We start from the raw sequence: 60,948 nt of genomic DNA, 5'->3' as shown, positions 1-60,948 counted from the left end.
TTGACCTCATAAAAACTAGGGTTGAGGTAGTGCCTGTCCGGGACTTAGTGAGATTGAGAGGAGGTTTGTAGATTTTGTTTGAATATAATTGGGAACCCCTGCCTTAAGTGTTGTGCCCCAGACACCCTAGAACAACAGTCCACTCCTTCACTGCTGTACTGCTACAGGCTAGGGTGGGCTCCACTGCAAAGCTCTTGTAAGGGGTTCCAGCAGTTTGTACCCATTCTTATAAACTGATGCAAACTGTAAAAGGCCTGATTCAGATCAACAAAAGAAAAACAGACTGAACACATTCAAATAAACTCAATTTCATTCAAAGTACTAACAATTTTTTTTTCTGGTGAGACACTGATTTAACTTCTTCGAAAATCTTTATTAGCAACCAGAAAGTTTACAAAACGGATATGTACACAGGCTATTAAAATACATAAGTACAACAGGTATTCGATCCAATATTCTAGACCTCCCACTCCTTTAACTGATCCTGCACTAATGACATTCCCCATTCACTCTGTGTTTAGTTTTTTTTAAAAAAAAGCTTTCCTGAGGAGGCTTTCTCACTTTCTATAATCACTTTCTGGCCTGAAATATTTAACCCAAAAATCAGTTTAACAAAATCAATTTTTTTTAAAAAACATTTCAAAATTGACCACCCAGGGAATGTTTTTCCATAAGGGTAATAACATTTTCTGGAGAAGATCAAAGTCCCCAGAAGCCATAAGAATAATTAATCTGCTTCATCTTATATTTAGCTTTTTTGTACCCTATAAGATTATAAAAATCCCATCCATCCATTTGAAACATCTTTCAGAGTATAAAAGGAAACAAGTCCAAGATATTTGTTTTAAGGCCTCACCCATATCATAAGAGGCTACAGAAACAAATCCTCAACCCCATCGCAAAAGTCAGTTATACTAAATCTTATGCCTTTGCTTAATGCCATTGTAGAATACACGTCTGATCGAAATTTCAGACCGTCAAGCAGACGTTGAATGGGATCGTTACTCCAGTTACCCAGGACTCCATCCCTGAAAGGGCACTGGAGTGGTCCAGCAAACTAAATAAAGCATCTGCAGAGCTTTTAAGATTAAAAAGAAACACGAAGGGGAGATTTCATGGAGTTAACCCTCAGGGAGATTCCTATTACCTTAGCTTTTTTTTGTAAAAGTTGCTAATGGCTCCATTAACAGCATGAAAAGCACAGATAGAGTGATGAATCCAACTGATAAAATACCTCTTGAAGCCAAGCCTCCTTGGGGTATAATGTAAATAAACAAAATCTACCCATCACAAGCAAAGCTGCAAAAACCTGCAGTTTATTAACACACACACATCCATGAGAAAAACACCTCACACACAAGCTTCCGACATATATTGGGTTGGTTTAGAAACTTTATACACACATAAATATACCCTTTAAAAGGCTTACTTTCTGACGAAAATAGCTTCGACAAGGTGAAAGATCAACCTCCAAGGCAATATTTAAATTCCACTGTCCTGGACAGTCCTCTTTGTTTAACATTTTTTCATCCCTTTCTAATGAATCAGACACATTTTAAAATATTAGGCACTAGTTGCAGTCAGACTTCATTACAGCAAACTAGTAAGGGCCAGCAAAGCAGCTCAAGCTGTCAAAGCTGGAGCTCGCTCTGGGCCTACTGTAAATACATAGAGATCCTGCTGATATTACCAAAAAAATTACAAACTTTTTACAACAGATTTTTTTGTAATATAGTTCTGCTATTTTTACAATTGTACAAGCTTTAATGTAATTAAATATGTTGACAACTCCTCTTTAAAACAATTGTGCTCAAGATTTCTGCATTTACTAGCTGCTGGTAACTGAAGGCACAGAAGAGTCCATTAAAATTCTTCCACTCTGAATGTCACTGCCTATCTTTTTCCTTGTGCTGCATTATCCATATATGAAGAGTGAATGAACTCCCAGAGCTGTTTGGCATTGTTGGCATTCCCTATGATTTCTGCTAATTGTTCCTGGGAGATCTTCACCAGTTCAGCAATGCTTCTCACGTGGCTCATCAGTGCCCGGCAGTTTTTAGCATTCACTCCGGGCATTTTCAGCAAAAAGTCCTGTGGACCTGGATTGTATCTGTCCGACTCGGAAATCATTTCAGAATTAGCTGTGACAGCCATGGCAGTGACTGCATCGGGCTGGGAACGGTTTTGTTTCAGCTCCTCAAACAATTCAGCAGCGACATGCGGGGAGGGGCACCAGAGAATACGCAGCTTGGGAAAGTGAAGAGTCAGCAGTGTGAGTTTGGATGTAATGTCATTAATGGAAATATCTTGGTATGCAGATCCTCTGGAATTCAGGGAAAAAGGCTTGTTGGGGTCAAATTCAATCAAAAGCACTGGCTGCTTATAGTACCGCGACATGGTGATGCACTGAGCGTACAGGCGCCCATTGTTCAAAGAGCCGATCAGATCACTCACACTCTTGCGTTCAACACAGATATCGGGAGTCAGAATGTAGTCGCCAACCTCCAAGGTGACTGGCTCAATGTCAATGCCACGCCGATGTATCAGGGAAGGAAGCTCACTGCGGAACTCCCGTATATCCACTATAATACGATGTTGCTCTTTCTTCTGTTCCTGGCCACCTACATAGAGACAAACCAAGCAAAAAGACAGAAGATGAGAGAACCCATCAATTTTGACTTCCACGGCTAATAAAAAAATCTTTAATTGTCTCTGTATATGTGCTTACATTTGCTTCTGTGTAGTTCCTTCAAATTTTATTTAATTTAAAAAAAAACAATTTCATCCTCTTATGACTCAGTATCATTTCCTCGGCTGCGCAGGTTAGCAGAAGAAATCAGGCAATGTTCTCCCAGGTTTCTGCGAGTGTAGTTCTTGTCTGGCTGATGGGTGGTACATAAAAGTGGCACAGCCCTACATTTTTCTCTCCCTCCCACTGAAGCACATGACATCTCCCTCAATAGCATGATCAAGATTAGGAATTTGCCATTTGACAACAAACCTGCCCCCTGACAACTGTATGGCACAACAAACTGGGGCACGAATGTTCTATGGCACTGGGCCATCCTAGCGCAGTAAAACTATCCCACATGGAACACAGTTCTCCATGGACTACAAAAGACCAATAAGAGGGGCAGAGTCCTATTTATGAAATAGGGTTCTAAGCATAGTGTTCGAATAACTGCTCATGGCCTGGTAAGGCACTAAACTGTCACCAAATTGTGACATTATAAAAAATGTCCAAGAGGCACATTCCATTACTGCTTATAAAAGTATGGATAATATTTTTTTAATCATTAATTCCCAGGATATGCACGTAGCTGACAAGGCTGGCATTTATTGTCGATCCCTAGGTGCCGTTGAGAAAGCGGTGGTGGATCTTCTTGAACAGCTGCAGTCTGTGATGAAGATGCTCCTACAATACTGTTAGGTAGGGAATTCCAGGATTTTGACCCAGCGATGATGAAGGATTGGCGGTGTGTCCAAGTCAGGGTGACCCCCAGGATATTGATGGAGGGGGAATTTGGTGATGGTAATGCCACTGAATGTCATGGGGAGGTGATTAGTCTCTCTCTTGTTGGAGATGGCCATTGCCTGGCACTTGCATGGTGTGAATGTTACTTGCCACTTATCAGCCCGAGCCTGGATGTTGTCCAGGTCTTGCTGCATGCGGGAACGGACTGTTCATGATCTGAGGAATTGCAAATGGAGCTGAACACTGCATTCATCAGCTTCTGACCTTATGATGGAGGGAATTATCCAGATTACTATACTTCAGATAATTCAGGTCCTGAAAAAAGGAAATAAAAATCTTGCCCAGTTTACACAAACCTGCTTTACGTGTGTCTGTAGTAGCAGTCGGTGGAGTAACATCTCGGACAAGATCTAGGTTGGAGTCATCTCTTCCCTCTCTCTCCTCAGGGATAACCATTACTGCCTTCTCCCTAAAAGTTTATAGGGTAGAAATTAGTAACAGTTAAGAATAATTCTCATTAAATAAAAAAGAGTCCTTATTCATTAATGTAAGGACATTTTAAAAATCAATTGCATTAGTCACTTAGAACCTGGACAGATTCAACAAATAGCATTTACTTGAAGTTAACAGTAGAACGGTGAAGAATCTAAGGTTCCATCGAGAGGGGCTTTAAAAAAAAATCAGCAAAAATTCTAGATATAGTAAGTGTAAATCATCGAGAAAAATAAATATGATGAAAGGAATTTCGAACAAAGATTATTTATAGTTTCCAATAAAGGCTTATGGAAAGCCTGCAAGAAAATACATTGAAGGGTTCATCTGATATATGTAGGGTGAGAGAGCGACAGGAAACCTGGAAAGCTGAGAGAGCAGCCTTATTTCTTGTTGCAGGGAGTGAAGGCACAGGGAATGGGAATAGCTTTCAGATTTTTATTAGAAAATCATGTAATGTTGCTGAATTTGACTATTCACTTTCTCCGGGAGCTGCTGGTGAGGGATGCTGATTTTTTTAACCAAATTAACTGAGTGATTTTCTCTGTCAATTTTTCATTTTCATTTGTTTTTTTTGCAATTAAATGAAATGGGCTGAATAGTTTAATGAAAGCTAGATTAGAGTCATTTGCACAAAAACAAGGGCAAATCAGTAATCGCCACTGTTTAATTAATTTAATTTTACAAAGTGTTTTGTTCAAACCATCGACTCTATTGAAGCTACATTTCTGTTCATTTACCTTATCAATTGCTCAAAGGCTGTCTTCTCTTTTCTCAGATTCGTCAGGTATCGCTGCTCTTCAGTAGAGCCTCCATATATTAGGAAATAAACCCTGAAAGAAAGAAATTAAATGGAACATCAGCCTATCATGCACCACATGTGTTTAATGATTCATGTTGAAACATGTACACAACTGCTGCTTAGGTTACGAAAAAGGCGGAATATTTAAGGTAATTTGGCTTGTAGCTCCCTTTGACTCAGCTGTGTTACTCCCATTATAAGTGCTTGGATTGCCTCATTAACTTTGTGCAAAATTGAAGTGATGATACTGATTGGAAATAAAATTGATCACCAAGCTGTTGGAAAGAAAAACATTTTCAAATTTATTCACAAGAATGAATGTGAGAGAGGCATACGTAGGAATTCTAAAAAGCTACACAATTACATAGAATTTACAGCACAGAAACAGGCCATTCAGCTCAACTGATCTATGCCAATGTTTATGCTCCATACGAGCCTCCTCCCACCCTATTTCATCTAACCCTATCTGATATCCTTCTATTCCTTTCTCCTCCATGTATTTATCTAACTTCCCCTTTAAGGCATTTATGCTATTCGCCTCAACTACTTGTGGTAGCATGTTCCACATTCTAATCACTCTCTGGGTAAAGGAATGTTCAGCATTAGGAACATAAGACTGTTCAGAAAGTACAGAACAATGAAAACTGTCCACAAAAAACACTGAACAAGATGACAACAGGTCTGAGTTAAGTGGGGGGCAGGTGCCAAATAGTTAGTTCCAAGTTAGGCTTTTTAAAAAAAAACCCTACTTCACTTTTTGCCCATGCTAGATTATTTCAGCATAAGCCATAAACCAATTAGATGAACCAGAGATATAGAAATTAAGAAATCAATCCAGATCACTAGTATCCGTAAGATTGGCGCACTTGATTAGATTCAGGTGGAGAACAGTAGGAAATAATTTTGATCTGCAGTTACAAATGATATGCAGAATCTATGGAACTCATCCTGTGGCACCGAGAAATTTATGTTCCTTATTAAACCTTTAAGTTTTCCAAGTATATTGAATGAATGCAGTGAGCTGCTACAGTAGTAATGTCCTGATTATTTATTGCTGGGGCTGAACTACCACTAGCACAATTTATCTACAAAAACCCCACATCTCAGACTCTGTGTTTTCTGACAGTTACAAATGAACACGGTACTGCTGCAGAGCAAATAATGCCCTAGCCAATCTGAAGATTCCTTATTCACTTTAACACGGCTTCCAGGCAATTTGACTCCTACATTTATTTTCCTGAAGGATAATAAATATGTTTAAGAGTTGGGCGGCAATGAAGATGATTCGAGGCGTGAGATGCTGCTCCTCATTTCTTGAGTCCCAGGTGAAAATTCATGCTAGTTATGGTGAACAGACACTGATGGTTGCTAAAGGCCATAATGAAAATGTAAAGTTTGCTACACAAAGGCAGTCTAGTGGCAGTGTCCTGATGTTCCAACATATTGCTGGATGGAACACAGGGCAGTGATTTGGCAGGGGAGGTGGAAAAAAGAATTAGAAACATAGGGGTAAATATTAACAGGGAGCCGGGAAGAGGGCAGGGAATTCCTGACAGGAGACTTGGAAATATAGCTTTCCCAGAAGTCCTTACGATTTTGATGTAAGGACGTCTTTCAATTTCTTTCTGTAGGTTTCCCACCCGACAGATTGACAGACTGGCTGTCAGTCAGATGGGAGAACAGCCAGGGAGTGGATGCCAGCAGGGGGGTCAGAGATCATTGGTGGGGGGGGGTCAGAGATCGTCGCCCACATTCTGAGAACAAATAGAAAAGATAAAACACTTGCTTAAAAAGCCTTAAGATTAGGCCTGAATTACCTAAGAGGCTTTCCAGGCCTGCTTGCCTTGTAAATCTCAAGCTGGCGAACGAACGTCAATTCTGCATCGTACAGTACAACATAACGGGGCTCGATTTCATGCAGTACACGTGTCAGACTATATGGATCACTGTAGCCCTGTAATGGATGGATGACAATGAGTGGCTCCTTCAGGATTCCGTAGCAGGCATCTGTTGGCAGATTCAGTAGCAAACCCTCAGATTCAGTTTCCTCAGTGCTGGCTTCCAGGCTAACACTTTCTTCAAAATCAACTTCTTCCTTCTTTTCCTTTATCTTCTTAGAACCGTCATCATTTTCTCTTCCTACCATTTGGGTCAATGTCAGCTCTGGTTTCTTCCTGTTTTTTGCATTTTTAACAGCCTCTGTTTTGGCTTTCTTCAGTTTGGGCCCAGTGTCAGATTTCAGTCTCGCCTTGGATTTGCCAGACTTCCTGTCTTTTATGCAGGTTGTCCACACATCCTCTGCCTTCTCATTCTTCCCAAAGGTTTTACTGTACAGCCTCATTAACAAGTCTTCCGCTCCATCGGTGATGTACTCCTTCAGCTGAGCACAGGTTCGATCATCACTGGCACAGATCAGCACATGACCTACAGGCAGCAAGAGAAAATGCTTCTGCAATCACTTATCTCATCCATTATCAAATACTTACAAACAATATCATACCAATTATGTGTGTGTATATGTGTTTACTTCAGAGGGAAGTGTTTGGAGATGGTTTGCAGTGCACTGTTCTGTGGGCAGAAGTTACTATTCCAAAGCTGTTCACCTTCAGACAACACAAACATCGTGCAAACTAGCAGTGAGATTACTGACACCTTTAAAACAACACAATTCAATTACCAGTTCAAAACTTTCCGAGTTCAAGCCCGGTGATGCAAATAATGCCTATGACTTTAGCTGTTACATATTAAGAACATTAAAAAAAGTCAAGGATGAGAAAATGCTATTTGGTCCATCAGAGTTTGCCCTTTTGTGCATTAACTTTCCCATCATGGAATCTAATCAAATGTTGAATAACCTCAATGTTTTTGCCTGTTTGCTTTCTAGATAATTCCAAATATTTACCATTCTAAGTTTTCCTGATATCTGTTCTAATTTCACATTTCATTAGTTTTCATTTGTACTCAGTCCTGCTGTTTTACTATCCTTTTGAACTACATCTGGGTTTACAATATCTAGGCTATTTAATATTTTACATACTCTTATGATGCAATATCCCCTTAACTGCCTTCATTCTAAACTGTAAAGCTTAAGCTTCTCTAAGCAGTTAAAAGATACTGAGATGGAGGGCATTGTACGTTTTAATGGAAGAATGAGGCAGATGAGCCAAATGGCCACCCTCACCTGTATTTATCTCATCTTATTTTTGTACTCTTTCCTCACAGCTCACCCCCTTTAAATTGATGATCAATCCTGTTGCTCTTCTCTACCGTTTCTAAAGCAAATATATTGTTTGGTGGCGTGGGGACCAAACTGAACACAGTATTTCAAGTGCGGCCTGAGCAGTGAAGTTTTAACAGATCTTCTGTCAACTTATACTCTACTGCTCAGGCTATATATGCTTGCATTTTATCACTTTTTTAAATTGCTTTGCCACATTATTGAGAGATTATAAATCATAGAATCATACAACACAAAAAGAGGCCATTCGGCCCATCGTGCCTGTGCCGGCTCTTTGAAAGAGCACTCTAATTAGCTCTTTCCCCATAACTCTGCAATTTTTTCCCCCTTCAAGTATTTATCCAATTCCCCTTTGAAAGTTATTATTGAATCTGCTTCCACTACTCTTTCAGACAGTGCATTCCAGATCATAATAACTTGCTGCCTAAAAAAATTTCTCCTCATCTCACCTCTGGCTCTTTTGCCAATTACCTTAAATCTGAGTCTTCTGGTTACCGACCCTTCTGCCAGTGAAAACAGTTTCTCCTTATTTACTCTATCAAAACCCTACATGATTTTGAACACCTCTATTAAATCTCCCCTTAACCTTCTCTGCTCTAAGGAGAACAATCCCAGTTTCTCTAGTCTCTCCATGTAACTGAAGTCCCTCATCCCTGGTACCATTCTAGTAAATCTCCTCTGCACCCTCTCCAAGGTTTTGACATCCTTCCTAAAGCTTTTAAACTCCTTTAAATATCTAAGCTTTACCAATCCTACTAACATGGATTGTCCAGGTTCATAATATAATGGCTTCAGTGGTCAGCTACCTAATTTGATCCAATTAGGTCCACCTCAGTGTGGGAGGATGGAGTGTGCCCGTTTATACAGCAAATATCATTGGTATTATTCATATTCCAGCAGCAGGTTCTAAAAAACTGCATGAATCTCATTTGCAATAAAGAAGTGAAATATTTTTTATATAAATTTGTACCCGACTCATAAATCATTTCATACTTTTGAACAAAACCAATTTTCGTCCAAATTTCAAGTACAATTTCTCTGCGTGTCCCAGTCCCAGCTGTCCCATAAAACCTTTAAAAAGCTGTAAAACATTTGATGCAGAAGTCTGCACCATCTGGAATTGCCATTCTCACAGGATTCCTACAATCACTGCCAATACATACATTCTGGAATTAGGAAAATGGAAAGGAAGTGTTCAATTCTTCCAGCTGTTCAGACAGCTCACCTGAGTCTGTCAGTGCTTCATCTGGCTCATTTTCCCTTTTGATCTCTGTTAGCACGTCACTCAATGCTTCCCACTTTGGGTTCTTCTCCAGGATGAGCTCCTTCATTCCCTCTAAACAAAGTAAAACACAAACATAATGGTTCACTCAAGTCATCATTCTGTCTTTTACTCTGAAGGTATTGGTTGTTTTTGGAAGATATGAAATCCCCCTTTTCTCTGACTGTTGGGCTATACACCTACAGCAGGCAAGGCAACAGGTGGGTGACCTGCTTCTGTTTTTTTTTCTTTATTCATTCATGGGATGTGGGCGTCCCTGGCGAGGCCAGCATTTATTGCCCATCCCTAATTGCCCTTGAGAAGGTGGTGGTGAGCCGCCTTCTTGAACCACTGCAGTCCGTGTGGTGAAGGTTCTCCCACAGTGCTGTTAGGAAGGGAGTTCCAGGATTTTGACCCAGCGACGATGAAGGAACGGTGATATATTTCCAAGTCGGGATGGTGTGTGATTTGGAGGGGAACGTGCAGGTGGTATTGTTCCCACGTGTCTGCTGCCCTTGTCCTTCTAGGTGGTAGAGGTCGCGGGTTTGGGAGGTGCTGTTGAAGAAGCCTTGGCGAGTTGCTGCAGTGCATCCTGTGGATGGTACACACTGCAGCCACAGTGCGCCGGTAGTGAAGGGAGTGAATGTTTAGGGTGGTGGATGGGATGCCAATCAAGCGGGCTGCTTTGTCCTGGATGGTGTCGAGCTTCTTTGACAATATTGCTCTTCAGCTGACCGCTAGGAGTCATGTAACAGTGTTCTTTTGATGGCTTGTGGTCTGATTTCCCCTCTCCCTCTGTATGGAGGTACCTGGCCTTCACTTGGCATCACCTCATTGCAGCACTGGAGGTTAGGGAAATTCAACCTGTACCTCTGTGCCCCAACTAATGTATGTTGGTACTTCCAGCACATTGCACTGCCCTCTGCCCTTTATTATTTCAAAACTGCTGAAGAAATAATCCAGGATAAAATACTACAAGGCTTGTGTCCTTGAATGCTCCTTGTAAAAATGAATCCAGTCAGGCATTTTTAAATCACTTCTTTGAAAGCGATAAAAGATTTACTTTTTTTTGTTGTGGTTTTCCTCATACTTTGAGTGAATAACACAAATAAGGGGCAATGTCCACTGGAGAAAATCAGTGGGACTCTCTTCAGACATTTTATAGGGCTGGATTCTCTTCTGCTGTCTGCCTGAAATCAGGTAGATAGTGGTACAGGATAATGGAAAGTTAGGTGGTGAGGCCTACTGTTGCCTCACCGTCTGACCTTTATTTCCCTTCCCCTGCCCACTGCATGCAAATTGTGGGTGAGTGGGAGCCGGGTCTCCAGCCACTTTCCCTCTCATCGGCCCATGTTACTGCTGCTTCCCCAGGCTGCAGCGGCCTGCCCTCCTTCCATTCTGGCCCCCACTTATCTTGTTTTTCCTATATGGAACACATACTCTCCCCACGGAGAGGCATCCCAACTACCTAATGTCCAGAGAGCTTAAGTGCAAGTTGGCAGAGCACAGGGGTACTGAAGTTTAGTCAGCTAAAAGTGCGCAGTCTATTAACACAGAGCAGTGGTTAGCTTCCCACTACTTGACCAGTCAGGTGCACCCTATCCATTGGGCACTGACTTGCCCTAATGAATAGGGTGGGCCTGACTAGACAAGGTGAACTGCAGCAGAGTGGGAAAGAATTCGAAACCCGTGACCAGTCTGTCCTTCCAGATTCTGTAAGTGAGCCTGGCTGGCGGGTCAATCATCAGACAGGTACTGCACACCTGCCTAGCTTAGGTATCAATTACCGAATCTGCTGAATGTTCATTGCCAGGTGAAGCCACCTTGACCCCAAAGGGACCCTGCTTAAACCTCTCCCTCCTCTCCAAGAGGGTAGTCACTAGTTGGTCATTAGACAATCACCAAGCACAGGTTTGAGCCTTTGCTAGATAGACTGCAGGCACAAGGAGCTCCTCACGTGCAGAATGGTGGGTGGCATGACGAACCATAAAATGTGTTTGTGCACTGCCACCACTCTCCTGACCACAGCACGATGAAGGATGTCGACAGAATACAGAATGAAGAACCCACTGGGAATCAGGATTTCTGTAACCAAAAAGTAATCCTGGAAACATACGAATGTTTTCCACAGCAAGCAGCCAAAAGAGCCTCCAATTCATTTGAGGCCTTCAAGGCAGCAGTGACGTCAATTATATACACACCTGTCTTGTCCGTTTCTTTTGGTTCAGTCTTTACATTTCTTGAGTTTTTAAGTTTCGCCTCAGGACGCTTGTAAACTCTGGCTCGAGCATTCACAAACATCGTATTACTGGCATCCAGGAACAACCATCCTGTCAGCACAAAGCAATAGAAAGTGAATATTCACAAATTACCAGAGCTTTATGGCATCAAATGGGTCAATGTTTCGTTAATCAGACAAGGACACAGTATTGAACCAGATTTAAGTCATGTGTATCTTGAGGGAACATTTTATTTTACCAAGTTCAGCTTTATGATCTCTTTTTTCACAGCTCTCGATGTTTTTATTAAATAAATTTTAAAATGCTGATGTCTACAAAACTGCCTCAAAACACTTGACAAGACTTTAAAATATAACTTAACAAAAAGCGAGATAGACGATCAGTCTGCCAGCACCATGGTAATCCCGTTATTACAGCTGCAAATTCCCATCACAACTGCGGCAGCTGGGAGGGGGAGGGGAGTATGAGGAGTTATTTCTGATCCGATTTTTCAGATATCTCCCATCATCCACCCTCCACAAACTGACTTGTCCAAAATGCATTAGTGAACCAGTTGGGTTTGTACGACAAAACAACATGGCCACTTTTACTGTTACCAGTTTTTTATTTCCAGATTTTTGTTTAAACCGAATTCAAATTCTCAAACTGCCGTAGTAGGATTTAAAACTCATATTCTGGATTACTAATCCAGGCCTATGGATTACTGGTCCAGTAACATAACTACGACACTACTGTACCAGATCCAAATTTGTTTGACAGTTAAAGCCTAAGGGCTCAATTTTGAAATGGTGGCGGGTTGGCAGCCGAGCGGTGAAGGTGCGCATGGCAAACCCGCATAAACAAAACTTACCGTTTCCGACATGATCGCATCGTAATTGATGATGATTAACGTGCTCCCCAGGTTTTGCACCCGGCAGCCAGCCTGACCGACAGACTGGCTGTCGTCAGGAGCTGCAATGCGAGGGGCGGGAGAGATAGAGAGAGGCGGTGCTGGAACGGAAGATTGGGATGGGGGGTGGGGGGTGGGGGAGATCGAGGGATGGAGAGGGAGACATAGACATCGGAGCAGGGTGGAAAGGTAGGTTGATTTTGTGTTTTAACGTTGTGCAATGGTTTTTGATGTACTTTATTTCATTCCTTTTTCCCTGATCCGGCCCTTCGTGAATCAGAAGGTGTGGGCAAGCCACTCAGGTAAGTTAAAAATCATTCTAAGTACGTAATCTGTCACAAGTGCCTTAAGTACCTCAAGTAACATAGAAACATGTACCTCAATGAGGTACATTTGGCTCTTTAACTACCACCCTGCCGGCTTTAACTGCCGGCAGGACTTCCGGATTCGGGATGCCCACGCACACACAGGTGCGTCCGTGGGGAACTCGGAAGTTGGCGGATTGGAGCCAGCTTCCGAACCCGAACGGGATTTCCCTGATTTTTGGAGCCCCCAACGCACCTTCAATTTCCCCATAAAATTGAGCCCTAAGTTTAAGTCTTGTGTAGTATTATTCTGCTGCCTTTCAAAGTCAAAGAAAACTGCACAAGGGCACACGATAAAGCTAGTAAAGTGAAACAATGTGAAGAGAGTTTCCTGTTCGTTCCTGGGCATGCTAGATATCTGGCCAAGTGAAACCACTGTTTGGTACAAATGGGGCAAAAGCATACCTACAGAAGCAGTCAATGATGCTGAACCCCTCCAAAGTATGGAGTAAAACAACTTTCATTTATATAGCTCCTTTAACATAGACAAATGTCCCAAAGTGCTTCACAGAGGTGCAATAAAAAAAAGCTTAAAAAAACCCCAAAAACATTAGTGATATCCTCAGTCTTAGGCAAGATTGGGTACTAAATATTCCTGGATACAAGGTGTTCAGGAAAGATAGGGAAGAAAGGGGGGGGGGTGGCAGTATTGCAGTGCTGGAGAGAGAGGATGTCCTGGGTGGGGTGTGGGGGGGGGTCCAAGGACAGAATCTATTTGGTTAGAGTTAAGAAACAATAGAGGTGCCATTAGACTGCTGGGTGTATTCTATAGGCCACCAACTAGTGGGGAGGAAATAGAGGATCAAATTTGCAGGGAAATTACAGAGATGTGCAAGAGCCATAGAGTAGTGATAATGGGGGAATTCCTAATATAGACTGGGATAGTAATAGTGTAAGGGGCAAAGAGGGGGAGGAATTTTTGAAGTGTGTTCAGGAGAACTTTCTTGATCAGTATGTTTCTGGCCCAACGAGGAAGGAGGCATTACTGGATCTGGTTCTGGGGAATGAGGTGGGTCAAGTGGAGCAAGTGTCAGTGGGGGAACATTTAGGGCACAGCGATCATAGTATCATAAGGTTTAGATTAACTATGGAAAAGGACGAGGACCATTCTGAAGTAAAAGTACCTAATTGGAGGAGGGCCAATTTCAGTGGGATGAGAATGGATCTGGCCCGGGTAAATTGGAATCAAAGATTGGCAGGTAAAACTGTAACTGAACAACGGGCAGCCTTTAAGGAGGAGATGCTTCAGGTACAATATACAGTACATTACCACGAGGGAGAAAGGTAGGGCAACTAAACCTAGAGCTCCCTGAATGACAAAAGAGATAGAGTCAGATGAAGCAGAAAAAAGGGGCATATGACAGATGTCAGGTTGATAATACAAATGAGAACCAGGCTGACTATTGAAAATTCAGAGGGGAAGCGAAAAAGGAAATAAGAGGGGTAAAAAGAGAGTATGAGAATAGACTGGCGGAATCTAAAAATCTTGTAAACAGTAAACCGGTAGCAAGAGGAGGGATGGGACCAATAAGGGACCAAAAAGGAGATCTACGCTTGGAGGCAGAGGGCACGGCTGAGGTACAAAATGAGTATTTTGCATCTGTCTTTACCAAGGAAGAAGATGCTGCCAAAGTCACAGTGAAAGGGAGGGAGTTGAGATCTGGAAGGGCTAAAAATTGATAAAGAGATGGTACTAAAAAGGCTAGCTGTACTTAAAGTAGATAAGTCACCTGGTCCAGAAGGGATGCATCCGAGGTTGCTGAGGGAAGTAAGGGTGGAAATTGCGGAGGTACTGCCCATAATCTTCCAATCATCCTTTGATATGTGGGTGGTGCCAGAGGACTGGAGAATTACAAATGTTACAACCTTGTTCAAAAAAGGGTGTAAGGGTAAACCCAGCAACTGTAGGCCAGTCAGTTTAACCTCGATAGTGAGGAAACTTTTAGAAACGGTAATCTGGGACAAAATTAACAGTCACTTGGACAAGTGTGGATTAATTGAGGAAAGCCAGCACGGATTTGTTAAAGGCAAATCGTGTTTAACTACCTTGATTGAATTTTTGATGCAGTAACAGAGAGGGTCGATGAGGACAATGCGGTTGATGTGATGTGTATGGACTTCCAAAAGGCGTTTGATAAAGCGCCGCATAATAGGCTTCTCATCAAAGTTGAAGCCCATGAAACAAAAGGGGCAGAAGCAGCATGGATATGAAATTGGCTAAGTAACAGGAAACAGAGGGTAGTGGTGAACGGTTGTTTATTGGACTGGAGGGAGGTATACAGTCCCCAGGGGTTGGTACTAGGACCATTGCTTTTCTTCATATATCTTAATGACTTGGACTTGGGTGTACAGGGCACAATTTCAAAATTTGCAGATGACACAAAACTTGGAAGGGTAGTGAACAGTGAGGAGGATAGTGATAGACTTCAAGATGACAGACAGGCTGGTGGACTAGGCGGTCAAATGGCAGATGAAATTTAACACAGAAAAGTGTGAAGTGACACATTTTGGTAGGAAGAACGAGGAGAGGCAACATAAACTAAAGGGTACAATTCTAAAAGGAGTGCAGGAACAGAGAGACATGGGGGTATATGTGCACAAATCATTGAAGGTGGCAGGGCAGGTTGAGAAAGCGGTTAAGAAAGCATGCGGGATCCTGGGCTTTATAAATAGAGGCATAGAGTACAAAAACAAGGAGGTTATGATGAACCTTTATAAAACACTGGTTCGGCCACAACTGGAGTATTGTGTCCAGTTCTGGGCACCGCACTTTAGGAAGGTCGTGAAGGCCTTAGAGATGGTGCTGAAGAAATTTACTAGAATGATTCCAGGGATGAGAGATTTCAGTTACATGGATAGACTGGAGAACTGGGGTTGTTCTCCTTGGAACAGAGAAGGTTGAGAGGAGATTTGATAGAGATGTTCAAAATCATGAAGGGTCTAGATAGAGTAGTTAGAAACTGTTCCCATAGGTGGGAGGGTCAAGAACCAGAGGACATAGATTTAAGGTGATTGGCAAAAGAACCAAAGGCAACATGAGGAGAAACTTTTTTTACACAGCGAGTGATTACGATCTGGAATGCACTGCTTTAGGGGGTGGTAGAGGCAGATTCAATCGTGGCTTTCAAAAGGGAATTGGCTAAGTACTTGAAGGGAAAAAATTTGCAGGGCTACGGGGATAGGGCAGCATAGTGGGACTAGCTGGATTGTTCCTGCAGAGAGCTGGCATGGACTTGATGGGCCGAATGGCCTCCTGCCGTGCTGTAACCATTCTATGATTCTACTAACTGAAACGCTATTACCCTGGGAAGATTTGTCCTGATTAACCAATTGTCCCACTTAAGGTGACGTCTGCTTACGATCTCCTCAGTCTATCAAGATTCCTGTGAGATTCCATTGTTTGTAAAATGGTGGGATGGCTGAATCTCATAGCTGACTAGAATCCCAGTCAACTGCAGGGATCACTAAGTCAAAGAAGTGCGCAAACATAACAGTTAACTGTGAAATTATAACTGCTTTTAGATTTTGAGTCAAGTCTTGGGAGATTGACCATTCTCCCACACTTGCATCCCAATAGTGCAGCCAGTGATGACATTTATTGGGCACTAAGGGCCAAAAAGTTACCTGCTGGGCCTGCCTGTTGAAATTTAAATGAAATTTAATATGATAGTCCAGTTCTGACGACAAGGTCTTCGATCTGAAACATTAACTCCTTTCTCCACATTTGCTGCCTCACATGCTGAGCTTTTCCAGCATTTTTTGCTTTTATTCCAGTTTAGTAAAGTTGCTTTTATATTATACTTGTGCTGTCAATGGTAACCATAAGCTAAATGTGTTGGATTTAAAATCAGTGGGCCAGAAACACACTGTTCCAATAGCAACAGCAAAGTCCCAGTAGTGACATCATGATACAATCAATCACTTATACACACGTGTCAGTTCCCGATAGTGGCACCGGAGCATCCCGTGCTGCTGATTGCATGATACCAGTACTTTGTCAGATTGGCCAGTGTACAGTCAGTTTGCACAAACACTGGGTAGCAGGAAGATTTTGTTTACAGGGAGACTGATTGTACTATTAGGAGTGGGAGAATGATGCACTTAAGTCGCACTCTCGAGACTTGGCCCAAAATCATTCAAGCACAGAGAGGTCAGGAGAATTTTTTTTCTATATATACGTAGAGGGTTGTTCGGATGAGGATTGCCCTATAAAAAAGTGGTGGAAGCAGAATGCATAACAGCTTTCAAAAGTGGTTAAAATTTAAAAGTGTATGGGGAAAGGGCAAGGGAATGGAACTAAGTAGAAAGCTCCTCCAGAGAGCTGGCACAAGTGAGAAGAGGCGAATGATGTCCTTTGGCGCTGTAAAATTCTACGATTCTATGATACAGAAAGCTGAGGTGCAGTCACAGCAGCTATTATGCTTCTGGCATAAACATGGAGGGCTGACATAAATGTGGACATCTGTTACGGTGCTGCCCCAGTCATAATCTTGTAGAAATTAACAGCCCATCCTATGCTACAGAAGGTGCACCCTGTCATGAGCATAGGTCCCTCCATCACACTGAAGGTAGATATACTTTGTACAGTTATCATCATTCAGAATTTTTGGACTGTTCATGGTCAGACTTGCTTGTTAGATCTGACTAGCACCTTTAGAGTGCCTGTGCCCAGTGAGTTGATCTGAATGTACAGCTCTTCCTTTGTGAGACATGAACATGAGCGTCTTCCTATCTCTTTCCTCTCTCAAATATTGGCCGTACTAGGATGTAGCCTTAGTTCATTGGCTGCCTGTTTATCTTTCAAAGATAACAGAACGGAAGAACATTTCTCTCAAAATCATGCATTAGATTGATCTAAAAACAGAAAACGCTGGAAACACTCAGCAAGTCAGGCAGCATCTGTGGAGAAACAAAAAGAGCGAACGTTTCATGTTGATGACCCTTCGTTGGAATTAGATTGATCTTATTTGTTGTTAAGCAACTAATGTTGAACTGGAAGAATGACCCTAATAATTGTAGCCCTCCTCCTGCCCCACATATTCTAGCACTAGTGACGTCTAACATACCAGGTACTAAGCAGTACTAGGCAGAATCCACCATGTGGAGGTTTCATAAGCTGGACATTTTCCTAAAACCTGCAACATACATTGTGGTTGCTAATTATGTCTTTTCTGAATAATTAACACTCTACCGCAGAATTTTCAAGACTTAATTTCACAATTACCTGAATTCTTTCCAAAAGTTTTTTCAGTGGCCCGAAGGGACTCTAATAGATTGAGGAAGGTAACACAGTCATACTGGGTCAGATACTGTAACAGGGTGCGGAGAATCTTCAAATCCTGCACCAGAGACTTGGTTTTTGCACCAAGTTGGTGCCAGACTGGATCTAAATAGTAACATATTGCCTGTAAAAGAAGAAAATAGGGGTCATTAAAGAGTAAAAACCTCATCAGTGAGGCAACATTAAGGCAATGGAAGCTGAGATTGAGAAGCTAATGATCATAGGTCTCTGAGCCCTCTTAAAGTTTGGCATGTGTTTTGTCAGTCAGTTGACATACATACAAATATTGGGGTATATGTGCAAGATCTTTCCTACTATAAACAGGTCTTCGAGGACATTTTCTTGCTTTGTTGATAATCAACATGATAGATTCAGCTGACTATTTGACTTGATACTGACTCTTCAGATTACCTACAATATCATACAGCTCATAAAAGAAAGCAAACTCAAAATTAAATAGCTATTTCCAAGGATTTGTTTTCTTCCATTTAAAAAGGTAATTAGTAGTGGACCCGCACTGTGATAAGGTACTCCCAAAAGAAAATCCTTTATGGACAGTCTGGGTGTGGAATAATGCATGTTCTTTCTACTCCATACTGCTGTTTCATTTTTATACAATACTTTTTCAATCAATATGTTGACACACATTATAGACTTTGAGGCAACTTTGATTGTCACATCATATAGTTGCTCCTCACTTGAGAACTCTCTGATGTACTATAACCTTGGGTACAGCATGGATCATACATTGCTGCTCATGATTTGGGATTCCTGAATATTTTGCCACGGAAGGCTCTTAGTATGATTGATATTAAAATGTTAGTTTAAGTTAAATTTGACTCTTAAGGGATTAAACTCTCTGAACAGAAGGGCAAAGGATGTATATTCAAGGCAGATGAACCAGTCTGTAGAATGTTGCTTCCCTCATGCCACTTTGGCTCTATACAATGGAGGACATTTAGTTCTTGTAAGCGACCAGATTCAGTATGTTGGAAAGACCATATTCATTTGAGAACAGCAAGTGACCCCTGCTGGGGGCGGGGGTGGAAGGAAGCAGCTGTAGCAAGTTTAATTGGCAGCCTTACTGGTCAAACACTGGGCAGGGAGAGGAGCAGAAATCAAGCTGCCAGCTTCCCGTCCTGCCTAGGGAACACAGGACAGAAGTACATGGTCTATAGTCAGTTCAGAAAAATTGGAAAAGGAGCCATACTTCGTTAGAGAAAACCCTCTTAGCTTAAGTTCAGAGCCAATCAGGATCAGAGGAATGACTGACCAGCAAAGTGACATTTAGTTCACTAATGGGTATGATGTAGTGTGCTTTTTTTCCTATGAGGAGCTAAATTAACGTGAAGCAATGTAAGATGTACTATAAATGTTACTCTATGTTCACTTAATAATTGTAAAATAAACCAGTTTGCTGATTTATATTTGGCTTTGTCTCACTAAAGAGTTAATCAGTCTACCTTTTGGAAAATTGGAGAAGTGTACGTGGAGGCAAGTGTAAAATTATGGTATCTGGTTCATATAACAAGAGGTTTAATTGTTATAACCCTCAGGTCACACTATCATATGACTGGGTATTGGGCAGTAGAAGTAATCTCTGGATCATAAGGGGTGTGATATCCTCTTATGGAGAGACCGATGAAGTTGAACCCGAGAAAGAGTCTAAGTTAGACTTGAAATGTGTAAGAGAAAAATTATACAAAAATCTTTCCCAAAAACACTATTACAGATAGGTTGAACGTATCCTCTGCCAAGACTGTGCCCTTACGCTTGGATTCATAAGTAGATTTTGCAAATTCACACCCCTAGCACAGAGCTTCACAAACTGGAAGTGCAATGTGAGAATTTGGGCGTTAAGGTCAGCATATCCTGCAGGGATTTTCTGCCAATTAGTTTTATTGGATGGAAAATTTCATGTCTGAATTCCCAAGATGTGCAAATTATGAAAATCTACCCTTATACATTCTTTAAATAGAAGAGGTGGTATATTCGGTCAGAACCTGGTTCACATAGTATGCAAATCTCTAACCCAAGTGTCAAAATGTTAAGTGCTGAGGCACAATGAGCCGGTCTAATTACTCAGCTTCAATCATCAGAGGCTGCTTCAAGTTGCAGAAAAAACTCGAGGCTTCTAGCAGTTAAATTTCATTCACATTTTTTTGTAGGCTCAGGTCGATTTTAGCCAGTCTTTCACCCTATACAAGCAGATTTAAAGCCTGTTTGGATTTTGTTGAATTAGGAATTCTACCATTTGAAAAGTGCCTACCAATTACTCAGGCTCAACAACAGCATCTACAGATTGAAAAATAATGGACAGTGATTCAACACATGGCAAGTTCCAGCTCTCAGTTGTGCACCCAGAGGGAACAAGGAATGAACTAAAAGGGGAAAAAGGAAAATGGAGGTAAAATCACCTCAAGCAACTCCAGATCACCCACCAGCAGTCCTGGCAACAGTCCTCTTAGTCAGACAACAGGATGCTGAGGCCCAAACAAGGAGACAAAAACACATTATTCTTTTTCCAAAAATCCGACTCGCAAACCTTTTCAAATGACTTCCCAACAGCATTCTCAAGAGACAGATCCTCAACATCCAAAGATGGGTTATAGCGTTTAAGTTCTTTCAAGCAGGCATTCATTATGTCCATTACAGCAGTCTGGATAGCCAGCATGGCAGGGGTCAGAGATACGTGCAGCTCCATTACTTCAGGTTTGTGCCGCTCTAGGAAGGAGCTGACTGCTATATGGAACCTAACAGGAGACATACATGTACAAGTGAAAGGCAGGAAGGGAAATGTAGAGCACAGCCTTCCAGAAAATAATCTGTCCTTTAGGAGAAGCAATTCTCTCAGAAAATATTTCTATTCCAATAAATAGTGTTCCAAGTTATGAATAACTTTCATTTAATATCTAACCAGGATTCAACTCATTTCAACAAGCTGCTTATCTCCTGTGTTGGAAATCTCTTTTGGTTGGAAAATGTAGCCAATTACAGCTCCAAGTGAAGCATATTCAAAACTGGCCACATGGCCAGTTAAAATGCTTAACTCTGTGACTGAATCGTGGCCTGATATTAAAATTATATTGTTTGAACACAGTTCTACATTTCGGACACCAAAAGTCAGCATGGTTTTTGGTACCAGCATTTAATGTTATTATGGCATTATTGTGGACATTTTTAAATAACAAACATACTTGAAACATTACTTTACCTCCTATTAAGTGAAATAATATGAGCTTCTGCTATTGCCAACTGCTAGAAATTGAATTTGAGCTTGAAGTGAATTCTGAAGAGTTTAAATAGTACTCTTCACTTTGGATGTTGGATCAGAATGGTGGTTAGATAGATTGTTTTTGGAAAACTTAAGGGCAAAAGCGCAGATCATTTAGACTAAGGTTTTACATGGCAATGCTCTCTAGTACACGTGCTCTTGTGAGAGGACCCAACACTCTCTTGGTTAAAAGCCTACTTTTATAATGAGTTATGTGATGGTTATTGTAGCAAGCACTTACTGCACAAAATGCATGACTCACAAGGACCTTAAAAAAATGTGCACAATATTTTCTCTCTAAACAATGGAGCTGCACATTTATAATAAAGATAAGTGAACAGCTTCAAGGACAAACTACAGACTCCAAGCATCCTATTTAGTACGCAGGACACACCTTCAATACCAAGCTTCTGGCAGCAATTCATCTTCATCATTTCAGCTGTACAAGTTTCAAAGTGGATTTTTTTTTTTTGCTAACCGAGAGCAGCTGTGGAGAGTGCCTTTTGTCACCAGATCAAGATATTAAAAGATCAAAATGTCCTTCTGACGGCTGAAATACTAAATTCTATGAGTTTGGTGTTTTATTTTCTTCTGTTCCCGGAGTGCAAGATGGAAGTGAAATATGCAGAACACACCTCTCCTGTTTAGTCACACCGAAAACTTTGACCCAATGAACTATAATTAAAAAGTTTGCCTTGACATAGCATTGTTGTGCATTTTATGTTATAAAATCACCCAGCCAGAGTGAAATAGGTTAAAGAATAGAACTTCAGATAAATCAACCGGGTTACATTAGCTTCACGCAACTTTTAAGCTTCCTTTGAAACTAAGAACACTGTGTTGCATACTATGTGTAATAGCAGTAATGGGCTTGGAAAAAACCTATATATCTGGTCCACATATACTTACCCAGTGCTGTACTGTCTACTGTTTGAGGAGGCAGACCTATGCTGTTTAGTCGATATAGGACAGTTCTGATGGCAGTGCTTTGGACCTCTGGGTATTATTTCGGTTCCAGGTGGAGCCACCATGTGCCTCCAATATTAGAACACTGCCTTGGGTGGGTTTTATGAAGTTGACACAGTTGTATTTTGCTTTGGATTCAATGGCTTCATACTGGGAATTTTGCAGCACGTTAAGTGTAGATATGGTACAAACATCCTAGCATAACATAGGCATTAGGCAGCTATATCAAGCGGTGAGAATTCAACTGTTAATCTCTTAAAACAGTAAATGGCTGCTCTCAATAGATGAACTAAAAATCCTGTTGAAACTTATTTTTCCCATTTGGATGGAATGGCCAAAATGAGTTAGTGCTGGAATTAAAGGAGAAACAGTGATCTGTGCATTAAATACGTTTTGGGAGTCCAAAGAATCCTTCAAATTGCCAAATTCACAAGTTTTAGAGGATTTTGAGAGATGAACTCCGTGTCAACTGGCGATGTAGGTTAAGATGTTTCTCCATGCTGCACTTACCTGGGCCAGAGGTACAGTTTTCGAACAAACAAGTTTCGCATCACTCGCTCCACCCGACAGAATCCAAGACTAAAGGCCACTGCATCATCTGTGAAAGCTTTGATAAAACCCTGTTTGTTCTTCTGCCGGTAAAGCCGAAGAATAAATGCTTCCTGACACGATTCAATGATTTTGTGAGCTTTGTATACCAAAATACCTGCAAAAATATAAAGTATTCCAGCACTCACTATATCACAGAAGCCATTAGTGCAACTAGGTCAGCTCCAGGCAATCTGGGAGTGGAGTGTAAATATTATGAATTTTTCTAAAACAGAGACCCAACTCTATACATCATACAGTACAGTCATCTAGAATTTAATAAAATGCTATATCAGGGATCACACAGATTTATATTCTCAATTATTAAAGCTGACACCATCCACACCTTTGGAGGAGAGTATCAGAGTATTAGTTCTCCTTCTAGTGAATGCTCATGCAGGATGATTAACCCTTTCTAAGGAGTGGCTGACAGCCATAGACTGCATCCATCCCTCCATTTACTCACCACAGGGCAGGCTAGCAGCTACCCACAGTACCAATCCCTCCATTTTACTGACCAATTTGAATAGAGAGTCTGAATATAAGAAGGCAAGTCTAGACTTATAAGAACATAAGAAATAGGAGCAGGAGCAGGCCAATAGGCCCCTCGAGCCTGCTCCGCCATTCAATAAGATCATGGCTGATCTGCTTTAAAGACCAAAAGTTTTTTTTAAAAACATAAAAGAAATTTGATAATGCAGACAGAAAGGGCAGCAACCAGCATTCCTTAAAGCTCACGAAGGTGATGTGATATTAAACTTATGAGGTAGCTTTATTGCAGGAAGAGGAGGTTGCAATACCTAAAGTTTTCTAGTGAACGCATTTTATTTCAAACCAAACTGAACACAAGTTGAAATATTTCCAATAATGATTGACTCCTAGGAAAGTTGTATTTTATTTTTATCCCCCTGGGATTCCTTAAGAAGGAAAGCAAACAAAATAGCTAACACACAAGCACCGTGTCTGACAGATGGGACTGTGATCAACAGCATTCATTTTTCTCAGTGACAAGGACTGGTAGTTTATCTCATCTTGCTGTACCTCCTAACGTCAGGGCAAATTAAGAGAAAACCATTTAAAGGATTTTCTTTTTACAACCAATGGACCACTTACCTGTAATAAGATTTGCAGGAATACGATCTGTTAAGAAGTCGACAACCAGAATCCGGCTAGTCACAAACAAGACCCCACCTTCAGTGTACACCGTATAACGCTCATTACTGAGAATTTCATTGGTAATAATACGAGGAAGATGGGATACTCCTTCAGAGCGTAACTGCTCGATAAAATATTCCTGAAACAAAGAAAAGCAATCGTTTAACATTTCACTCTTTCCTGTGCCATGTAGGTGCCAATATGTTGTGAACACTGCAAACGTCTCTCTAATTCAGCCAATGGCAGAGGTGCTGCTGGAAAAGGACCTTTCCATTTCCCATTGAAGCAGAAGTAATCCTCAAAGTGGTGACCACTGGTGTCTGAAAACTGGCAACCAAATATAAAACTAATTTTAAAAACCTACTGTCTGGATTTTTGAAAGATCAGGTTCCCCCTTGCGCTCTTGAGGTTTAAAGTAGAGAACGGATATGGGGATTGGGCAGTGAATGGGATTACAGCAGATAACTCCAGTTGAAGATCTAGCTTCTTCTCCTCCCCAGATCTCTCAACAATGCATCCACATATATTTGCATAATGCCATTGGAGTTGAACATTACCCCAGACCATAAGGCATTCAGTATCAATTCCTAGACAAAACACAATATATCTAAGGTACACTGCAAGTGTATATTTTCTTTTCAGTATAACTATGTCTTACAGAGTCTGCCGCCATGGCTTTGATGCTCTCAAAATTCTCCTATGCACAGTGGCCAGTAGGTGATTAACCAGGAAAGCAGGGTGGGGGAGGAACTGAGGTTGAAACAAAGTCGCAAGGGGTGATATTTGAGATCAAGTTGCTCCATGATTCTTCAGGTGATTCAGAACACCAAAGCTGCTGTACTTCATCCATTACACAGGCAAGGGCAATCCATCAGATATTTTAAAGAATGGGAAGTCCTGTGCAAAATTCTGAGTTATGACTCCATTATAGTCCATTACATGACAAGAGAATGCAGGCTAAGGCTCAAACATCTCCACTCACCAGCCTCCAAGTTGAATTCAAGATAATTTTTTCTTACCAAATGTTGAGCATTTTCTGTATTCACTGCAATATCAACATAATAGATCTGAGCAATACATTTATAGTTCAATCTTTGATATGGCCAGTATGTTTGAAAACAACAGATATTTCCTGTCTGGTTGCAGACTCAAAAACCAGTCCTGATGGGACAGTAGAAAGGTCAGACCATCTATGTTGGGTGTGAGGTGGGAGAGCTTGTTAGGTATTCTAAGTTGGTTCAAGTAATCAGCGCTTGGATGGTTAATTAAAGCAGTGTTATCCAATACATTAGCCACTAGTCACATGTGGCTAAATAGGAATCCAGAGGTAGCAAATTGCATTTCTAACTAATAAATAAAAAATGAGCAATAGACACCGTCATTGGGCATGCGATCTCAATACTCATTCACGTTTGTAGGTAAAATGGTAAGACAAAAAGCAGATTGTGCTTGTGTTTTTTGATCATTGTGAGTGCTTTACTTCCTTGGTTACTGAATGATGGCATATGTTTGTTAAGTAAATATACATATATGAAGTACATTTATTTGTAAGGTGTTTTCTGCTAAAATTACTGTAGCCATAACTGGGATCGTCAGCAATTTCTATTGGACAACACAGAATTAAGGGACCCGAAAGAATTTTTTTTCGAGTGTAAATTCAGAGTCATGTATAGCAAGTATAGAAATGTGAACAGGAGGAAGCTCTCCTTCTGCATTAACTTCTATGGGCCATCTTCAGTTGCCCTTCCAAGCTAAAGAAGTTGCAAATGTGTTATTCAAAAATAATTCCTGGCATACAGCCATCAATTCCACATTTCTCTTCTCCAGCTGCAGTTCACCTGACTTAGCTCATTGCTACTTACTGTCTCTTATAAAATGGGAGGACAATTCACAGTTGTCCAATATTTTACTTGGGACTTTGAGGGAGAATCATAATTCCTGGCAGAGTTTTTTCCCCCCCATCTCTAAACACACAATGTAATAACATCTGCATAATAAAGATGTCATGCTACATGCATATAATATCACTATAATAAACTGCAAAAATAACATATAGTTCTTCCCTTCCTAAATGAATACTTTAAGTGGTAGCTGTGCACAGATACAAGCAGGAAAAACATGTAAAATTACATAATATTCAAAAATATCAGGAACTCCTTTTGGGTGCAGGAAATCAATGTCATTTTCATCATAATGCCACAGGAAGATAATGTGATATGTTTGATGGAATTTATTTAACTTTGTTTTATATTACAAAAATATGTTTTCAAACACTCAGGTTGAGCAGTTGATTCTGAAGTCACAGCTCAGAAAAACAAAATTAGTCAAAAGCAATATGTGAGCGAATAGAACAATGGCAGATGAAACTTAATACGGGCAAGTGTAAATTACTTGGAAGAAAATTGGACGTCCCAAGCATTCTACGAATGGTGCTAGAACTCCAAAGTGTGAAGCTGAATTTTCCAAATTTCCAAAGGTCCCGGCAGATTGGAAAACAGCTAATGTAACACCCTTATTTAAAAAGGGTAGTAGGCAGAAGGCTGGAAATTATAGACCAGTTAGCCTAACATCTGTGGTGGGTAAAATTTTGGAGTCTATTATTAAGGAGACAGTAACGGAACATTTAGATAAACATTATTTAATAGGACAAAGTCAGCATGGCTTTATGAAGGGGAAGTCATGTCTGACAAATTTGCTTGAGTTCTTTGAGGACATAACGTACAGGGTGGATAAAGGGGAACCAGTGGACGTAGTGTATTTAGACTTCCAGAAGGCATTCGACAAGGTGCCACATAAAAGATTATTGCTCAAGATAAAGAATCACTGGATTGGGGGTAATATTCTGGCATGGGTGGAGGATTGGTTATCTAACAGGAAGCAGAGAGTTGGGATAAATGGTTCATTCTCGGACTGGCAACCAGTAGCCAGTGGTGTTCCGCAGGGGTCGGTGCTGGGTCCCCAACTCTTTACAATCTATATTAACGATTTGGAGGAGGGGATCGAGTGTAACATATCAAAGTTTGCAGATGATACAAAGATGGGAGGGAAAGTAGAGAGTGAGGAGGACATAAAAAACCTACAAGGGGATATAGACAGGCTGGGTGAGTGGGCGGAGATTTGGCAGATGCAATACAATATTGGAAAATGTGAGGTTATGCACTTTGGCAGGAAAAGTCAGAGAGCAAGTTATTATCTTAATGGCGAGAAACTGGAAAGTACTGCAGTACAAAGGGATCTGGGGGTCCGAGTGCAAGAAAATCAAAAGGTTAGTATGCAGGTGCAGCAGGTGATCAAGAAGGCCAACGGAATGTTGGCTTTTATTGCTGGGGGATAGAATATAAAAACAGGGAGGTATTGCTGCAGTTATATAAGGTATTGGTGAGACCGCACCTGGAATACTGCATACAGTTTTGGTGTCCATACTTAAGAAAAGACATACTTGCTCTCGAGGCAGTACAAAGAAGGTTTACTCGGCTAATCCCGGGGATGAGAGGGTGGACATATGAGGAGAGGTTGAGTAGATTGGGACTCTACTCATTGGAATTCAGAAGAATGAGAGGCAATCTTATTGAAACATATAAGATTGTGAAGGGGCTTGATTGGGTGGATGCGGTAAAGGTGTTCCCAAGGATGGGTGAAACTAGAACTAGGGGGCATAATCTTAGAATAAGGGGCTGCTCTTTCAAAACTGAGATGAGGAGAAACTTCTTCACTCAGAGGGTAGTAGGTCTGTGGAATTTGCTGCCCCAGGAAGCTGTGGAAGCTACATCATTGAATAAATTTAAACCAGAAATAGACAGTTTCCTAGAAGTAAAGGGAATTAGGAGTTACGGGGAGCGGGCAGGAAATTGGACATGAAGCTGAGTTCGGATCGGTCAAGGCCCTGTGGGTGGCGGAGCGGGCCCAGGGGCTGAGTGGCCGGGTCCTGCTCCTACTTCATGTGTTCTTTAGATTTGAGGTTAGGATCAGATCAGCCATGATCTTACTGAATGGCGGAGCAGGCTCAAGGGGCCGATTGGCCTACTCCTGCTCCTATTTCTTATGTTCTTATGAAAGAGATCGAGGAGTTTTTGTAGATTTGCTGCTCAACCTGTCAAATCACTGTGGAGCAGCAGTCAACAAAGCAAATTGAATGCTGAACTATTTAGTCAAAACAACAGAGTACAAGTCAGAGGAAGTCATACTCAAATAATCCTTTGGTCAGACTACACCTTGAGTACTTATCCAGTTCCAGTCATCAAGACACTAGGGGGTCATTCAGGATCTTAAGGCAGTTCAAAGAGCCATGCGGCTAATGCCTAGTATCAAAGGACTAAGTTATGAGGAGGGACTGGGCATACTTGGGCTTTGAAAAAAGAAGTCTGAGGTGACCTTATAAAGGTTGAGAAGATAAGAAATGGTTATGGAATAGGCTGGATTCAGAAAATTATTTCAAACTAAACTAAACTGGGAGTTTCAAAGACAAATCAAAGACCAGTGAATGGGAAGGACTGTAGGGTTTTTCTGGAAGAACGATGCAAGATCAGCCCAATGGCCTTTCTCATCCATATTTATCTTGTGAGGACAGTATCTCCCAACTGCAGAACTGCAAAACATAGCCAGGGCCAATCGAAACACTCTCCACCCCCTCCCTTTAATTGCCTTCAATAATAATAGGAATCACCCCGATGTAAAACGGAGGTGGGTAAATCCTCCTCCCCTTTCCCATAGTGAAACACGTCAGTGGGATGACATTACAGCTCTGTGAACACTTGAAGGTTTCTATGAAGTTATAACCGACACGCTCGCCGCCCAGTTTGACAACATCTTACAGCACAAGACGATCCCGGAATCGTCGTGCAGGTGGATCTAAAAGGCAGTAAGTAAACATCACACAGAGTGACGATCGGCACAGCGGGCCGGGCCGGGCCGGTGACAGTCGCTGCTCGAACCCTCCCCACCCCACCCCTCAATTTACCTCCTCAGCGACATTAGTGTTGAGCACAAGGACCAGGTTCCCGGGGTCACAGTACAACTTGAGGAAGTTAAAGAGAATCCTGTCAACCCCCATCCCCTTCGCCGTGATGACAAGCCCATCTTCATGGAATAAATCTAAAAAGATCTGGCTCTCGTGTTCCAGGAGAGGAGTCATAACACCATCACCTCTCCCTCCTTCCAGAAAGGTCGAGGAGTTGAATCCGGATGAATAGGGATCCCGCTGTGTGCTTCAGCCGCTGACCTCCTGCCGCAGCGCCAACTGCCGGCCGGACGCTGTATACACGCCTCCTATTCTGTTCAGGGATCACGACATACTGCAGTCAGTCTAGAGTTGCCAACCCTCCAGTCTCGCCCTGAAGTCTCCAGGATTTGAAGATTAATCTCCTGCACACTGCGAAAAATTGATTTTTGTTTTAAAAAAACGACTTTTGAAAGCCCTTTTAGAAATTTTGGGACATCCCATTCAAGACATCCCAGGAAGAAAAATCATACCGGTATTAGAAAAAAATGTTTTTTTTTTCATTTGCTTTGAACATTTTCGTTTATTAATTTTAAAAATATCAGACATGGGGAAAAAAGGCTGTTTAACTGACAGTTGAAAATCATCCAGTCATGTAAGGAAGAGTCTGTTTGTTTTCCAATCGCTGTAGGAAGGCGGTGCGTTGCGAGGATGGACATGTCGGGCGACCGATGGCGGGAGTGTGGGGGGGGGATGCAGTTGTAGGCCTGAGGTCTACCTCACCACCACCTCCCTCGACCCCCCTTCACTGTCTCTGATTTGTCACGCTTGTCCAATATCCAAGCAAAAATTTCCTCCAACTAAATATTGGTAAGACCGAAGCCATTGTCTTCAGTCCCCGCCACAAACTCCGTTCCCTAGCCCCCGATTCCATCCCTCTCCCTGGCCACTGTCTGAGCTGAATCGGACCTTGCCGTCCTATTTGACCCGGAGATGAACTTCCGACCACATATCCACTCCATCACCAAGACTGCCTACTTCCACCTCCGTAACATCTCCCGTATCCGCCCCGCCTCAGCTCATCTGCTGCTAAAACCCTCATCCATGCCTTTGTTATCTGTAGACTTTACTATTCCAATGTTCTCCTGGCCGACCTCCCATCTTCCACCCTCCATAAACTTGAGCTCATCCAAAACTCTGCTGCCTATCTCGTACCAAGATCTGTTCTCCCATCACCCCTGTGCTCGCTGACCTACATTGACTCCTGGTCCGGGAACGCCTTGAATTTAAAATTCTCATCCTTGTTTTCAAATCCCTCCATGGCTTCACCCCTCCCTATCTCTATAACCTCCTGCAGCCCTACAACGCTCCGAGATCTCTGCGCTCCTCCAATTCTCGCCTCTTGAGCATCCCTGATTTTAATCTCTCCACCATTGATGGACGTGCCTTCAGCTGCCTAGGCCCTAAGCTCTGGAATTCCCTCCCTAAAGCTCTTTGACTCTCTACCTCTCCTCCTTTAAAATGCTTCTTAAAACCTACCTCTTTGACCAAGCTTTTGGTCACCTGTCCTAATAGCTCCTTATGTGGTTCAGTGTCAAATTTAGTTTGATAATCGTTCCTGTGAAGCGCCTTCGGACATTTTACTATGTTAAAGACGCTATATAAATGCAAGTTGTTGTTGTCGTCATGTGATGAATCCTCCAGGAATATGTCCAACCAGAGTTGGCAACCCTAAGACAGACAGCCCACAGCTTTAGTGTGCTCAGGAGTTTCTTGAGTTATACTACTATTTCTAGATGGGCGCAGATCCCAAACTGCTTCACATTGACAGGAAAGTATCCCTTTGGATTGTGGATCACAGAATTTATTGATATTGAAGTTGCATATCTGCAGAACAAGGGGTGAGGTTTAATGAGGGCAAATCTATGTAACAAAACGATATGCAAAGGGCAGGGCACAGAAACCATCTACAATTTTTATGACATCACATCTAATGCAAGGGTTTGTAGCTTATTAGAATTATTGCTAGCCTGGCATGTAATGAAGTCTTCACTTGGTCGCATCTTCAAGCTCCAATAGCCGTGATTTTGCAATCAATTCAGGTTTTCATTTTCCAGTCCAAACCTGGCAGTGGACAAGGAAGGGGCAGGATCATGGGCTCAGGCGTATACTTTGCTGATAATAAAAATTCACCGAAAACCTTATTAACCTCGTTATTTAATGTCTCAATATCACAGAAATGAGTGCGAAAAATTGATTTTTGTTTTAAAAAAAAGACTTTTGAAAGCCCTTTTAGAAATTTTGGGACATCCCATTCAAAACTGCCTGGTCCAAAACTGGATGGGGGGTAATCCTGAAGCCAATTTTTATTGACTTGAGTTTCAAGACTGTACAATACTGCAGTGCTGGCTTCTCAGCTTTACTCTGCTGCTGTGTTGGATCTTGGACAGAAAACTGCTTTCCCCTGGGCTGAATTTCAACGCTGCCTTCTGGGCTTTACTATGGATCATGTTAGAGAGCTGGCTTCTTTTTTCCACGACTAACCATTTCCTTAAACCCTCCTCCCTTGCAGCTTCCACCAACTCCAAACTCCAACAACAAGTGCAAAGAGCTCATGAACTTTGTCACTAAGATTGAGGCCAACCATTCATCTGCCTCTGCTGCTTCCCCCACACCACTTGCCCACTAAGTTACAGCGAATGAGCAGGAGAACCCCTGGGTAAATTCACTCCCTTTATCTGGTAACTTATTTCATTCGCTGCGTGTAAACTGAATTATGCTTTTACCTACAAAACAAGTGACTACACCTCAAAAATAATTCATTGGTTGTGAGGTGCTTTGGGATGTCCTGAGGACTTGAAAGCATTATATAAAAAGAAGTTATCTTCCAGTTACTTTTTCTTATGCTCAGCATAGCATTCACAGGCAAGCCCACACTAACTATAAACCAAAGTATGATCTTATGCATAAAGTAACCTGGGGTGAACAGTAACCCCCTTATGCTGCTGATAAACTCATTGGAAATAGTGCAAGATCCCTTGCCACGCTTCAGAACATCACACATCCGTAGGCCAAAAATACGTGACTGGTGGTTTTTATACTTAAGTCCTCATTTCAGCCAATGAAATATCTGATTGAACTAAATGCAAATGAATTAACAACATTTTGATTTAGATAATCAGCATCAATCAGGAATGAGTAAGCAGAAGAAAACTGAGCAATCAAATTAAAAGGCAACAATCTCAATTGCCAAGCAGAAGAATATACCAATGCCTCATGGACAAGTAGCAGGAACCAATCAATCAAATCTCCAAAAAGTTTATGAAGTTGGTTTGAGCCACTATCTTGAACTTTGCCCCCCCAGTGGAAAATTAATTTGTAAAAGTAACATATGAACATATGAGCTTAAGAAACTCATAAAATATTCTGAATAAAATGCTTATTAATATTCATAGAGTTGCCTGTACGTTGTTTTAAATCCCTGGGAAACAATGTTTTGGATGTCTACTGCTGCGTTAGAGCCTGAAGCTTAATTTGGAGTATTTGCCTGGGGCTTGAATTTTTGGACTAAGCTTTGTTGACCATTTTTTTCTGCAAATGGCTTGTTTGCTCCTGACTTGCTGCCGTCATGCCAATCATGACAAGACCTCCCCTTAATTGGGAATGGGACTAACTGGACTGCTCTTACAAAGAGCCGGCATGGGCTCGATGGGCCGAATGGCCTCCTTCTGTGCTGTAATCATTCTATGATTCTGCCTCCACCCAATGCTCCTGCTGAGTTAGAATGACCCAAACTGCTCTGCACAGTCCATTCAGTGGCCTGAACCACCTAGATTCATGCCCTGTCTATCCATTACCCACCCAGAGCCCTTTGCAGTCTGACACACACTCCCAACCCTGTCTTGCTTGGAGTGCATTGCAGTCCAGCCTACGCTGCACAGTCATTTCTGGCCTGCCCTGAGTTGTTCTCAACCCACCCCAAGTGGTTGAAACCACTGTAGTCAACCGTTTGTGTTCAGAGTCGTCAGCCTGCTTTTTCAATGTCTGTCCACTCTGTCCATGTCGTGGCTGCTAAAATAGTGTTTCCAGGTCTGGCTCATTCTCCTCCCTAAAGTACGAACATACGAGCAATGACAGACAGGAAAAGACCCTCTGGTCCATCCAGCTTGTCCCACACAATTTGTGATACTCTGTGCATCACAATATATACACTCCCTACCCCACCCAAACCTAAGTGATCTTCTGGGAGAGGTGAAAAAACAGATTAAAAAACCCAGGGCAATTTATGAGAAAAAAAATCTGGGAAATTCCTCTCCGACCTCCCACCCCCCCCCCCCCCACCTTAGACGGTCGAAACTAGTATCATTATTTGCATTCTCTGTGCATGCGCCAATGTTCATGCATGCACAGAAGAGGCAAATTATGCTACTTCATGGAGCGAGACCTAGAAATGCTATTTTAGCAGCCGCTACGCAAATGGGAGTTGGCAGGTAGCAATTAAAGAGATATCAAATACACAGTGCCCTGCTGAATCAACATATTTTTATGACTTTTCTTTTGGGATAGACCAGAATATTGGTTTCCATTTAGTTCTGAATAAACAAGATCATATCTTGCCAGGAACAATGAGAAGAGAATTTTCTGATCCTCAAAGGACTCTGCTTGTGTCAGACAGGTTTTTTATTCACTTATATTAAGGTTGACTTTTCAACAAAGACTACATTTATCTTTGAAATGACACAAAGTGTTCAGAATTTTAAGCCTTGCAAATTAAAGGGATTCTAAGGGATATGGAGGACACAAACGTAAAAAATTACAGGCCTCAAACAAGGCTAGAGATTAGGAAAAATTCCCCCTCCCACGTGATGGTGGGTGTGTGGAACAAACTTTTAGAGAAGGTAGTTGATTTAAGGTGGATAATGTATCGTAATGAGCATTTGGTCCAAGATCTAAACCTTACCTCCAGAAATTTCCCGGGGCTTCTTCCAATCTCCCACCGTAACTTCGACAGAAGATTGGCAGAAATCCTGGAAAAAATAGCCTAAATGGCCATTTGTGCCATTTCTCCGGGGTTTCTGTGGATCTTCTGCCAAAGTCACAGTGGGAGATTGGTGAGCTCCTGTGGAAATTCCACCCCAATCTTAATAATAACCTAACCACCAAGACAATACTAACTTCCTCCATAAACTGTCTAGGCAACAATTTTTTTTCCCCAAAACCATCAATGCAATTCAATTTATAATACAAATCAATAGGTTATTTTATGAAATTAACAGTTTTGTAATCTAGGATGAATTTCCATAAATCCAGCTCTGTTATTTCCAGACCACAGGTGGCTTTGTACACAAAGCTTCTGTCACATGTGAACATTACATTTTTAAACTGTGTGAGGGAGTCTTGATTGAAGCATAACCTTTTGATAGTGGATGAAGGAGGCGTCTCCACTGACACTTCTCAGTCTTATAGTAATCAATTTAAATAAAAATATATCCCAAACCTGAGGAGTTTAGGCTGTAAGAGAATTGATGAATTAAGGTGACATTAACAAACCACTAGAGCATGTTACTCAAATGTTACAGACTTATGCTGTACACACAGGATTTTCTCACTATAATATTGCAGAAGGTAATGGGTCATAGTCTTTCCTTCCACAATATCTATGGAATTGTTCATCAGCTTGGCTCAATTCTTAGAGTCACTTCAGAACTTGAGTATACAATCAATGCTGACACTTCAATGCATTACTGAGGGAGTACTGTTCTATTCCAATGCTCTCCTGGCTGGCTTCCCACCCTCCAACCTCCATATACTTGAGCTCATCCAAAACTCTGCTGCTCGTATCCTAACTTGCAAAAAGTCCCATTAACCCATCACCCCAGTGCTTGCTGGCATATATTGGCTCCCGGTTCGGCAACACATCGATTTTAAAATTCTCATCCTTGTGTTCAAGTCTCTCCATTGCCTCGCCTCTCCCTATCTCTATAACTTCCTCCAGCCCTACAACCCTCTGAGATCTCTACACTCCTCCAATTCTGGCCTCTTGCGCATCCCCAATTTTCATCGTTGCACAATTGGTGGTTGTGCCTTCAGCTGCCTAGGCTCTAAGCTCTGTAATTCCCTCCCTAAACCTCTCCACCTTTCTACCTCTCTCTTCTCCTTTAAGTTGCTCCTTGAAACCTACCTCTTTGACCAAGCTTTTGGTCACCAGTTCTAATGTTTCTTTATGTGGCTTGGTGTCACATATTGCCTGATAACGCTCCTGCGAAGCGCCTTGGGACATTTTTACTATGTTAAAGGCGCTATATAAATGTTTTCGTTGTTGTTGATGAACAAGATGCCAAGACGCAGTTGGTGAGGAAGTGGCTGCTAGTTCCCCAGTGTAAGTCCCTGGGTGGTCGTTGTCATAGCCGGCCTCTTCTTGCAAGGCACCCGCTGTGATATGAAACACAGAAGGGCCTGTTTAGTTACACACAGTGTGACATTTCCTCTTGAAGAAATAGTTACTAAGTGTAAGGACAGTGCAACACTTTGAGAAAGCACATAAAGTTAAGAGTACCTATGGTGAGTATTTTCCTGTTTTTACCACCCCTCTATAGCTACGTCAACTCCAACTTTGCCCTCTCCCACAGATTCTCCTGACTGCATGCCCACAATTTGCAATATCTCCTCTTCAAGTGCACTCAGGGTTTTCATTGCTGCTGCTCCTCTCCTGGTCCTATTTCTTTGGCGCAGGTTATAGGCCATCATTTCCTTTGAAGGGAGAGAAGGCAATGTTAAGGGCATCTGTGTGACGTAGGTGTCTGCATCTCATGATGATTAGATATGGAGGTGCATTGTTTCTTTAAATGAAGTGTCCTTGAAGATTAGCTGTAGCCCTTGTTGCAGGCAATGTGACTTGCCGGAATGGTTTTAAGTATAGAAGGTGCTTGAGTGTTTGCAAAGGGCACCAGTGCCTTGACTTATCTTGGCCACCCCTGTGAAGTCACTGAACCTCTTCCTGCACTGTGTGGCAGTTCTTTGGGTAGTGGCAGGGTGCACTGACTGCCTCCACCACCTCCCCCAGAAAGCCTGCACCACTGTCGTATGGGGCTTCCTGCCCTCCGTGCCCAGCTCTCTGCCTCTTATGGCCCTCACCAGCCAGCAACAGCTGCAGAGATGCCTCTGAGAATCTGGACGATGCTGCCGCTGCTCCTGTTTCAAACATTGCTGCTGTTTGTCTTCTTCCTGGTGCTCAGAAAGTGATGCTCTCGTTTAACCGGCTGCAGCCTTTTAAAGGTTAAACCAGAACTGTATTTCCCTCCCTTCCAACAACAACAACTACTTGCATTTATATAGCGCCTTTAACGTAGTAAAACGTCTCAGGCGCTTCTCGGGAGCGTTATCAGACAAAAATTGACACCGGGCCACATAAGGAGACATTAGGACAGGGAAAGGGGTATGTTTTAAGGACCGTCTTAAAGGAGGAGAGAGTAGTGGAGAGGTTTAGGGAGGGAATTCCAGAGCTTAGAGCCTAGGCAGCTGAAGGCCGCCAATGGTGGTGTGATGGAAATTGGGGATGCGCAAGAGGCCAGAATTGGAGGAGCACAGAGGCCTCAGAGGGTTGTAGGGCTGGAGGAGACTACAGAGATCAGGAGGGGCGAGGCCATGGAGGCATTTGAAAACAAGGATGAGAATTTTAAAATTACCAGCAGTGGTAAACCTATTGGGAGTGCTGCTCTAAACCCATACTGTATAGCAAATGAGGGCCCCGGGAGGAAATCGCAGTGGGTTGACAGCGAATTGACCTTGGTGACCGGCATAGAATCATAGAATGTAATGGCACAGAAGGAGACCATTCGGCCCATTGTGTCCATGCAGGCCGAGAAAGAGCCATCCAGCTTAATCTCACTTTCCAGCACTTGGCATTCCCACTCTGCTGCTTGCTACCCTTTAATAGGAGGGAAATTCAGGCCATGGTGTCATACTTTACTACATTAATCATAAAGCAAGTGAATTTATAACAAACCAACCTGTAAGTAGAATCAAAGTATCAACAACGCTCAGCTGAACAAAACAGAACGCAATTGTGTAAACCTTCTGAACTTTTCATGAATTAATCAGAAGGAGCATCTCTAAGCTCTAATGTACGAATTACATGTTCATTAGGTGGAAAATCAGGTAAGTTGTTAGGAGCAAACCTAGCTTGACATTCTGTAATTCACAACTAATTGTAATTGTCAGCACTTTCCTTCAAAAATAATTAGGCAGTAGGCAATGGAATTAACAGCGCAATTTATTTGCTAAGATCAGTAGTTCATTCTTTTTTGCATCCTTCTGAAACATTGAAGCTAAAATGCCAAAAGTCAGGAGAGTACGTGCCTCAGACTCCTACAGGGAACAACTGGATGCTTGTGAGATGGAGTTCTGCCTCTTTTAATGCATCATCCAGTAAATGTTATCATTCTTGACAGACAGCAGTACTATACAAGACTAGTATTCTTATTGTCGTCATCTGATATGTTGCATAGTTGTATTTTCATTTATTATTTTCTGAATGAGATGAAAAAAATATTTGAGTAATGGTTGGGGTGAGTTTGAAGAATTATATTCCCAAGCCAATTGAAAAAAGAATATGGCCATTTTGAGTTAATTCAAATTGGGAGGATTTAGCTTTGAGGCCCCTCTCCTTGGAAGTAAAATAGTACATGCACAGAGACAAAGTATCCCTCTGGGTAAATATAATCTGATAAATTTGACCACACATTTCCCCCGTCATAGTTACCGGCTAGAACCAGAGCACCGCATGCACCTATTATTTCTTTCCTCAAGATTTAATTTTAGGGAGGCGAGCTTCTCTTTAATATGTAACTGGTAGGGTTAAGGGGAAGAGGAATGCAGTACCCCAACATTGCGTATGGGATGCCCAGGAATGCCATGTGGTACAGACCCATTCCCCTTCAAAGCAAATAAATTATTTCAATAAAAAATATCTAGAAATACACCTTTCCATTGCAACCAGGTAAACATGATGGGGTAAATTTTTGTTTTCATCCCATGGATGATAATCAGGCAGAGCGGATCATTCACCCGTTATAGAACTTGCCCTATTTTCATCCCATTGATGTCAATGGGTTGAAGATTGGGCATTTGCTATAATGGGTGACGATCCACTCGGCCTGATTACCACCAATACGACGAAGATGAAAATTACCCCAATATAACCATTCCAAAAGCAAACAAACAGTGTGGTTTTGTATTGCCTTTAGAAGGCACAATTGCTTGTTTCCATCTATTCTCTCTAATCATTGCTCTTTTGAAGACTGGGCTGCTGAGATCGGGATCCCCTGGCTCCTCAGTTGATGGCAGTTGTTTTCGCCTCTCTGTGGAGCAATGGCCCACTCTTTTTCTTCCACTTCCAGGTCCGCATTCTTATTAATACTTCAGCCAGTGACAATCCTTCTGACTCACAAAGTAATTCCTCACAAGTGTCTCTGTGTTGGTGCTTGCTTAGGTAAGATGTGATGATGTTGGTGACAAGTGACAGGATTGGCAACTCCAGGTTAGCAGCGGCTGTTTCTCTCGAGCTGTCCGAATGGTCATCATTGTGTCCGAGCCCTGCCTACAAGACACTGTCCCTATGACGTGAAAGATAGAGAAGCTTGTTTAGACATCACCCTTGAAGAACGAGTTGCTGAATGTAGGGACATAGCAATACTTTGTGAAAACACATGAAACTGAGATGAGTTCTAATGAGTTTTACCCTGCCTTCATCAACCTTCCACTGCCAGTTCACCTCCAACCTTACCCTCTCCTATGGGCTCTCACGTGCATCTGCACAGAATTTCGAGAGCTTCCTCCTCCAGTGGACTCAAGGGGGTGGATTGTAACTTTTGGACAGCTGACCGATGGAGCATGCTGGCTGGTCGCACATGTCGGCGGCGAAGAGGCCTGAGCCATTTCAAGGCTTCCTCCTCATTTAAATAGAGCTGGTGGGCTGCCCACCCTAAATTGGGTGCTCCAATTCAGCTCTTCGGATTCAGGCCGGTGCAACGTCGGGCGGCGGGCAGTAAGGTTAAGTTCTGGGGAGGGATTGTGATTTCGGGAGGATCGAGGAGCTTGGGGCAACAGTGGCCCAGATTATTTTTGTGGGGCAAAAATAATTTTAAAATTACCTTATTAATGCCGCTTCTTCTGTACTGCCATAGGACCCTATTTACATATTAAGAGGGCCTATCTCTTGAAACAGGTGGGTGCTTTGGGCGCCTAGCGGCAGGCCCCTTTATTAATTATTGCAGCTGGAGTGTCGCCGTTAACAGGACGGTAAATCTACCAATCCCATTTTAAGACTGTTAGTACCTTATTAACGCTGGTTTGGCCATCATGACGGTCCTCTCTGGTGGTATTTCTCTGGTGCTGGTTGTAATCCAGCTTGGAGGGAGAGAAAACAATGGGGTTGATTTTCACTCCTGGGCGGGAACACAGCAAAGCGAGCCATCTGCCCGTCCAGGAGCAGCAGCGGGGAGGCTCAGCCGATTTTAACGGTTGGGTTTCATCAGCATGGCGCTTCCCAACTTCCTACGAAAATGGCCGGAAAGTCGGCAGGAAGCAAATGCCCAGCCGTTAAAATCGTTCAGCTCAGTGGCCGCTGGGAACCTGTGGGAACGATCCACCGGCACAAGATAGGTCCATTGGAGGGGAGTCCCAGTCGGGGGAGTGAAACCTGGGACAGGGGAGGCCCAAGGTTTCCTTGTGGGGCCTGGAGGAACACTCCTGCTCCTCCTGGTCAACATGGAAACACATTTTTAATAAAAAGCAACTTACCTTGCTGGGCCTCTTCTGACCCTGACTGCTGTTCCCGGCAGGTTTGGCCTGGTGGGGAAGCCACGTGAGAGGGCATACAGGCCCAAACACATTCCTACCCCTTAACCTTATATTTTAAACTACTTCCATGGCTGTAAATGTTTTAATTACCTACCTGTTACCAGTGGGTACCTTGATCGTGAACCATTAAGGAGCCACATGATTGCTGGTCTATGCACACATACAGGTTTTGCACGTACATAGTAGTGTTTTGTCGATAATCCGGTGGTGACCTTGAGGCAGTGGTGAGGTAAAAGGAAGTTTAAATCTTCTGCTGATTTTCATCAAAAGACACTAAGAAGCAGACATTGTCCAAGAAACACCGTGTCCGTGCGAAACACTGTTGGTTGGCATCATGCCAACCGTCTGTGCTTCACAATGACACAGCATTTTGGAGAGCAAGAAACGTGCCAGGTTGAATTGAGGAGGAAGAATGAGAAAAGTGTCTGATTAAAAGGGGGAGAGGGCAGTAGAGTGCCTGGTTAAATTGAAGGGAGAAGGAGACGAGTTCCCGTATGAATGGTGGAGATTGGAGGAGGAGAGACAGTCTCTGTGAAAGGGTAGGGAAAAGGATGGGGTTGAACTGAAATGGTGGAGTTGGTTGTAGGAGACTGACATTTGAGACAACTTTTGGGGAAGTAATATTCTGGTTGTTCTGTTGAAAATTTAAATGCCATTTTGCTTTTTCTTTTCTTAAATTAAAAATCTATCAATTGTACAGTGTAAATCTGCTTAAAATTAACTAGAATACATAATTTTTAATGTAAAAATTCACAGCTTTCTGGGGAAACATGCCTCCAGACCCCTCCCCCCAGAAATGCATCACCAATGCATTTGGATGCAACATTTGGATTTCACAATTCAGGCTTTTGTTTACTTATATTTTCTATTCCCCTAAGATAAGAATGTTTTGTATACCTACAGCTTATGTTCCAAGTAGGGTTGCCAACCCTCCTGGATTGTCCTGGAATCTCCAGGAATTGAAGGTCAATCTCCAGGACACTGTCGCAAGCAATCCGGGAGAAAAATCATCAGGGCATTAAAAAAAATTGTGGTTTTTTTTTTCATTTTCTTGGAACACTTCCATATTTTAGTTATAAAAATATTGGAGATGGGAAAAAGGGTTGTTTGACTAGGCCAGGTTGTTGGAGGCAGAAAGTCATGTGATAAAACCTCCAGGAATACGTCCAGCCAGAATTGGCAACACTAGTTCCAAATCCCATGTAACTAGTGTCCACATTTCATTGGCTTAGAATCAGCAAAGTTCTTCAGCTGACAGCTTTTTGGGGGGATATCAACTTCTTTTGAAACTGTTTTTTAACATATGCTAGTTTTCCAGGTTGGCATGAATATGACAAGTAGGTACTTCCATCTTAACAAGAATTTAGTACAATACAAAAAAATACAATCCAATGTCCAACCAACAAAATCAAAGCATATGAAATATATCACAAAGCTGCAACTGATTGCTCATTTTGATGGGGTCGCCAGGCAACAAAGTACTACATTTGGCATTGAACTTTCAACTTCCTTTGAGAGGGCCAGCCTGCACGACATTCCTTTTCACTACAGTTATAAACCTTCATATGGTTTTACTTGCAATATATATTTTAATGTGGTATACCGGCTAATGGCTTTTTAATCGGCAGGGCAAGTGAGTTGATTGCTGTCATTTTAATTGTTACTGACAATACAAGATTTTGCCTTCCTCTACAAATTCTCACACAAAAGTCACCGGGGCCTCGTCTACTGAGCACCTGGAGCATTGTTTTTCAGTCAGAGCCAAGTCACTCATGCTGGCCTTTGTAAATTCTGTTGGGGGTGTTGGGCGTTTCTTGCCCGGATTCAGCTTTACTTTGTTCAGTGTGCAGCTGCTGAATGAGTGACGTGAGTGGAATGCCCTTCTGTGCGCGACCTAATCGTAATGTGGTGTTATTGAGACTTAACATCAATTTAGATTATAAATCTGCATTGGTTAGCACTAGAATTTGTAAGTGCAAATTGTACGGGAGCCATTCCACTTTCTAATTATGTGCTCAATTGGCCGTTATCCACACTGTGCTAAGATCGCTGCTTGTCTATAGCAATAAGTGTAAACTCAGATTTGTGTTAAATATTCCAGTCTTATTTACTGCCAAAAAGTGTTGTTGCTGGCATAACACCCACATAATAAATGATACCCTGAATCTGTTACATTTTGTACTTTTTCTAACTTAAAAAGAAGTACATTTTTCCCCCGGTAACTTTTTGGGTAAATACTCTGCACGTTGTGGAACTGAGCCATACAGACAGGAAAGTTTCGGGTTCAGTCTCTGGTCTACACTGAATTAGCTGATGTCAGGTGGCAAGACTATTAGACCTGGCCACACTGCTTGTGGGATAGAAAGGGACAAAAGCAGCCAGGATTCCTACACATGACTGCTGCTGGCAAATGTGTGTTTGTTGATGTCAGTCAAAGACAGGCCTCAGGTTCAGGTGCCTGGTTCTGCCAGGATTTTTTTATTCGTTTATGAGCTGTGGGCGTCGCTGGCAGCATTTATTGCCCATCCCTAATTGCCCTTGAGGAGGAGGTGGTGGTGAACCGCCTTCTTGAACCGCTGCAGTCCGTGTGGTGAAGGTTCTCCCACAGTGCTGTTAGGAAGTGAGTTCCAGGATTTTGACCCAGCGACGATGAAGGAACGGCGATATATTTCCAAGTCGGGATGGTGTGTGACTTGGAGGGGAACGTGCCGGTGGTGTTGTTCCCATGTGCCTGCTGCCCTTGTCCTTCTAGGTGGTAGAGGTCGTGGGTTTGTGAGGTGCTGTCGAAGAAGCCTTGGCGAGTTGCTGCAGTGCATCCTGTGATTCCACCCCATGTTTTCTGTCCTGCCATTTTCTGTGGGACGGGGTCCACTGGAGATTTTCTGCCTATCCCCTTAACATTAAGGGGGACATTTCTGGGGGAGATCCCTGGCTACCCCAGTAATTCCGATCTTTTTGCCCTCCATGGGCCTCAGTGACCTGAGAGCTGGCATGAGTCCCACTGAGGCCAGTAAAAAAAGGCTCCAAACCTTTACCAGGGAAAGGTAATTAATCGCAGAGCAGATGAACTGAAGATACATTTTTTCAAGGCCTCACTGGGCCGCCTCTCCACCGCTGAAGTGGCCTGGCACTGCTCTGACATTCTGCTGATGGTTTGGGGAAGACACCATGGATGCACCCTTGCAGATATGGATTTCCTGCCCCGACAAAAGCAGGTCAGAGGCTGGGTATTCTGCAGCGAGTGACTCACCTCCTGACTCCCCAAAGCCTTTCCACCATCTACAAGGCACAAGTTGGGAGTGTGATGGAATACTCTCCACTTGCCTGGATGAGTGCAGCTCCAACAACACTTGAGAAGTTCGACACCATCCAGGACAAAGCAGCCCACTTGATTGGCACCCCATCCACCACCCTAAACATTCACTCCCTTCACCACCGGCGCACAGTGGCTGCAGTGTGTACCATCCACAGGATGCACTGCAGCAACTCACCAAGGCTTCTTCGACAGCACCTCCCAAACCCGCGACCTCTACCACTTAGAAGGACGAGAGCAGCAGGTACATGGGAACAACACCGCCTGCACGTTCCCCTCCAAGTCATACACCATCCCGACTTGGAAACATATCGCCGTTCCTTCATCGTCGCTGGGTCAAAATCCTGGAACTCCCTACCTAACAGCACTGTGGGAGGACCTTCACCACACGGACTGCAGTGGTTCAAGAAGGCGGCTCACCAACACCTACTCAAGAGCAATTAGGGATGGGCAATAAATGCAGGCCTCGCCAGCGACGCCCACATCCCATGAACGAATTAAAAAAAACAACATAGTTCCTTTAACAGGGTAAAAATGTCCGAAGGTGCTTCACAGGAGCGTTACCAGATAAAATTTGACACCGAGCTACATAAAGAGATATTAGGACAGGTGACCAAAAGCTTGATCACAGAGGTAGGTTTTAAGGAACGTTTTAAAGGAGGAGAAAGAGGTAGAGAGGTTTAGGGAGAGAATTCTAGAGCTTAGGGCCTAGGCAGCTGAAGGCACGGCACCAATGGTGGAGCGATGAAAATCGAGGATGTGCTAGAGGCCAGAATTGGAGGAGCGCAGAGATCTCGACGGGTTGTAGGATTGGAGGAAGGTGTGAGGCCATGGAGGAATTTGAACACAATGATGAGAATTTGAAAACCGTGGCGTTGCCAGACCAGGAGCCAACGTAGGTCAGCGAGCACAGGGGTGATGAGTGAATGGAACTTGGTGTGAGTTAGGATATGGGCAGCAGAATTTTAGATGACCTCAAGTTTATAGAGGGTGGAAGGTTGGAGGTCGGCCAGGAGAGCATTGGAATAGTCGATCCTGGAGATACAAAGGCATGGATAAGGGTTTCTGCAGCAGACAAGCTGAGGCCGGGGGGGCGGAGATGAGCGATATTACGATGGTGGAAATAGGGGGCTTTGGTGGTGGAGAGGATGTGTGATTGGAAGCTCAGCTCAGGGTCAAATAGGATGCTGAGGTTGCAAACATGCAGGTGTCTCCGTCTCTGGGATTTGGGATGGGGTCTCCAGCCGGGGACTAGGGCTCCACTGGATCACCGCACCTCCACCAAAACCGGAAAGAGTCGGTGCCTTCCGGAAAGGAAAGAAAAATGGGAGAATTTTTTTTAAAATCTAAATTTCTGTGCAGGCCTTTCAAAATTATTGGGCCACAGGTATGGATTGAAAAAGACGACACTTTGCACTCAGCTAATCAACATGTGTCCCGTGTTCACAAATTTAGCTGAAAAAAATACCTTGCAAGATAGGTGACATTGTCATTTTGCATACCACTACTACTAAATTCCTATCTGTCAGCTCAGCAGCGACAATAGGCCCAAATGAATTTTCTCCACTGTTGTCGGTTCGGAACTAGCCTGGCTGCTTCAGTCATCTGTATACCTTTCTGTGACAAGTCACTTTTGGCATTGTCTATCCAGCGTTTCCTTGGCTTCTTGTTCCATGTACCTCTTAATGCAGGGCTACAAAAGGTATTCTAGCTGTTTCCATTCTTGAGAGGTGACCAATCCAATTCAGTCATCTTTCTTGGATCTTACCAACCTCTCTATCAGACATTACGGGGGTGATTTTAGGAGGCAAATGTGGGTGCGTTGGAGGCGGGCGGGGGGGGGTTTCTGAAAATCATGCAAATCCTGTTCGGGTTCCGAAGCCGGCTCTGACCCGCTGGCTTCCGAGTTTCCCAGGGACCCACCGGTGTATGCGCAGGCGACCCGAAACTGGAAGTCCCGCTGGCAATTAAAGTTGGCAGGATGACAGTTTAAGAGCCAAATGTACCTCATTGAGGTACTTAAGGCATTTTACCTGTGACAGATGAAATGACAAGAAAGATTTTTAACTTACCTGGGCGGCTTGCCCACTGCTTCTGATTTACCAGGTTTCACCAGGCGTGAAGGGCCGGATCAGGGGGAAAGAAACTAAATAAATTAAATAAAAAAACAGGCAATGAAGTGAAAACACTAAATGAACCTACCTTTGAAACCTGCTCTGATGTCCGATGTCCCCCTCTCCGATGTCCCGCTCTTCACCCTCCCAATGTCCCCCCAATCTCCCCCCGATTTCCCACCAATGTCCCCACGATCTCCCCCGATCTCACCCTCCCAATCCCAATCTTCCCCTCTTCCCCCCCCCCCCGATCTTCCCCTCTTCTCCCCCCGATCTTCCCCTCTTCTCCACCCCCCACCCCGGTCTTCCCCCTCCTTCCCCCGGTCTTCTCCTCTCCTCCCCTCACCCCGGTCTTCCAGTCCAGTGCCGGATGACGTCTGGCTCTCTGTCTTTCCCGCCCCCCACTCGCGTTGCAGCTCCTGATGGCAGCCAGTTTGCCAATCAGGCTAGCTGCCGGGCGCAGAACCTGGAGAGGACGTTAACCACTATCAATCAACGTGCGATCGTGTCGGAAACGGTAAGTTTGGTTCATGTGGGTTTGCCACGCACCCAATCGCCCCCCCCCCCCCACTGCCAACCCGCCTACCCACTAATATCAGGGCCCTTATGTTTAGCACCGATTTAAAAACTCTCGCTCCCACCTTGATTCCTGAACGGTGAGTACAGCCCTTGTTTATCTGTGTGACGACCGATCTGGCATGAATTGTCTTTCTCATCTTCCATAAATGTTGCGGTTTCAGAAGTCTGAAATTCACCAAGTGTTCAACCACTACACCCTGGCTGCTCTCATTAGGTTTAGCAAGCCAAACGAGGCAAGGACCCGGGCGGTGTGGCACTTGGAGCCACCAGTGGGAGCTGGGTGAATCGTCAGGACCAACTGCTGGGTGAATCGTCAGGACCAACTGCTGGGTGAATCGTCAGGACCAACTGCTGGGTGAATCGTCAGGACCAACTGCTGGGTGAATCGTCAGGACCAACTGCTGGGTGAATCATCAGAACTAATGGCTGGGTGTGGAGTCAGTACTAACTGCTAATAAAAGTGGGTGTGGTTGTTTACCATGTGACCTTTAAAGCTCATCCCATACACCCCTGTCACTTTACATGTCTCATTAATATTAAAGTGTAATATAACAAAACATGATTATATTTCTAGTATGTAAAGCACAATTTACAGAGATTTTGACATAATAAGATATATGCAAAGCAGAGTTTTCATCACAGTTACAGGAGCTCAGTCATCTTTTACACTATGGAGAATGCAGCGGCTTAAGGTCATTAATCACGCTTTGAAACTATTTACATGGATTTTTTAGTTACGGCTAGCCTAACAGAACTCATTAGCTCCCTCTGGATTTTATTAAAATTTTCTACCATTCCCTCAACCCTATAGATACTAATTATAAGCAACTGTCTAGAATTTGAGAAGCTATTTTATGAACACAGTCCTGTAGTTAATATTATCATCTTAATTAACAGTTCATTATGGTGAAGACTTAAGAGTGAATATCTCTTCTATGATCTGGTTATAACGTATCCACGCTGGAAATAATGAGTTGTTATTGAACTAAAGGAATTCCTTCTTGGCCTTGATACTAGAGAAGATTAAAAGTGGAGAATAATTATAACCCACCCAACACAAAAGAAGCAAATTGATTGAAATAATGTATTTAACAAACCTAAATTGCACAGGTAAATATAGAGCAGCCCACACACGTCAATCAGACCAAATGTGGGCTTTAAAAACCACTGGAAAAGATATGAATCACCAAAGATTACCTCTCTCCTTTAGGAAAATTGGGAACTTCATTGTTTATCATATATGTATTTAAGAGCAAGAGTATAATGTGCATTTTATACATGGGAAAAGAATAAGGATGATGATTGACCTGAAGGCCCAATATGGTTTCAGTCTGAATAAGATTGTGTGATTTGAGCCATTGCATGTATCTTAATCCTGAGCTGTCATCAAGGATAGAGTGGGATATTTGTTCCCCATTAAATTAGCCATTCAGAATAATTTATTTGCCAAAGTTTAAGTTCATCACCCATTATATAAATACAGTATAATGATGCTGGAACAATACTTTTGCTACAAGCTACGATAATGAAAACATATTTTACATTTCAAAGCATGGCCGGTAAATCTGAGTGATGAGGTCAAAGAAACCTGACAAATGTAAAACTGTATTTTAATTATGGCTTCTCTTCAAGTAAATATACACTTCCAATTTCTTATTCAATCAGTTTGCATTGTTTGTTTTATTATCTTCAAATTTGCACCTTGTTTCTGTTTGTATTAATTTTTTGTTCCTCTTTGATGTTTTCTTCTTGCAGTGTTTCTGTTTTCTCTCTATCTTTTGTTACGAGAAGCTGTGAGCTATGAAGGCAGAACTGGAGCAGCAAAATCAAGCACTTGAATATAATTAAGGTAAATGGACTGTGTGAAATTTACAGGATAGAACCACTTGGTTTAATTCATGGATACTCTAGTATTTGCCCATGTTGTTATTACAGTTATTAAAGTTCAAGTCCAATCTGCATGCTTCCTGAACTGAGCATTAATTCTGTAATCTGCACCTGGCATTAGCCCAAGTCCTAACATTAAATATCAGGCAGAAACTAAAGACCAATTGACAGTGCTTCTGCATTTTTTTAAATGTGGGAACCTACAATGACATTTGATGACATCAGGCAAACACTTAATGGAGGGTAATTTTGACTTTGGGTGATAGTGTAGAACGGGCGATATCGGATCTGCCGCCCATTATACAACTCTCCTGATTTTCATCTCTACTGACTTCAATGAAATGAAAATCGGGAGAGATGTATAACAGGCGGCTGATCCAATATCACCCATTTTACACTATCACCCAAAGTCAAAATTACCCCAAATGTGCTTTTATGGCATTCCTCTGTCCGTTATTTTAATGCTGACATAAATCTGTTTATTTTAAATTGGATAACACCTTCACTAAAATAGCAGATAGGGGAATGTCAAACAAGTGCATTGAGCATTTTATCTGCTAATATTGGCAACAATAATTTCTATCCTTTAATTTTAATGGATGCAACATCACAAGCCGCATGACTGCAATTTCCCGAGATGTGTTCCCTGTGAGTACTGGATCACTGAATCACCCCTGATATGTGAACCTAGACAGTGGGTATTGGGGACCATCACATCCAGGCATGGCCTTGTCATCAGCTAACATCCACTACTGGGTAGCAAGCAGCAGTGGGAATCTTGGCTGATTATTATCCTCTTTAGAATTGGGATGTTAAAGACAATTATAGCACCCCCCCTCAACCCGACCCAACCCCCTCACCCCCTCACCCCAATTTATAAATAACCCTTCAAGCAACAATATTATTCAACTAATAATTCCTTTTTCTCTTTACTAATCGTTTACTTCAGCTGAGGGGACGGCCATCTCCAGACTCCTCCACCCTGCCCAACTTTGATACTGATCTGTGGATTGCCCATCAGGAAATCTGCATCCATGGACAAGACAAACACAATTCCTCTCAGGCAAGGAAGCCTGGATGTTAGCCTTTCCCAGGGTCCAAATCCTGGAGCAAAACATTATTATATGGTTTTGTTCTGATGGGCAGATGACCAATTTAAGCCAACTATAATTTTATTTTAAGGTACTGAACAGCTCAGCATGGACACAAAAGAAAGACTTTAGTACAAGTCATATGATGCCATTACAATTTATTTGTTATCAGCGCAACGCAGCACCTATGAACATTCTTGTTAATGAGCAAAACAAACTCACACAAGAAAAGTCTTTTCAAACTTACTAAAAATAACAGTTGTAAATATGTAAAACAGCAGGTGACTGAGAGTGTGCTACTTGGAGAATGAAAACTCAGGGGTCAGCCAACATCACTAACTGTGAGAGGGACACATATCTTTAGGCAGCTGCTATTCTATTCAACTTGTGTGATTTTTCAACAAGGACTGAAATCCTAACACTGCGATGGTGATTTTTTTCATTTAGCACTTTACTCTAAGATGAATCAATCACATAATATTATATTAATCTTCCAGCGTATATAACAACAACTACTTGAATTGGCTTGCTATCATTCCATGGAGCACGTTATCTCACACTTTCTTTTTTATTTTTGTTTCGGTGGCTTTCAAACGTTTTGAGAAAAGTTTGGTTTGATTGCCTACTCTGGCTTGTCTTCAGTAAGTTGGCCATTTTCCAACACCTTTTATCCGTTTAACAGCCTTAGTGCCACTGAAAAAGCACATGTGTGCATTGAAATCCCCATTCCATTTACACATCAGAAAGGAAACAAAAATCCCACTGATGGAAATAAGTGGCTCTTATGCTCACAATAAGCTACAATCAATGTGTTATATTATTTGTGCATAAAAGCGCTGTCTTGCTATAATTGTTTCAGAAGACAATTTATTTTTTCAATCTGTTTTCTCTCCATCCCTTCCAGAACAGAGACATTGCTCTCCCAGTTTCTCTTTATACTTCTGTGGGTGTTATGATTCCTTTGTTAATTTAATTATTTGACTCCATGCACTAAAAGTGTTGGCAATAGATTCCGATGAATTTGGATCCAGTATTGCTCGCTAGAGGTCACTGAGAGAATAGATTTAAAGCAATTCAAGCTTGTACTGAGACACCACATTACTGTAACTCAAAGTGATGTATTGCCTTGTCAACTCTACATATGTTGAACAACATTTATATTCTCGTAAATTTATGGAAACATTTTATCACACATTTTATTAATGGTGATTTAAAAGAACAATTATTCCTTATCTGATAACATGCTGCTAACTTTCACTTCCCCTTCCTCTCTTTTTCTCTACTGCGTTTCTTTCTCAATTACTCTTCACAGCCGTTGCTATGGTTTCCTGTCTATTTAAACTACCAACACTGTGAGACTTTAAGTACACGTGATGGCCTTGCTAACAATATTGAGAATATTAATAACAAACTTAATGTATATAATTGATGTAATCTCATATTACAACCACATGGATTGAGATACAATATACTCAAAAAAGGGTAGTACCTGACTATTCAAGGTATCTTTTGCCATTAACAAGCTTATAAAATTGAAGAATATCAATTGGTTACATAAGAGAAACACTTATAGGATTGGCTGGGTTTTATTAGCATAAATTTAACTTGGTTTGTTCCTACTTTTCTTGAACCTGTTTGTGGCACAAGATTATGCAAACGTAATTTAATGATCATAGAATTAGGTTTGTTTCATTACCGGCACATCCCTAATGTTTATGTCATCACTCATGGCTAACAGTCCCTTTTCTCCAATCTGGTCCAGTTAAACATTGTCACCCTCCTTTAACCAGGATGATGACTGTTGGATTTTCCACACCTTCCAGTATCACGAATACCCCAACAATCAGCCAACAAGGCATACTTCTGTACAATCTTTTCCCAGGTGGCGTTATTTCTTATCCACATTTGTTAAACTGAATAATGATAAGCCTGCAGTAAATACAATGGGGCCTAAATTCAACATTGTTGCACCCGTTTTACAGGCGTCACTGTCGGCCCGCACTCATCCTCTCCCGATCACCTCCCCCGCGAACTAACCTGTGAGTTTCGGTGCCGGCCGAAATTGATTAGGCCCCGATAGGCAAGCTGTGTCGGGGTGCCTGATTGGCGCCCACAGTTGGCCTGAATTATGATGATGAGGCATGAGGAAAAATTTAGCTTGGTCCTCAGGCGTCTTTGTTCTAGCATGCCTTCGCTGTGCGCTGCCGGACGCTAACGAAATTAGGACCCAATGGGGTTGGAATCCCTTGCGCCCTTCTTTTAGCACACTGGCTAACGCGTTCGCACTAATTATTTTACTGAAGTCGTTGACCCATTTAAAATAAGTATTTTTATATTTTTTAGAAATATGAGAGGTGAAATTGGTCTTCAGCGGTAGCGCAAAACAGGCGATAGCGAATCAGCACACCCTTTTACACCCCGCTCAATTTTCTTTTCCTTTCAAGTCAATTCACCCCCGTGTTTTCAAATAAAAACTGGAAGAGGTTTAGCAACTTCATTAAATTAATGCATACAGGAATTTTATGTGAATGGATTAACCAGTGCCCTAAAAATAGTGCACAGAAAAATTTCAATCCAGTAGGTCAAAATGACCATGACCTCTAAGACACTTCGCCAAACAAAGGATGTAGAGGCATTGGAGAGGGTGCAAAAGAGATTCACAAGGATGATACCAGAGAGGATATCCTTATCAGGAAAGGCTGAACAGGCTGGGGCTCTTTTCTCTAGAAAAGAGAAGGCTGAGGGGTGACCTGATAGAGGTCTTTAAGATGATCGGGTTTGATAGGGTAGATGTAGAGAAAATGTTTCCACTTGTGGGGAATCCAAAACCAGAGGTCATAAATATAAAATAGTCGCTAATAAATCCAATAGGGAATTCAGGAGAATCTTCTTCACCCAAAGGGTGGTAAGAATGTGGAATGCGCTACCACAAGGAGAAGTTGAGGGCAATAGCATAGATGCATTTAAAGGGAAGCTAGATAAGCACATGAGGAAGAAAGCAATGGAAGGGTATCCTGATAGGCTTAGATGTAGTAGGGAGGGAGGAAGCTCATGTGGAGTGTAAACATCGGCATGTTGGGCCGAATGGCCTGTTTCTGTGCTGTAGTTTCGATGTAACTCGATATAACTCAATGAATCACAAGGCTTAAAGGGACAATGTCATCCTGCTGGTGATTTGGTTATAGCACTGGTTAAATTTCAGACCCTCTCACAATTTGCTTTATTTATGTTCATGGCAAATTTCTGTCTCCAAAGATGAACCCTCGTTTCTTATGAGCTGAACTTACAATTTTAGAGTGTGGTGAACAGGGTGTCTCTGAGTTAACAACACAACAACAACTTGCATTTATATAGCACCTTTAACATAGCAAAACGTCCCAAAGCACTTCACAGGAGCAATTTTCAAACTAGATTTGACACCAAGCCACATAAGGAGATATTAGGACAGGTGACCAAAAGCTTGGTCAAAGAGGTAGGTTCCAAAGAGTGTCTTAAAGGAGGAGAGAGCTGTAGAGAGGCGGAGAGGTTTAGGGAGGGAATTCCAGAGCTTAGGGCCTAGGCAGCTGAAGGGACAGCCGCCAATGGTGGAGCGATAAAAATCGGGGATGCGCAAGAGGCAAGAATTGAAGGAGTGCAGAGATCTCGGAGGGTTGTAGGGCTGGAGAGGTTGCAGAGATAGGGAGGGGCGAGGCCATGGAGGGATTTAAAAACAAGGATGAGAATTTTAAAATCAAGGTGTTCCCAGACCGGGAGCCAATGTAGGTCAGCAAGCACAGGGGTGATGGGTGACGGGGCTTGGTGCGAGTTAGGATACAGGCAGCAGAGTTTTAGATGAGCTCAAGTTTATGGAGGGTGGAAGGTGGGAGTCTGGCCAGGAGAGCATTGGAATAGTCAAGTCTACAGGTAACAAAGGCATGGATGAGGGTTTCAGCAGCAGTTGAGCTGAGGCAGAGGCAGAGATGGGCGATGTTACAGAGGTGGAAGTAGGCGGTCTTGGTGATGGAGCAGATATGTGTCTCAGAGTCAAATAGGACGCCAAAGCTGCGAATGGTTTGGTTCAGCCTCAGACAGTGGCCAGGGAGAGGGATGGAGTCAGGGGCTAGGGAACGGAGTTTGTGGCAATGGCTTCAGTCTTCGCGATATTTAGCTGGAGGACAAGCAGTGTAACAAATTAGCGACAGTGGCGGGGTCGAGGGAGTTGGTGGTGAGGTACAGTTGGGTGTCGTCAGCGTATATGTGGAACCTGACGTGCTTTTGGATGATGTCGCCGAGAGACAGCATGTAGATGAGAAATAGGAGGGGGTTAAGGATAGATCCTTGGGGGACTCCAGAGGTAATGGTGTGGGAGCGGGAAAAGAATCCATTGTAGGTGATTCTCTGGCTACGACTGGAACCAGACGAGCACAGTCCCACCCAGCTGGACGACGGAGGAGAGGTATTGGAGGAGGATGATGTGGTCAACCGTGTCAAAGGCTGCAGACAGGTAGAGAAGGATAAGGAGGGATAGTTTACCATGGTCACAGTCATATAGGATGTCATTTGTGACTTTGTTAAGGGTCGTTTCAGTACTGTGGCAGGGACGGAAATCTGATTGGAGGGATTCAAACATGGAGTTGCGGGAAAGATGGGCACAGATTTGGGAGGCAACAACACGTTCAAGGACTTTGGAGAGGAAAGGGAGGTTGGAGATGGGGTGGTAATTTGCAAGGACAGAGAGGTCAAGGGTGGGTTATTTGAAGAGGGGGATGATGACAGCAGATTTGAAGGGGAGGGGGACAGTACCTGAGGAGAGGGAAACGTTAACAATATCAACTACCACGGGGCCAGGAAGGGAAGTTGGGTGGTCAGTAGTTTGGTAAGAAAATGGTCGAGGGACCAGGATGTGCGTCTCGTGGTCAAGATGAGCTCGGAGAGGGCATGAAGGGAGATAGGAGAGAAACTAGGGAAAGATGCAAATTCAGGGCTAGGGCAGGGGGGAGCCGTAGCGGAGTTTGGCTTGGTGGGCATGGGGAAGAGAAGAAAGCGGCAGAGGCTGCTGAACGGATGGTCTCAATCTTAGTGACAAAGTAGTCCATGAGCTCCTCACACTTGTTGTTGGAGGTGAGGGTGGAGGGGGCAGGGGAGAGGGGTTTAGAAAGACAGTTCGTAGCAGTCAAGTGAAGCCGGGGGTTACCTTTGCATTCCGAGAGCAGGATCCGATAGTGCTTTATGTGGTCCAGCCAGATCTAGCAATGAATGGCTAAACCAGTTGTCTGCCATAAACATTCAAGTCTGCATCCCTTGGACTTAAGGGAGCGGAGATGAGAGCCGTACCAGGGGGAATGACCAGGGTGAGAGAGAGTAATGGTTTTAATGGGGACAAGGGCATCAAAGGTGGAGGTGAGGATGTGATTGAGCACTACCCTCGCCATAGGGTCCACAGACCGAGGCTCAGCTTCCTGGACCTCTCTGAGCAGCAGTGCACACGGAGGCTCAGAGTCACCCGACATGTAGTCGTGGGCATCTGCAGCCTCCTTGATGCCGAGCTGCTCCCGGCTGGCCCGAGTACCATCTTCTTACCTGTCGCTGTCAAAGTCACCACTTCCTTCAACAACTTCTCCTCCGCATCCTTCCAGTGTGCCACCGGGGACATCGCCAACGTCTCTCAGTCGTCTGCACAAAAGAGCCCTGCAAATACATCTTCACCCATTCTGCAGTGACACAATGGGTGGCATCAGTTGTGGGTCTTCATAGTGATCCTCAGGAAAGGGCATTATTGCACAAATCAGACAAGATTTGCAAAGACGTGACAGTAGTGGTGACAATATAATATGTAATGTGAGTTGATCAGAAATCAAATGTAAGTAAAAACCATGACAAACCCTCAAACACCCTTGTGCATCCCCTTCATGCTCACGACATGTTTGCCTTACGCTTCTTACTACACATATGTGATGCATGCCCTGTGGCTGCAGCACATGTAGTGGCAGGTTGGGTGAGGCTGACCATGAAAGAGATGCATCAGAGGGTGAGTATGAGATAGAGCCATGAGATTGTATGAGGATTGGGTTGAGTGGTAGTGGTGGGATGAGTACTGGCAAGGTGAGTAAGTGCAGGTAAGATGAGGATGAGCTTTGAGTGGGTGTGAGAAGTGATGTGATAGAGTTGTGTTGACAGTGCAGAAGGAGATGTGGGGTGGGGGCAGTGATGTGGCAGACAAAGAGTAGGGGAATGAGTAAGTGTACTCACTTTGGCTGACCTACTCAGGTCATTGAAGCGCCTCCTGCACTGTATGCAGGTGCATGGTATGTTGGTGCTGCTGGTGACCTCCTCTGCCCTCTTGAGCCAGGCCTACGTGGTGGCAGAGGCAGGCGACTTCCTCCCGTCCGCCGGGTGGAAGATCTCCCTCCTCCTCCTCCACCTCCTTACCCCATCCAGTAAGACCTGGAGTGAGGCATCATTAAACCTGGGAGCAGCCTTCCCCCTGGGCTGCTCCATGCTGTAATTTTGCCTATTTTCTGCAGCATCAGTCAGTGGAGGACTGCCCCTTTAAATAGGGCTCCTCCAGCTGACAGCCTATGATGCGGATGCGCAGTCCGCCCGCTGCACAGCTTTCCAGCGTGAGGTGAGAGTGACTGCCCTTGACATCAAGGCAGCATTTGACCGAGTGTGGCACCAAGGAGCCCTAATAAAATTGAAGTCAATGGGAATCAGGGGGAAAACTCTCCAGTGGCTGGAGTCATGCCGAGCACAAAGGAAGATGGTAGTGGTTGTTGGAGGCCAATCATCTCAGCCCCAGGGCATTGCTGCAGGAGTTCCTCAGGGCAGTGTCCTAGGCTCAACCATCTTCAGCTGCTTCATCAATGACCTTCCCTCCATCATAAGGTCAGAAATGGGGATGTTCACTGATGATTGCACAGTGTTCAGTTCCATTCGCAACCCCTCAAATAATGAAGCAGTACAAGCCCGAATGCAGCAAGACCTGGACAACATCCAGGCTAGGGCTGATAAGTGGCAAGGAACATTCGCACCAGACAAGTGCCAGGCAATGGCCATCTCCAACAAGAGAGAGTCTAACCACCTCCCCTTGACATTCAACGGCATTACCATCGCCAAATCCCCTACCATCAACATCCTGGGGGTCACCATTGACCAAAAACTTAACTGGACCAGCCATATAAATACTGTGGCTACAAGAGCAGGTCAGAGGCTGGGTATTCTGTGGCGAGTGACTCACCTCCTGACCTCCCAAAGTCTTTCCACCATCTACAAGGCACAAGTCAGGAGTGTGATGGAATACTCTCCACTTGGCTGGATGAGTGCAGCTCCAACAACACTCAAGAAGCTCGACACTATCCAGGACAAAGCAGCCCGCTTGATTGGCACCCCATCCACCACTCTAAACATTCACTCCCTTCACCACCGGCGCACTGTGGCTGTAGTGTGTACCATCCACAGGATGCACTGCAGCAACTCGCCAAGGCTTCTTCGACAGCACCTCCCAAACCCGCAACCTCTACCACCTAGAAGGACAAGAGCAGCAGGTACATGGGAACAACACCACCTGCATGTTCCCCTCCAAGTCACACACCATCCCGACTTGGAAATATATCGCCGTTCCTTCATCGTCGCTGGATCAAAATCCTGGAACTCCCTTCCTAACAGCACTGTGGGAGAACCTTCACCACACGGACTGCAGCGGTTCAAGAAGGCGGCTCACCACCACCTTCTCAAGGGCAATTAGGGATGGGCAATAAATGCAGGCCTCGCCAGCGATGCCCACATCCCATGAACGAATAAAAAATACCCGGAAGCCAAGGTAAGCGTTACCCACGCGCCCAGTCGACCCCCCGCTGCCAACCCTCCTCCCTCCTAATATCGAGCCCATAAATTTGGGGTGACCATGTGACTGTTTCATAGGTTGGGAAAAAAGTTATATTTTAAGATTTGAATAAGTAGATGACTATATTTTTAAATGGCAGAGATCTCTCGTGCTTGAATTTACCAGCTGTTTTCCCAAGAAGATTGCTAACGAGTCTGATAGCCCAATTTGCAGATTGCAGGGAAGATCATAGTTTGATTGTTCTCAGTCCTGACTGTCTGCAGGGCTAGTGAGTTCTCCCATAGCCCAACATCATCATGGTTATGAACTTTGCAAAAGTGGCATGGATGAAAGTCATCTTGAGAGAGGCTGTCCCAGAAGATTAAAACCTACAAGGCACCGTGCTGGGATGAAACCAATAAGTGAAAGAACTTCCTCAAACTGGCTTCTTCCCTTCTATTGCAGACAGGAGACAGCACAGGGCTGTTGTTCTAGCTTCAGGTGGCCATAGTTTGAATCTGACCCTCTGGCTACAGAAACCCCATATCTATGAATCTTGGCATTTCCTGACAGGTGCAAATGAACATACTACTGCTGCAGAGCAAATAATGCCTGAGTCAATCTGCCGATCACTTACTCACCTTAATACAGCTGCCATGCAACTGACATTTATTTCACCGTAAGATAACAAACATGTTGCAGGGTTGGATGGCAATGGGGATGATAGCAGATGTCTGAGGCACTGCTACTCATTTCCCAGGTCCCAGGTGGAAACCCAGCCAAGGGATGGTGAACTGTGACCGTGATTGCTAAAGCCTATAGTAAACAGGATTCTGAATGTTGCTTTTAACTCATTTACCACCTGGATTGAGTTCTCGGCACACAAATGGAATGTTGGCACAGTGCATTGTGCCAAGGCGCATGATACGGTGATAGGACACACACTGTGGTTCATTGTTCAGCTACCTCACAACCAGCATCCTACAAGGCACTTCCTTACATAGTAAAATCAAAAAAATATATAAATCGTACAAGAAATGCTCTAAAAAAGGTAATTCTCCATCATTATTTTCTCTTTAGAGCAGAACCTGGGAGAGAGGCCGGGCAGGTGATTTACTCTTGGTTCTCTGCTAATGTAACAGTTGATTGACCCTCCAATTCTTCCTCTAAATTGGAGCAGTGCAAACATTTTGTTGGACCTGGTGTATATGTCAAGAGAAAGCCAGTGTTGTCTGAATCCTTCCTTGGAGGTCTTGAGCATTGACCTCAAAGCACAGAGCAATCATAGAGAGAAGCTGAGAGCATCCCTTTGGGATACAGAGTTGTGGAGTTTTGATGGAGAAACAGTGAATGTCAGTTAGGGGAGGGGGAAGCTGAAGGTATATTTATATTGTAAGAACACTGGGTTTTGGTATCCTGCCAAATATATGCTGAGGAACCAGACGAATTCTTAACCCCCTCACTTATGTCCTCACAAAGGAAGCATCTGGGGTTTACCACCCTGCTTAGGCCTAGGAATGAATGATGCCTAAATCAGCTCACCGAACTCCCTTACATCACCCAGTTCGGATTGAACTTCAGTTTACCTTATCAACCCTCCATTAGGACCCACAAGGTACTGAATGAATGAATTAACCCTTTCTTGTCAAATCATCAAAGAAGTCAGACAACAATTCATGCACTAGCAACTATTATTGACTACGTGATTGTAATTATCACTACTTAAATTCAAACATTGAGTGTACAAACAATTAATAGATACAAACAGCTATCGACAGGGTTAGCTGCACAAAGTCCCCCAAACATACAGCACCCCTATCTCTTGCCCTCCTGTCCCCATAAAAATTAGCACCATAGGATTTTTATAAGTGCCCCTCCTGGTCCCACAAAAATCTTCCGGCCTATTGCTGGTCCCTCCATGCCCCCTCCCCTAGATTGCCTCCCCCATTTAAGTGCCAGCTTCTGGCTTGTCTCAGTGGAAGAGCTGTAGGATTTCTTGCTCCTCTGATCAGCGAGCTGCCTGTCAGCACTTGGTGAGCGTTGAAAGCTCATGGAAATTATGCAGTTTAGGCTCGACCGTGCCATTGCACAGGAGTAGCAGACGTCTCACCCACCACCTGCCCGATTTGCACTATAGTTGAAAATCGCGTCCTCTCCTTGTGTTTATATAGTGCCGTTAACATAAAAAATGTCCCAAAACACATCACAAAGATGTAACAAAAGTAATGGATGCTGAGCCAAAGAAGGAGATATTAGATGGGGTGACCAAAAGTTTGGTTAAAAAAAATGGTTTTAAGGAGGCTCTTAAAGGTGCAGAGAGAGAAGGAGGGAGAGGTGGAGAGACGATGATCTTATGGAGGTTATTCCAGAGCGTGAGGCCTAGGTGGTTGAAGGCATGGCTACAAATGGTGGGGAGGAGGGATGCGCAAGAAGCTACCACTGCTCCCCCACTCAGGCCTCAGGTTAAATTGGCAAATCGGGCCCTGATGACATCATCGGAGCCCAATCTGCATATTTAAAGAGGACTCTGCTTGCTTGGGATGGGTGTCCTTGCCACCTGCAATTTAAAATTGCAGTCGGTCAGATCGGAGCGGGAAAGAACTGGGTATGTCTTGATTTCTGCTGAGTTGGGGGAGTTAAAATCGAGGCCATTAAGTTTCAACCACTGGGTTTTTCATTTTGATTACTCATCACTGACATTTATCCATACGTCATCCTACAAATACTGTACTTAGGAAAGAAATTCCGAAGCATAAATTAATGGGAAATTATCAGTGACACAGACATTCACCCAAAAATTTCTGTCAAAATAACAGTGAGGTTAATGGCGTTCTCCATTATTTATGCGCAAATGCCACAGCAACTTCAGGCGAGGGCAGATGTGCAGTTAAACGCAGAAATTGAAAAGATGCAGTCGGAGATGCACTGCTCCGCCATTAGCTTCGCGAAAATGGCATCTCGCTGCCTGACTCACCATTGAAATGCATTGAACGGCATGACGTTCCTGTACTTGCACGGTAGATAGAAACTAAACTCACCACAGAAAGTTAGGGCTTGTCCATTTCAATCTAAATACTCTTTTTAATGGTGTGATAAGTGTTAATTACTGCCAGTCAACCTTTCTGGCCCTGAAAATTAACTATTATAAGTGTGGAGTCTCTTTCCTTCAGCTTTTAATTGTTTTACTTTTTCTTTCTGTCTTTTTTCCCCCTCTTGTAATCCAATCTTTATTTCCCTCTTTTTATTTCACTTTCTGTATCTGATTTGACATTGAATTCACCCACTCTAACTTACACTTAATTGTTCACTCCTTGCACTGGTCATTTAACAATACATGAATCTGATTGGTTAAGTAGATACACAATTGCTTGCCCTGTTCACTCAGATCCCAGATGCCCTGTAGAGGGCGCCGCGGCCTTTCCATCTCCCACTTACAGCAACTTGCAGGGCAAAATATCATCGACATTAAACAGGCAAGGGCAAGTCTAACTAACAGCGGGTGATGTTCGTTGGCCTGCCACGGCAATTTTTGGGCCAATGTGTTTCAATACCCTAGATATTATTGGTGAAAATGAATTTTCAGCTTGTCTGTTTTGTTGATTAGAATAGCAAATATCTGATTGAAATTGTAATGCTTCAGAAACCCATAGCATATTATTCATCTGGCTCATTATATTAAATTATAAAACGGTTGTCAATTTCAGTGCTCTGCATTTAAAATATATGCATGTCAGCTCAATGGCTGGAGATGGGGGGATAGAGGAGCAGTACCCAAAAGTAAAAAGAAAAGACAATTTACACATAGGCATTTTACAGTGGTGGTGCTATACTTAGAGGCAGAAATTCCCCAGTGCAATAATTTTTACAAATGGGTTAACTGGTTTGAGTGAAATTCCTTTGTTAACTACTTCAGTGAATTTCCTAACCCTTTTATTGTGATTGAAGTAACATTCTCGCCAGACAAGTGCCAGGCAGTGACCACCTTCAACAAGAGAGAGTCTAACCACCTCCCCTTGACATTCAATGTCACTACCATTACCGAATCCCCCACCATCAACATCCTGGGGGTCACCATTGACCAGAAACTTAACTGGACCAGCCACATAAATACTGTGGCTACAAGAGCAGGTCAGAAGCTGGGTATTCTGCGGTGAGTGACTCACCTCCTGACTCCCCAAAGCCTTTCCATCGTCTACAAGGCACAAGTCAGGAGTGTGATGGACTAATCTCCACTTGGCTGGATGAGTGCAGCTCCAACAACACTCAAGAAGCTCGACACCATCCAGGACAAAGCAGCCCGCTTGATTGGCACACCATCCACCACCCAAAACATTCACTCCC

General features: G+C 43.2%; 1 protein-coding gene across 1 annotated transcript; it reads right to left on the bottom strand.

The window, feature by feature from the left end:
• Window positions 1-352: 352 nt before the first annotated feature.
• ercc4 (excision repair cross-complementation group 4) lies at window positions 353-29,192 on the bottom strand. Its single transcript, XM_068003260.1, has 11 exons — window positions 28,984-29,192; window positions 23,985-24,165; window positions 22,794-22,989; window positions 20,589-20,796; window positions 17,987-18,167; window positions 11,470-11,598; window positions 9,233-9,343; window positions 6,587-7,193; window positions 4,708-4,800; window positions 3,832-3,944; window positions 353-2,621 (listed from the first exon to the last, which is right to left on the bottom strand). Exons 1-11 carry the CDS (start codon window positions 29,155-29,157, stop codon window positions 1,894-1,896), a joined length of 2,721 nt encoding a protein of 906 aa, XP_067859361.1. The 5' UTR covers window positions 29,158-29,192; the 3' UTR covers window positions 353-1,893.
• Window positions 29,193-60,948: the final 31,756 nt, after the last annotated feature.

The sequence above is a fragment of the Heptranchias perlo genome, chromosome 22, assembly GCF_035084215.1.
Source record: "Heptranchias perlo isolate sHepPer1 chromosome 22, sHepPer1.hap1, whole genome shotgun sequence".
Taxonomy (NCBI): domain Eukaryota; kingdom Metazoa; phylum Chordata; class Chondrichthyes; order Hexanchiformes; family Hexanchidae; genus Heptranchias; species Heptranchias perlo.
This window is presented reverse-complemented; position numbering and strand designations above follow the sequence as displayed.

Bases quoted from the DNA above. Each gene is read 5' to 3' on its own strand.
- ercc4 (XM_068003260.1), bottom strand. From the start codon at position 29,157: ATGACTCCTCTCCTGGAACACGAGAGCCAGATCTTTTTAGATTTATTC. The intron at 7,194-9,232 runs GTGAGCTGTCTG...TGCTGCCTGTAG, and splicing joins TGAAGCACTGACAGACTCAG to GTCATGTGCTGATCTGTGCC. The intron at 2,622-3,831 runs GTTTGTGTAAAC...GTCTCTATGTAG, and splicing joins TACAGACACACGTAAAGCAG to GTGGCCAGGAACAGAAGAAA.